Source organism: Saccoglossus kowalevskii, chromosome 5 (assembly GCF_978046115.1).
Source record: "Saccoglossus kowalevskii chromosome 5, keSacKowa6.1, whole genome shotgun sequence".
NCBI classification, from domain to species: Eukaryota; Metazoa; Hemichordata; class Enteropneusta; family Harrimaniidae; genus Saccoglossus; species Saccoglossus kowalevskii.
In genome coordinates, this window is record NC_140645.1 from 7,442,043 (window position 1) to 7,514,131 (window position 72,089).

Genomic DNA, 72,089 nt, shown 5'->3' on the forward strand with positions numbered 1-72,089 from the left:
TCTGTTTATTCGAGAGACTTGTACCTAAATCGTAACACCAGTTCATTGTATTTTCAACCTCTATGCTCAGACTCGTGACTGTTTCTTTCTTTCCCCAAGCTCAACAGCATTGTCCCATGTCAAAAGCACAAGCACAAATCAAAAAAGTGTTTAGATATGTTTTATACTAAGTATTTGAAGGCATTGTTTCGATCATAATGAATTGAATTCTGACAGCTCTCGGCTGTCGTTTGGCCTAAACCATGTAAACGCATTGGAGATAATGTCCTGTTAATCGGTGGGTGGAACAACAGTTCAGCTCCGACAGAAAATGCTGCCATTAGAACGCAGTATATACTATATATTAGCAACACCTTACAATGAAACATATAATAATGCGATAGCCGAAAATACTCTTAGATCTTGTTTCATGACAGATGATCTAAATATCATTCACATTACAGTGTAAACAAAATACTATAATATTATATAATGTACATGTATTGCAATATTTGAATACCATGTAATTTAGAGATAAAATTGCATGATTTGGGTTTATAAATATTATGTCTACTCGTAGGTTAATGTGGCACAACTCTTGAATTAGGCATATCGAGGCTGTTACGAACGGCAAGTCGGTGGCGGGTAACTAGAATAATATTCCTGGCCTGGGATTCCGATCCTGGATTCACGCAACTAATTGACGTAATTTGAATACTGAAATTGAACTCGAAATTTTGTTCTGCCACATATTTATACACGTGGCGTGCCATTCTGTACGTCATGATGAAAGTATGGATTCGTTATTCAATTTAACAAAATGAATTGTCTTTGAAATTTGTCTTCGATATTCCACGCAGGTGTTAAGTCAACATTCAAGTGAAATTTCTTTGAGCATAGATATACTTCGTGGGAGCAGCGCATTTTCGTTTAAAATAAATATGGCATTAGATCGTCCTACTTTTGAGATCATGAGTTCGATAAATAACAAGGTTAGGCACTTTAATTATTTATTATTTATAGTATACCAGTCCTGACACGATCACATCACCTAGGCTATCCAATCAGACACAATAACTGAATATAAATCTATGCCATGTAACACACAAGACTCGTATTTCTTCATACTACATATCATAAGGTGAATGTTAATGAAGTACTATGCAATATAGCAGATGTCTCCTGCATAACGTTTGTAAATTACTGAAAATCAACCATACATTGTGTGTTGTCCATTGTTCTATAATCTACACGAGTCAGTCAGAACTCCTTCGAACCTTGTCACCAAACACAGTTCGAGATTATTTTGTATTTGCCAACACAATGCATATATTACCAAAATAAACAATACTGTTGTCCGACCCTTCAACTTCTAGTCTGATCGAAATCAGTAATTATTTACTTAACAAAAAACGGTATACGTCACGCAAATACTGAAACAAGGGCACTTCCTGTTTCACTTTGAAACATAGCACCAGTGAAAATGTATTCAATGACGTTCATATATTATTCTTGGGATAAGATAGAATTACGTTATTTTGTTATTCAGGCTGATAAAATGCCAAATGTTTTGACCGACACTGATATATATTATATCTCAAAGTCATGAAGTTCCTCTTTGACATTTTTTTTGTCGTGACCATTTGTTGATGTTGCCAACAACAATAGTATCATTTAGACATTCCTATAAATAACAAGGGTTAGGTACTTTATTTATAGAAGGCCAGTCCTGATACGATCACATCACCTAGACTATCCAATCAGACACAATAACTGAATATAAAACTATACCATGTAACACACAAGACTCTTGTTTCTTCATAATGCATGTCATATGGTAAATGCTATTGTTCTTAGGAGTCTGTTTATACGCTAATGTTCAGGATAGTTTCTGTTGTATTCGTATGTTAATGAAGTACTATGCAATATAGCAGATGTCTCCTGCATAAAGTTTGTAAACTACTGAAAATCAACCATGGACCACTTCGAATACCAGTTTGGAATACCATCAGAACTTTTAGGATACAATCAAGACAACCACCACGCAGAGGAAAAAGAGTTGAAATCAAGAAAAAGATTGTTAATACATTGGTACCTGACATTGACTTCACCACAACAACCATGGCTACCACACCTGAGCTATGCAAGCCCATCACTAGTGAGTGTAAGCTGCTACTTGCAATCTGGAATGCAAGGTCTATTTGTAACAAAGCTCAGCAAATAGGTGATTATATCACAGAAAAGGATATTGACATACTTGCTGTCACCGAAACCTGGTTGAAAGAAAATACAGTTAGTCATGTCATTCAAGAGTGTACTCCAAGTGCATACTCATTTCAGCATACTCCACGTACCACATCACCTGGTGGTGGCATCGCTCTCATATTTAAATCTTCACTGCAACTATCTACCTGGAAGCCTGTGACGTATGTTAAATCATTCGAAGCCACTGAAGCGACACTATTGCTAAAAAGATTCCCTCTAAAATTTATCATTCTGTATCGACCACCATGTAGTAAGAAAAATAAACACACTATGTCACGGTTTCTAGACGAATTCCGTAAGATGCTTCTTAACTATAATTCATACACAGGACATCTGTTTATTGGAGGTGATTTTAACTTGCACGTTGACAATACACTCAACTCCGTTACCAAGCGATTCAACAATATTATTCAACAACACAACCTAACACAATGGGTTCATGAACCAACCCATAATCGCGGACATATTTTGGATTTACTTATCACTAACTCTGATTTCATAGATTCAATATCTATTGACAGTCAGAGTCTCTCCGATCACCGTCCAGTTCTTGTCCATGTAAAACTTCAGAAGCCTTCACTCTGCAGAAGCGAAGTTATACATCGTTGTTAATCTTCTATTCTACCAGTGACTTCTCAAAGGACATTGACTCTAATCATAAACCAGTTTCAAATTTACACTCCGCAATTAGAACATACAATTTGGTTCTCTCAGATCTGTACAATAAGTATGTAAACCTGGAGAAACGCATTATCACAGTTCGGTCGGATACCAAGTGGCATATACTGCCCATATAATTGCGGCCAAAATTATCGTAGGGCTGGAGAAAGAAAATGGCGCGTACACAGTCTTAAAATTCGCCGTTAAATTTACAAAGATGCCGGCTGCAATGTTAATAGGATAGTTTACGAGGCCAATTCAAGTTATAGTCAGGATGAATTTATCAAAAATATTGAATGTGACCATGACTCTGGGTAGAATATGCCAACCTATATAAATGAATGTATATACCCCTCACGTTGATAAAAAATGATGTTGGCATCCGGGAATTTTCTTTTTTGGGCTGCCATCTTGGATTTCAAAATGGCCGCCATAATAACATTTTGAAAGTTGTAAAATGTCATATCTTGGAAACTATAATAGATAGAAAGGTGTTTTTGGTGCCAAATTGTATTGTTTTGGTGCCCACAGATTGAATGGAATCATAAAAATCAACATAAAAGCAAAATTAAGCTGTTTTACAATAAATTTCAAACTATTTATTGAATACATTAAGTAGATATTACTCAAAACAACATGATCAAGATTTTGAGTACACTTTTCTAGATTCAAATTAGATGTATGCATAAAGTAATAGTGTTTTAATTGATATAATAAATTTAAATACCCAATAATGTATATTCCGGAAGTATATTTTCATTCCTTGTTCTATTTTTATTTGTCATCACTACCAATAACTGATGCAAAACAACATGCAAAACAACATAATGCATAATAAGCTATGGGAAGTGTAAAATTTCAGCACATAATGAAACAACAACTAATCTACATTAAACTACATTGATGCAATTAATCGTGTCTTGATATGTCATTGCTTATGTCATTCGACTCATATAACAGCTTTTATCAGTTATCATACTTGTATGGATTTTGGCACCAGGCTTTATCAGCTACAATGGAATTTGTACATGTGCATGCAGCAGTACAGCAAAGACCAGACTTAGTGCATTGACACTGTTTACCTCTACATTGCAGCCCTGATTGTGTACACCCACATCTCGTCACTTGAAGATAATCTCTTCAAATGCCAACTTGCTTCATCATTATTGGAATTAACCTTCCACTTTCCATCTTCCAACCACTTATTTCTGGACTTGGTAGATTAGGTTGTGTAACTAATGCATTATGCCATACAATGCTTGAAAGTTAGCTCGATGGATGTGCATCAACAGAGCATCAAGAGTAGGTGGTAGGGCTTCAAGGTTTTTCGGGACATTCGTGACCTCAACAACTGGATGCTGCTGACTGAGGAAAAAGGTTCGTACAGTCTACAAACAAACTGTTCTGCATTAGACTGAACAACATGACTAATCAATTGTTCATTACCGAGGTCTTCCAAGAGCTTTGCATTTTCATCTGCACAGAAAAATTTCCACGCTGATATTTTGCCAATGCCAGAAAATTATGATGTTGTTTCTGTGCCAGTAATGGAATGAAAGGCAATGAAACTAGATTTAACTTGGTTAGGAAGGTCAATCTTATGTACAACAACAAACTTTGGTTTGTGACTAGTACCACTTTTAATCCACACTTCTGCTCTGTGAATTTTATCCTGGAATGCCACTAGTAGAACGAAGACATCTGTATCTCAGGCAACAACTATAATAATAGGCTCATAACCACAAGACACAGCTTCATGGGTATGGAGAATTATTCTCATGTCTGCTTCTTCGTGTGGAGACTTAAGAGTGGCGACATCATGATTGTTATTTGATGTTACAGTTGTCTGACAGTCTTGGAATCCGCCACTCACTATCAGTTCACAACCACTTCCAGGATCAATCTTGCTCAGTTCTATAGACAGGAAGTTTACCAAATTGTTTTTGTTATTTTCCAATGCCAAGTAGTTATTCCAATTACTGGGCAATTTTACAATACAGTCCTCAATTAACCTAATAGGCCTGACTCCTCATCCTCGTTTTGTTCTCGTTCCTGATTTAATAGTGCTCCATATTGATCAAAAATGACATCGACACTGATACTGAGAAATGTGAACAAACAGACTGGATGATGGTATCTGCTAAATCACCAAAGGTTCTACACTGAGGTGGCTTTCCTATCACATGAACTAATGCTATCCCATCAATGACAGTGCATACTTGTTTTTCAGACACTGGAAGAGAGCATTTTATGTTTCCTTTCTCAACGATGTGACTCAGTTGTGACTTATTTGTTGATCTTAGCGACCCATCAATGTTGGCCAGTGAAAGTGGAACAGGGATCAACTCTTTCTGACGAATGTCATCAAGGTTCACTTCACGGCTTGAATCTACAGAAACAAGAAGCCGATGAAAAGGTCCCAATCTGTCTTGATTTGTGTTGTCTGGCGCTTGTCAACAGCTACTGATATTTCAAACAAAGATGCAAAGGTTTTACATTTATTCTTGTGTAGAACTTTATGAAAACTAATATTTTTTTCCATAAGCCGGTCTTTGATAAAGTTATCCAGAAACTCCTTGGCCCTTTTTGGAGCTCCAAGTGGGAAATTTGAGATGTCTTCTGTGGCAACATCACCAGTTGTTATGCTAAGTAAAGCTGAAGACTCACGTGTAAAGATATGATGAGACTGAAACTCGTCCATTAGTTTTTTTACATCATTCTCATCACGACTCAGCCTGGAAGAGCCAAGATCATTGTGATCAAACTCACAACAGTCATCCATTTCATCTGGTTTCAATCCAAACAAGGCCCAAGTACATTTGGCAAGCTGACTTCTTTGATTGTTGGCCAAACTCCAAAATTCGCGTGCTCCATCACTTCTGGTGATTCCAACCAAACCACCAGCTATTTCACCAATTTTGTTGATATGTTTCAATCCTTGATCGTCTGGAATCATGTTGAATTGATGCTGTGTCTCCTTCACCACAAAATCACCTTTCATGAAGCCATCGTACACAAATGGAGCATGTGTTTCAAGTTGCTTTGCATCTGCCAGAAATATGCTTCCCCATCTGGTGTAATTTGTGTGGTTATACAGTGAAAAGTGTGGAAGCATTTCAGCTAGACTTGAAAGGAAGAGTTTCCAATTACCTGTACGGAGGGCCTGTGTGAATCGCAGGAGTATAGACACTATTTATATTTATTGACGCCAAAAGGTATATGTAGGATTATCTTCTTTGATTTTGTCATATTCGTGTAGAACATCATAGAGCTTCTCAAGTGGAGCTAGTAAATCATTGGTTCCTTGTGTGGTCTTATCTGCATCTTTGCTACAGAATCCTGTCCCTATGCTTTTGACGGATTGCATGATACTTGGATCAAGAGGAAGTCCACTTCCTCTCACTCATTCCTCAAATGCAGGCCACAAGCACCTCCACAAAACATCCAGTGTGAGCATATGTGCTCTGATAGTACGGTTCCAGATCTTTCCTAAAATCTTGTCAGATGTATTCTCCCCAAATACTCCAGCATTGACCCAAACATCTTTCAACCCTGAATCTTCCATATGTTGTCCTATGGCCTTTGCAAAGTTAAGTTGTGTGTGGAACCCACCAAGCATCATCGCCAATTTCTTGCATTGTCTTGGTTTGAGCCATTGGAGAAAATTTGCTTTGCAATAAAGCTGTTCATCAAATGTGATGATAGTGTATTCCTGACCAAGATGTTCTGATGTATCCATGCAACGTTTGATTACTCTCCATATTACATCATATTCGTGGACTGGAGCAAATATCTTGTCATTATTTTCATATTGTTTCAACATGTTAGGAACCAGTGATCGATCAAGTTGAAGTACAGACTCATAGCTGATGGAATGCCCAGCCACATGTAACAATTCAGTTTTTTTGACCTTCTAGCCTGATGAACCATGATTCCCATTCCGCCAGAAGACACAATGTCTTGTGAAATGCTATGGATTTTGGTATGGATTTCATCTTTTACCTTTTCATTTTCTTCTATGTCTTTGACACACATAAGTCGCAACAGCTATAAGCTTTTAGGAACAACTTTTCAGCATTATTGTTGTCTATACCTCCAATCACACTGTGTCCAGATGCTCAGGATTTCAGGATCAATGTCAGAATGGGACAGTATTTTTTATCCTCTGAAAATTGGAAATCTGATGATGCATTCAAAAGTTGAATAGCAGCCCCAGATGATAAAGGTAGAAACACAAATGTACAAATTCAACATTTCTTTTTAAATACCGTCTTATTCAATCTTTGAAATTTTGACTATGACACGAGCTTGGTCACATCCTTGTCTGTAAGCAGTTGGCAGTATCGGTCCCACGCAGTCTTCAGAGAATAGACCCTTCTTTTATATAAGCCTCTTTGCAATTCTTCTATCATATGGCAGAAACAAAATATAGTGCCATCAATTTCTCCTTCCATGTCAGCTAGTTTAGAATTCTGACGCTCAAAATTTCTGTAACAATTCAAAAGATATTTCTCTTCAGAAGCAGGAAGATCATAGACATCTGCAAGTCTGTATCGCATCACCAAATTAAGTTTTGACAATTCAATTATTTTTCTGGAAGTAGCCAATGTCCTGACTCTTGGTAGAATAAAGATTCACATACCACTCAGGTTTATAGATTGGCCATTTGTTTTAATCCAGCCCTCCATTTAATGGCATTATCGTATCCGTAGGCCTCAAATATATACATTTTGATTCTAAAAATTAATTTCTACCATATATAGTTACTGAGATATTTCAGTTTATCTACCAGGAGGTAATTTCATGGCGGCCATTTTGAAATCCAAGATGGCGTCCAAAAAAACGAAATTCTCGGATGCCAACAACACCTTTTTTTATGAACCTGAGGAGTATGAGAATCAATTTATATAGGTTGGCATATTCTACCAAGAGTCATGGTCTCATCTCATTTCTAGAGTCTTTTTTCAGAATTCCATCCTGACTATTACGACTTTGTATTCGTTGAAATAACCATTACATAATTATGTGAATATACAAGACATGTTCTATAATTAGGATATAAACAGTTCTATTACTTTCCATAAAATATTCATCTTAAATCTGCTCTTTATAAATTCAAAAACAAATTTACTTTCGGTTCGGTTCGTACAACTATGACAACTGAGTGTCAGTTAATGTGATCTATCACACGTTAGTTCGATAGCAGTGACCTTTGGCACTGCAGCTATTTTGAAGCAATACATGGGAACTACAGCAACAATCAAACATGGCGTCGGCCAAAACAAAAAAAGCATATGTACATTCATATTATATTACGTTGTAATTGCGTGAACATAGCTCAACGACAGAATATATGATTTGACACTAAGACAACTCACTTCTAGAAATGAGTAATTTTTCTAAAACTGCTGGACTTTCTAGGATTTTTTTGACGAATTACTGATAGCTGATAGTGTGTAATATTATACTATTATTATAGTAGAATGCATATTCTATGCTATACAGATTATTGTCATGCAGAACTTGCTGGATTTTTGTTTAGCTCGAAGAAGAATTTTCAGTTTGCAGTTGTAACTGCTTGTATTTAAACAAATAAGACATGGACTAGATACATTTTTATTTGACAAATCAATGAAAAATCATTTACATCATAATAATCTGATGTCATAACCACTCACGGCCTCACTAATTTCAATCACTATTTGCATGAATTAACAAGATTCGACCAAGCATGATTTCACATGTTATTATCTTTTTGTAACCTTTCCCACCTCACATTTATAATTTCAGTTAGCTTTTTCAAATGTTTTCTCTAGCAAAGCGACAACAATTTCTTCCATATATAGTGTTATACTACTTTTTGTCTCGTCCCCATTGTTCTAACTATGTTTCTTACTTTCGTTAGCGGACAGTTTCAACCTAATTAATTATGCATTCTTGTTAACGGTGCTGTTTTGTCAATAGATTAACAAGCCGGGACTGTTAATAATGAATGGGTTAATTTAAATATTCATGAGCACAACAGAAGTGAAAAGCTGATTAACATAACAGGTGGCCACTGAATGAAAACAAAGAACAAGATGGAATTTTCATTTAATTATTTAAATACGCAATGACGACTATACGATACATTTTAAAAACGTATTTCAAGTTTCATATTTCGTTTTACAAAATTCACGGACACTTGGGAAGAATCGGTTATGACAGTGGTATTAGATTTGTCCTCATCTGTTGGGGTGGTGGATATGTCATGCGTTTTCGCTTCTTTCGCAGTTTTCGGTTTGGGTGGCTGCAATGCGTCTGACACCGCTTTCGTCTGCTCGTCGCTCGTCTGCTTGTAGCTTCTAATTGCTTGACTGGAGTGACCCGTTCTTTCTGCTATTAACTGCTCGTCGAAATTTTGCCGGAACAGCGTGGTTGCCTGTGTAACTTGTTTAATTAAAATAAAATACAATGTATCAATATGAAAGTACAATAGCTTGTAACAGTCCACCTCAAAGCAATGTAAAATATCATTATATTGTTATAGTACGTTCAATCGTTCAGCTTTTTTAAAACACGCCAAAGCCGTTTGCATTAAATCTTAAATTAAATCGCGTGAAATGAATCCGACATATCGTGCCAGTGAATATAATATTTAAATGGTATTCCACCAAACAATTTGCATGAAAAAATGGAGTTAACGAGTAGTGATTATTTTCGACATAAAGTTATGACTATTTCTCGTCAGCGGGGAAATCGAACATTGCATTACTAAAGTGCAAATTCTAATACGTACCTTTCCTGAATGCCCAGTATGATAACCTTTTATCCCAGCGATATCAGTCATCTGCTTTGCTCTTTCCACTCATTCCATGTTTTGACGCCCCATTTTGTAGCGCTGCGAGTTGTCTGGTTGTCTGCGTGACTGCTGGTATTCGGTGACTTGTTTGCTGTCAACTGGAGCCAAAAAACGGAATTCTTTCTGATTATCGCTCAGTTTAAAGTCCTCGGCGTCGTCCACATCAATTTGGGACAACCAGTTTTTCAAATCCCAGTCAATATCCGGAGCAGCAAATTCTTGAGCGGACATGATTCTGGCGGATCTCCGGAGTTCACCCAACAACGTGCTACACTGTTCTCATAAATAAGCACCAAATTCACGTGATCGAATGTTTTATATGCAATTCTACGTGGTCCAATCAGTGTTGTTATGGTAATACAATAAAGTTCACTACACCTGGTTGAGAATTGCGATTTACACAATAGCGCTGTAAACATCCGCCATGACCACAGGATTTAAAATAAGCCGTGCTGCGCGCCTCGGACTTTTACCAGACCGAGGCTCCAAAAGGAGCCGCTATTTCCCGTTAATCTACTCGTAGGGGTAGTATAACTATCAGATAATGAAATAAATTGCACACTGGATGGCCACGGTGTACAGTTCTATGTTACCTTTCTTCTATTTATTCATGGTGTCAGTATTGCACCTTGTAATCTAGACGCGCCTCGTGGTACTGTGACGGGCTTGTACGTCTATTTGTGTTTTGTAGACATCCGTCCTCTCTCTCTCTCTGTATCAGATAGTCACCGCAATGAGTGGCTTAGTTCCAAAAACCCATACAAGTTAGAATAACTGCATTATTTGGCACTAATTAGTTCGTCCTGGTTCCATTTCAATTCTCTGACCAGTTTATTCAAATTGATGTAGTAACCTCTTAAAGATGTGGTTATTTTGCGTGATTTTTTTTTTATGTTAATGAAGGGTTATTACTTTTGTAAAGTTATTGGCCTCATAATTTTGCCAAAATGAAAACTGAAACATACATACAATCCCCTTGTGTAACTGGAAAATGTACACTTTGTTTTTGGGATAAACAGTCTGACCGCAAACAATAACATTTACTTATTACGTAATTAGTATATAATTTTTTTAACGACGGAAACAGTGCACGCTGAAGACGCGATCATATCAACGCCGGCTCCTTATCATTGATCACTGCAATTATTATATTACTGCCATCAAACAGAAACGAAATCTCTTGTAATTACTACGACTCCTGCAACTCTTCGTTGTTATATATTTCGAAGATTTATCATGATGCTAAAATTAGGTCCCCCATAGAACCCGAATCGAAACGCATGTCAGAGGAAACTGCGAGCTTCCGAAGATACACGGCATTGCTGGGGTTCACACACGTTTGAGTGTTCAAACCAAAGGCAAAGAAATGGGCAATTTCCATCTTCTAAAAAGTCTGGCAGACAAGTTTGAAATCAACCGAAAATCTGTATTGGCCGAACGTGCAGTTGGAAAACTTAAAGGTCGGCGAGGTATTGGAAAAACTGTTGTCTTACGTGGTACCGTCGCCAGGGTCCCTACAAGAACGCCGTTTCCGAAGTTGCAGCGGAAGCCGAGTGTCAGTTAGAAAAGAAGTTCAGTCAAGCGGCGGCAGAACTCAGAAAAATTAAACTTGATTTAGGGGAAATGGATGATGAAAACAACACGGCAAGTGTATTATTTACAGACTACGCTTCGCAAGTAAACATGATTTGAATATATAATGAGATGACGTAATTTGTCTTTCTAACTATTTAACGTTATGCAGGGCCACTGTAAACTGTAACAACTTCGCCTCTTTTTCGAGGGCGAATACGGGTCAAATATATTATAGTTTAGAATTTTAATACTGCAAGGCTACTAAGTGATTCCATGTTTTGTTGTAAAAGTCAGTCCATCCGATGCTTTAAATGTCCAAAATTAGCGCAACATGACGAATGTTTTGTTATTTACGTTTTCAGGCAAAAGAAATCTGAGACCACAGTGGTCATTCGAGAGATTTGTGCGTCGCCAGAAATTAGCCTACTTGAAAATTAAAATTTACACACATTGATAACGTTATGGCACAGAATAAAATACTCTCGAAGCATGTGTTGATAACTCCTCGCGATGAACATGGTTTTGAAGTTCTTATCTATGGGCAAATAACAGGAAAAATATAAATTGATTTAATTGTAAACAAGTCTGCGATCTATGGTCTAACGTGGCATTGACGGGGCTGATGCTGCCTTGATTTTCAACTTTCATTTTTGACGATCCCCCCCGCTGTTTTACACAAAACTCATTTTTAATAAAATAACATCCTCTAAAATGTAGAAAAAACACATACATTAAAGTAAGTTTTTTATTGAAAACTTCCCAGCTTTATCTTCGTTATAACTACCAGATAATTTCGCACATTTTCTATTCAGTTTGCCCCTTTCATGTTCAGTTGTCAATTTTAAAAACAAATTTTCTCAGATTTGTATTCATTATTTTACACACCTGTGTATAGTGGTCTCACAGATCGTGATCCTTTTTTCTACGTTCGGATAACGCAATAGCTCCCATTTAGACATGCTGCTCAGTTGAATACTAGATATTAGATGAATTCAACTTATTATAGCTTAGTTTTTTAAAGCTAAATCGAAAGATGACTGGCCGGGAACTACGTAAAGTCGCTACAGCCCATGTCGACACATTTAGTCAGGCCACCAACAACCTTTTATTGGCGATCCGCTCCGCAAGCATTGCCGTTAAAATCACGTTTATGTGTGTGTGTGTTCATATGTGTAATTACCCGTTTTTGACGTATTATTCTTCTGTGATTTTCTTTTGTTTGGTCGATTTTGTTAAAATTTGGCATGTACATCTTCACTCTAGTTAGTAGTTTATATCTGAAATAAAAATCGGCACACCGTCGTCACAGCAACAGCCAACAAAGAATGACTTTTGAATAACTTCGAGCCAAATGTATCTGCCTCTCCAAATTTAGAATTAGGCACAATGGACATAGCTCATTCTACTCACCGTGAATGTGGGCTCACAGTTTTTATTTGATTTTTGATATCTTTTATCATTACCGAGAAATTTAGTCTCAAAATCCTCTGACCCTGACATTGTGCAACTGGACGAAACGATAAATTATATAGGATGGTTCGAGTTACGGGAACCGTTATTAGGCATACAGTTGATACATTTTGTGATTATGGAGTGATGATAAAAACTAAACAGTTTACTATCAGGTATAGTACTTTTGTTGTGATTAGTATGACAGACAACATATAATGGAGTATTCGTGCGTACGTCTTGTTATATGGTGGATCAATGCAGTGTAGTGACTAGTGTGTGTTATCAGCGTAAATGCGATAAGCGTATTTAATATGTTCTTTTATTTACGTATATCGTTGAAGTAGTTCGAGCTTTGTACTCTATGTAACCTCGTTCATTAGTAGGTGATATGTGTTAAAGGGGAACCGCTCAATCCCTTGGATTGCACCAAGTGCTCATGGGTAATTAACTCCGCCTCTGTCCACTGAGTAAATGAATGCTTATCTCTCACCCTGTACCGCTAATCCCACAAAAACAACAACTGATATAAACATCCTAAGAACGGATTACAATTTGCTTGTTTAAATATAACCACAGTCCCTCTATAGGGATAGATAGAGGGACTGTGATATAACCATGGAAGGTACTAACGTTAGTATCTTCCATGATATAACATACCAATTGAATTTCAAACAAATACAGAGCAGTCTTCATGTGCCATTATTTGAAACATCGTGCGCTCGGTAATTTATACATCGTCGGAAAAATATGACGCGGAACTAATTCAAGTTGATGATGACCAACAAGAAAAGGCAGCAGTCCACCGGATACACACGACCAGATTGTTGCTAAAGTTTATTTGTCTGCTTCCGTTGCGTCGGTCTATTGACGGTACCGATCTCGTATACAGTAAACCTAAGAACGAAACTTTTCTGGACATATATGCGACGCATAAACGAAAACGATCTATTGTAAAAGATATGAATTGGAACTGCCTGTGACGTGTTGTCTGGGCGCCGTTTCGTCCTGCAGTCAAATACAGAAACAAAAACTGGTTTATTTTCCTATGCCAAGGCCTGGTCGTTCATGCATTTCAAGCATAGCGTATTTACTTCTTGTACTCTGTGAAAAATAAAACAAAGGGTAACACCATACGAAGCAGTCATGCCAATGTCTTGTTGATATCCGAAACTTGGAACCTCTAACAGAACGTTTTTTTTTCCTGCACGCCTACCAGTATTACACAACTACCATTTGCAGCTCATTGCAGTCTGACACTTATTCACTGTACCCCTTCCTTTTTCCAGACTGTCTAGAAAGTTATACAAAAAGTTTCATCCCTTAGAAAACACAAGTCTTTGCCGTACGATCAAAAGAAAAATGTCCACATAGTAGTAACCAACATCGTTCTGGCGTTCCTAAAAAAAAGTTTTTAAAAAACGAACAATGCATTGCGTAGTAGCAAATAATCGCGGTAGCGCAATCCGACCATGCTACGTTTCACAATTAATTATTATTATTACTTGGTAGTGATTATTAATAAGGTAACAAAATTCGTTGAATTGTTCTGAAATGCAAGTACATTTCAATTTAGTTTCATCGTAAGCAAATGATTCCGGTCGCATGCAAATGCTCGACACCTTATAGGTCAAATCGCTAATCAGCCAGTCAAAATACTCGGTGATGCCAACGTGTTCAAATTACCAAAACGGAGGAAATTTGCCGATGTTCCAGCTCGATCTTTTACCTCTGGTTTTGATGGGAAGACGGCACTTTTTTTTGAAATCAAAACATTAGTTGTTTTCGATGATAAACTGACCATTTGAAGACTAATTTGAAATTTTTACGGTGATAACAGCTCATTGTCGAAGCGAAGCTTTACCCATTCACGCTAACCACAATAAACATCGTACTCTTGAATAGGCGTCAATGACTACGGTAAAATTCGTAAGATTGTGGGTCAGGAGTGAGTGTTGTTTTGTATTGCAATGGATATCCGAAAGCCCGTAACCTAATGTTATTGAAATTGTTTACTGTCTTACATCGTCATGTCCCAGTGTTACCGATGGTTAGACCATGGAGGTGGTTAGACATAGACAAACTACGTAACGATAATGCTGTTTGTAAACCAACAAGCTTTGTAGATTGAATAAACACCTAGGAGATTTACATTTTCGTTTACTCAAACTGTGATTGACAGGAATTTTGCATACATTAGCCACCATTTTAAACTCGTGATTTTCACTGGTCGCGGCACATTTCGACCGAAAACGACAACATTTATACATCAAAAGCTCAACCAGACGAGTGTAATTGCTAGCGTACATATTCATGCCCCCATGGATATGTATTTGGAACCACAGCTTGATCTCCAAACATCGTAAATGGCATATTTCACGGAGCTCCCGCCACGATGTTAGCTGCTTGGTTCGGATTAGCATACTAATACGGTGGCCATCTTGACCCTTATTGGCGATCCGCTCCGCTAGGATTGCCCTTATAATCACTTTTGTCGTTTTGTGTGTGTGTGTGTGTGTGTGTGTGTGTGTGTGTGTGTGTGTGTGTGTGTCTGTGTGTGTACATTTCCAGTGTTCCAGTGTTCACGTATTATTTCTTCTGTGATTTTTTTGGCTTGGCCGATTTCGTTCAAACTTGGCAGGTAGGTCACACCTTAACCCTAGTTATAAGGAAAAATCTGGAAAATTTTTTTGGCCCACCGTTGCCATAGCAACAGCCAAAAAACTGATTTTTGGATAGCTTCGCGCCAAATGTATCTCCTCCTACAAATTTGGGATAAAATACTTCAAACATAGCTCATTCTACTCAGCTTGAGTGTGGGCACAAAGTTACCATTTGAATTTTTTATATCTGTTTTCATTACCGAGAAATTTGACCCCAAAGTTGGGGTAACTTTTCACCAGCAACAGCTCGGCCGGTTTTGTTCATACTTCACAGGTAGGTCGTGCCGTCACTAATTGGAAAAAAATCCTGGCCCACTACTGCCATTGCAACATCCAAAAACTGATTTTTGAATTCTTTCGCCCCAAATGTATTACCTCCTACCAGTTTTGTACACAGTCAGCTGGCATCGGTGTCGCTGGGTGTATATGATAAAGGGAAGTTGTGCAACCAAATTTGCCGAGTTCGCAGTTTTTCGCCAATAAAAAAATAACTAAAGCAACAACTCACGGTTTTTCAGCATTTTTGTAATAAAGACATTATTCTCTATCAATAATCCGCCCAAAACAGGAACATTGCTACTAATTCTTGTGTTTTTTAGACGTTTTTCGAAAAACCTGCTATTAGGCTGCAAAAGTAGAACATTCCGGAGGGGGCGAAAGGGAAGAGCCAAATTTAACGCGTAAAAATAGAACGCGTATTTTGACCTCTATGCGGTCGTTGCCAAAGAGCCCTGCGTCCATCGCCTGGCGATGCTCTTCTGTTTCACCAGTTGCGTTTTTTGACTAAAATTTGGGCAGTACTGTCAGTCACGAAAATTGATGAATAAATTAATACACATAAAATATGAATCACGGGCTAATTCAATGGTCACCGAACACTCCACTACTAAACAATCTGTGGCAAGATAGTAGCGTACTGTATATTTGACCCAGATTTGACAAGCGTGGTACAGTTTTTTGCGCGTGTCCGTAATAACGCGCACAAAGGATTGTGGGACAGAGTCCTTTATTTGCTGGCATTCTTGACTTTTGACTGCAGTTCTTTTTTTATATTTTAGAGTAAATGCTTTTGATATGCTCTTAGGTTGCTTAATATCCGTCTGAAATTCTGGACTGTGGTCATATTTTTCGATTAGGAGTCGTATATTTAAATTACTCACTGTGACTAGTGTTTTGCATTATGAAGTATATTGTTATGAAGGTCAACACACTGCAATTTAGGTAAATATTTACCATTTCGTTATTTCATTATTTCGCTTTCCAGCATTTCCGGGAAACGCTTCATTCTAAAAAATGCTATCGCAAAACGGTTGGAAATAATAAATGTAACAGCAGAATACGTCCTAGCACAGTCACTCTACTAGGAGAGAGTAACTGTGGTCCTAGTACTAAACTAAGTGACTTCTAAAGACTGAATGGTGTTTGCGAACTTCGTATTAGTTATAAACCGACGTCAGCTTCACGTTTATGTCACCATGGAAACAGCCAAAAAACATGTTGCTTGTTTTTGAGCGGAGCGGATCGCCAACCAGCCTACCGGCTTGTTTATAGTATCGGTTCCCCTTTAAACACCGGTTTGACCAGTGCACTCAGCTTAGATACAGGTAAAGTCTATTAGGTTGGCAGGGGTGGACTTTCTCTTTGTTTTTATCACCCTCCACATTTCACGTTTTTATGATCGGATCACCCTGTCTGGAAATTATATTCTGTCAATGAAAGCAATTGAATATTTTCTGGATGAAAACGTTTTGATTTTTGCCAACATTTTGTTTTTTGATGAATTGGCAGCCAGTAATCACAATTTATTGTTTAACGGTGATTTTCAAAGTTATTCCTGCGGTGTTTTCAACAAAGGGATATCGAAATGAATGACGAAAATCAAAATCCAAGTTTAATTTGGGACATGTCATGTCATTGAATTACTAGGGTGCCTTTTATTTGGATACTATCAACCGACGGCGAGCTCAACGACACACACCTACAATGTTACCAGTCAATTCTGTATCATAGCGCACTATTTAATATTCACATTTCTCTTTTATCATTCTGTATCGACCACCACAAAGTAAGAAAGATGAACTCACTGTATCTCAGTTTCTAATCGAGCTTCTTACCTTGCTTGACAAATATATTTCATACACAGGACATCTGTTTATTGTAGGTGATTTTACCTTGCACATCGACAATAAACTTGATTCCGCTGCCCAGCGATTCAACAATATTATTAACTTATGCAACCTAAACAGTGGGCTCATGAGCCAGTCCATATTCATGGTCATGGTCATATGTTGCATTTCGTTATCACTAACTCTGATTTTATAGATTCAACATCATATTACAGTTAGAAACTTTCCAATCACCAGCCAGTTCTTGTTCATGTACATAAGCCTACACTTCACTTCAGTGCAATCACAACATACATCTTACATCTTCTGAATAAGTATGCACCAATCAAGAAAAGCATTAACATAGTTCGGTCGGAAACCAAGTGACATACTGTCCATATCTTTGCGGCCAAACAACATCGTAGGGCTGTTGAGCGAAAATGGCGTGTAACCAGACGTTAAATTCGCCGTCAAAATTACATGCCTGTTGCAAAGGTAATTTGTGGCCAATCCAAGTTACTATAACAATCTTTTGAAAGAAAATGTCAGCAGCAATACCATTTTATTGTTATTGACTACTTCTAGCTTGTATGCCAAACAAGCCTCTTTTCCAAATCATTATTCAAATTGCTAATTAGCAAATTCATTCAGTCAATATTTACCAAAAAAGATAGAAGATATCCGATACCTGGATACCAGTGATACTACCACTAATTATGTAGTTCTTTCTCACGTACATTGCAGTAGTTTACTACACTAACTTTGTATTTGCTACAATCATTCATTTGTATTACTTTATATTGCTACTCTACTTGTTCTACTATTTCTACGATATTGGCGCACACAATTATGAATAGGTGACACGATGGTTGAAATAACATCACTGTTTCTGCAGATCTAAGAGAGAATCTATTTGAAGTCCATCCAAGTAAACTTATGTTATATTATATAACTTATATCAAAGCAATTGCAGTAGCCGTTGTTCAAGAAGTCAACAATAACAATCTTGACCAAAAATGCCAAAATTAATCGCCAAGAATAAAGTATTCTAGCAATTAAGCTGATAAGTTTCAAGAAGTAGAAGAGAGTTTTCCCCAAAATAGTAGAAATAATATTGTGTTCTTCACGATGGAAGCGTAACTAATCAGAGAAGCTTAAATTGTTTGATGGTGGAAACCAAAATTAATTGTTAATTCACTACAGCATGAATACAACATCACTGGCTATGTACAAACTTTTATCATCCCATTTTTTCGTCCACCTATGTCGCCCTCAACGATATTTTTCATGTACCTGTTATGTGTGCGACACCCAAATAGTAGTGTTTCTAATGCGTATCTCTTGCTGAATGGGGTTAAACAAAGTTCAAAGTTCAAGTAATACAACAATATACGCAACAAAACACACACAATATTCACTTGGTTTGTTGTAAATATGTCGATAATACACTCTAGAACGAAAATAGATCGCTATGCTACATGCTACAGGTGATGTTATATAAAAAGATTTATTTCTATGGCATAGTTGTGGTTTTATCATACGCCATTTATTCTGAAAATTGTAATCGGTAGATACAGTACAATATGTTGACACAAGTTGGTTGCTATGGACAGCCTCACGACTACACGTGAAGGTACATGTTGTTGTACAACATCGACTAAATAATATGACGGATAATTATATGAAGTCATTCCTCTTATTTTAAGGGGAAAGGTCATCGGTCACGTGGTATTCGTAATGTGCGTATTTGGCAAAGCAGACCCATCGATCTGCAAATAAAATTGTAATTGGCATACTGTAAATATAATATTGAGCGTCTGTTAATGAAGAGCTGACAACCAATACCAAAGTAATAATACATCAAGACAATTAAATTTTAGGTAACGCTTTGTAACCTTTTTTCACAAAATAAACGAGAATTACTAAGAAATTTATGGTGGCTAGATATTTGGCTTGGTATCATTTGAATGTATTCAGTGCTGGTAACAATCCCGTGGCAATGTATGTAACACGCACAGGTGTACACTACAATTTATGAAAACTATGCATAGTATTCTAACTATAGGGCGTGTCATTTGACTAGAGTGATTAACTTGTTCAAATGCGCTGATGTTTTAATATTTTTTCAACTAGATTTTCGAAAATAATCAATCAGCTCTCGTCTCTTACCGTGCCGTTTAATTCTAAGTCGTTTGGAACTCTGTTAATTTTACGTTAACGTCTTGCAAAATAAAGAAATTATATTGGCATATAAAATCGCCATCTGTAAACATAGAACAGTATAAAGCAACAAGTAACTCAATAGTCAACATTCATTCTCACTATTAAACAAATTGCTTCTGCGATTTTTTTTTCTCACTTTAGGTCACACCGACTTAATTGTATGGATGACATCCACGCGCGCATTAGTTTTCGCCTTTTCTCAAAAAAAAAAAAAAAAAAAAAAATATCCAACGACGAGTCTCTACAGATCGGTTTTCTGTCCGGAACTTGCCGACTCATATTGTCGCAAAGCGCCGGCTTGTCGTAAAACTCTTTTTGGACTATCTAAAAACGTGCCAATTTTGTCGTAAATGATCTTCTGCACATGCGTATTGCGTTGCCAGGAATACGTGAGCATAACAGTTCAGAGGAAAAACTGAGGGATTGTTGTAGACTGGTACGCAATTGACGTCGGCCAGGGAGATATGACGTTTACACAGCTATACGAGAGATTGGTTAAAGCTAACCCCTACTGTGTAGAGAGGAGCAAGCAAGGACATTTCTGTATCATTGCAATGTTTTGTTAGTTATTGTCATAAAGTAGTGATATGTACATTCCGCCTTGACTTGTACTGAAAATGATGCCCATGTTGTACCTTGCATGCAGTGTTTTTGACTGAAGGTACATGTACTTCATCATGACTACATGTACTAGAGCTTGTCTGAAATGGTTATACCTGTGACAGTAATACAGTACGAGATGTGTATATCAACATGTGCCTCCTACAAATAAAGACTTCTTGTTGTTCTTTGATACATTGTGTTCTGTGGTCCAATTCGTAATAGCAGCTCCGTAGTCCTGTGCTTTTAGCAGGATTTTTTTTTTCGCCCTCTCGCATTAGTTTTGGGGTCTCCAGAGGATGTCATCCATAACATTAAATCAGTGTGGCCTTAGCATCATGTAATGGTGTAGATTAATTAAACGAGAGTTGTTCACATAAAAGGAAGTCTTGAATATTTGTCAAGTCATTTTTTTTTTCATTTTCCCATATTGTTGTTTCTCAACCTGAGAATAGTTTAAAGAATATACAACTTTCAACCATCAAATGTAATTCACGGATTTGCAAGTTATGTGATTATATTAAATTATTTCTCGTTAGGATAAGTGAACTATGTGTAGAATTGCGTTATTTTTATTTTTGTATTTAGGCATCGTCCGCCTGCACGGTGTTGTTCCGTTCGGACATTCCTCCCTCTACAACACCGTGCGGTAAATCTATTCATAACCGTGTATGTCACGTGGTTGCGCGATAGAAAGTTTACCGACCAATAGAAAGCTTTGTTACAATGACTGCCAGAAAGCGCCTCGACATCTAAGCCAACACAGCTACCACTGCACGGCAAATGTGATATCCCAGAGTTCAATGCGTTTTGTACCATCCAATATACACTTTATCTCCGCACGAGGGCGCAATTTCAAATTGAAAGAAAAACTAGCATACACGCTATTACCATTCTATGACCTCAATTGACCCACCAGCCTCATTCCCAACTTGATACTGGAATTCTCATTTTGTTGATGTATTTAAAGTTTTTTACCCGGATCATTTTAACCATTTCAATAAATAGTTATAGACTATAATTGATTATGCGAAATTACTGCATTTTTGGTGGTTTTTGGCCTACTCCTCTCACTGTTATGTTAGAATTACCGCGAGAGTGCCTCCTATGGATTGTCAACATGGCGGCTCACAAAGTTACGTTCGGTAAGTCCTTTTTTTTTACGTTTTACACACAAAAAAAGCAATTTTTAGAAAATAACGTTCGATTTCTTCAATTGTTGGCGCCTTTTTTGTTGCAATAATGCTGGTCGTGAAAATGAAAAACGTAATTTTGTTGGGGATTTCGAGAGCTTTACAACGATATGTAGATCGACCATATACACGTTATGTCCCTCATAGGAGTAGTGAATAAAGTGTCATAATGTATTTTGTCATTAATTTGCATACCATATATTCACTATTGAGATAATATATACACTATTGAGATACTATGGGTATAGGGATAAAATGAACATTTTCCATGTATCTGTTTTTGATACCAATGCATTTCATTCGTTTCTCTCAATATTATTTTCTGACATATTATTCATAATAAATTATGTAATATTAAAGTGAGAATATACTAAATATAGTTAATAACAAATGATTTTCAAAAAAAATGTGCCACGCCCCCTCCACTTGCCCCATTTCTCCAGTAAACGTGACACACATTGATGTGTTTAAAGTTGAAGAATTAATACCTAGAAAATAGTGTCATTACAAATTTGACAATTTAGGCTGACTTTAGAATAGTTTTACCAAGTGTAAATAATAATTTATTATTATGACAGATTTTTTATATTAAATATTGAGATTAGTTTAATAACAAATGATTTTCAAAGAAAATGTGCCAGGCCCCCTCCACATGCCCCATTTTTTACAGTCAAAGACTTCATAGAAAATAGTGTCATTACAAATTTGACAATTTAGGCTGACTTTGGAATAGTTTTACCAAGTGTAAATAATAATTTATTATTATGACAGATTTTTGATATTAAATATTGAGATTAGTAATGCATCTTGTGTTTTGTTTCAGATCTTTTGTGCTGAACTTACCATGGACAGTTTGCATGTGACGAGTGATACCTGGCTTGATTTTATATACAACATGGAGATGTGATGCACATAGTGTTTTGTATTCCTTGTGTGTGCCAAATAAAATTTCAAAATGTGATTCAGCAGAATCCAACAAATTCACTTCAATGTGTTCAGTGTATTTAATTTCAAATGCTAGTGAAGCTGCTTCAAGTTTCTTATCAAGTTTGTTAAGATCATCCTTTTTAGTAACTTGAAGTAACTTTGCTGAATGATTTGCTTCATTAATTTCAACCTTGGTATCAAATTGGTCAACCAGTTTTGTTTCATATTGCTTCACATCATGTTTTTGATCTTCAGATAACTTTGCAAACTTTTGTATAAATTCCAGTTGTTGGTCGATCTTTTGAGCCTCGTTGAAGATCTTGTCAATTAGTTTACCCACGTTTCTCAATTTAGCATGAAGGTATTCATTCATAGTGTATTCATTTATGGGGTCATACTTTATAAGAGGATGATTACTCTGACCATTACTTTTTTCTCCTGCCCATGAATTCATATCCGCAATAGTGATAGACATATCCCATTCATGATTTGGATTGTGACATTTATGAACTGTAGCCAAACATAAATTGCAGAAAAAACTGGTATTCTTTCTCTGCAAGACCAAACTTTTATACTTTTCATCTCGTTCCAGTTTTCTACAGTATTTCATTCCCTTTATACCATGTTGAGCAAATGTTTCAATGCATGCCAGAACAGGAAGAATATCAACTTCTATCAGTGCATCACTCTCTGGGGCATATATAATGGCAAATGGAATGCGGCTTGCATCAGAAGACTGGATTTGGATTTCTCCATACTTCATTACCATTATATTTTATCAGACGTATAGCACCACTGATGGCAAATACTTTGAAATTTTGGGACACTCCCTTGAAATCTTGAAAAGTGTGGCCACCCTCACCTACAACTATTTCTAACTTCTGTCTCTCATTTTCATCATCAAGGTCATAATCCAATTTCTTTTCAGTCAATATGTTGAGGACACTTCTCCAAACCAGGCCTTCAATATCATGAACAAACCAGCCCTTTTTATTTTGAGAGGCAGTTTCTGACACCATTTCAAATTATTTCACAAAGTGGTTAATTTGAGAATTCCTGAAACATTTTCTTGTGTTCTCAGAGATTTCTCTAAACCATCATTGTCAGATTCAGATAGACCGCCCCCTAGATGGATAAATATGTGTTCTGCTTCAGAATCATTCCATAATTTAGTGTCATTTGTAGTCTGATCTAATTTCTGGGAAGATGGTGCTGCTAATAAAGCCAATTTAACAGAAGTAGGCAGAATATCTGATGTAATGGCTTCCTTGAAAAATGATACAGATAATACTGATTTGGCAAATGTTTTATCTTTATTTAATCGTAATTGCCAAAGGGCACTCTCATCAAATCCAGACAACTTTTCACCTACTGTCTGGTGCTGATTTAAGATTTTACTGATGTAGGCTCGACTCCCAGTGGCTTTCTTAGAAATTGCTGATCTTTTCGTGCTAAATAGAACTGCAAGAGAGACTTCCAAATATTTCTTTGAATCATCCCATTCGTGACCCTTTAAATTTTCCAGCAAATTTCTTACCACTTGTCTTACTTGAGATGGCCCTTTTTGAATGATCAAATCGGAAAGTTGCCCTATTTCATTAGCAACGAGCGATCTCGCCTTCATCAGCTTAAATCTGTGAAAAGCACGGCTGGCAATAGAGCTTGCCGTCATTCCCATAACGAACAAATCATTCGACGCGATAGCATAAAATCGCCTACAAACCATTTGAAGTGAGCACATCGTTTTAACTTTCTCGAACTGTGATATATAGTCATCACTGTCATTAAAAAAGCAACAAAACCCGAATATTCGAGTCAAAGTCTCGGAAGAAAGATCAGAAAGCGAACGACCTTGTGTGCCGACGGACAACATCGGCGATCGAGTGAGCAGTTGAAGCCAATTTCCCATGTAATTTTGCGGCTAAACTTGCCTGCTTGACTCTTTTGGATACTCTTAGCATGATTGTGTAGGAATACGTCCAGAAAATGTGATATTGGTACAATAAATCGCACGATAAGCACATGGAAGGCTAACCCGGAAACAACTCAAGCGCTAAAAACGGTTTTTGCGCAGAACGATGCCAGAATTTCAGTTCTGCGCATAGCAATATGCGTTGGTACAGAACGTGTTGAATTCTGGGTAAAACCTCGTACCGTGCACTGTGTGCAGCGACATTTATTCTCGGGTCAGGTATTTTCACCGCCTGGCAACCATCATGGTGAAAACAAAGGGTGTGCTTAAACCGAAGAACGAAGAAAATATATGTTATGCTTAAACAGTATGAACGATGAGTGCATGTAAATGTATTAAACTGTTATGATTAAACAGTATGAATATTCTGTCTTCGTTCTTTGTTTTTCGTTCTTCGGTTTAAACACACCCGACAACAAATTTTCAGAAAACGGTATTTTGGGATGGTTGTTGACATCCCCCTGAACAGTGTAACAAGATTACGCCTACATATGCAACATATTTAAATTTGGTTGTTTAGGATGTCTTCAAAGTTTGTGCTGTTTTCTCGATTTTAGCTATTTTCACCGGCTTTTCGACCGGTGTTTCACAGCAACTCACCCGGCAGCTCGCGCAGAGCCCATATAAATACAAGGTAGAGTGGTGCGCGTCTTAAATAGCAACGCTGAGCGTCTCGTGAATTAGTTCCGCCCCGAAGATTATGATAGCTTGGCCAAGCGCGTTGAAGAAAGAAGCAATATGATTGGCTGTTGGTAAACTGATTCTAAACTGTGAGGGCATTGTCACATACACGTAGTGCTAATGAAATACTTCAAGGTGATAGTGGAGTGCTTCGCCGGAACATTCACCTTGAAAATTCAAGATGGTATTTAGGATGATAAAGTGTAAAATGTGTTGACAGTCACTGTCAAAGGCATGCATCTCGTTTATTTCGTGACCTGAAGATGCCCACAGAAATACCGTGGCTAATCTGTGGTTTACAACAGTTAATTTATAATTTGATAATATCATTTGGACACTTCTCAATTATTGATGTTGTGTTCAAAAGTTAGATAAATAACAAGGTTAAGGATTTAATTATACTTTATTTATCGACGGCTAATCCTGTCACGATCACGCCACCTATTTGTAAGCAGTTGACCATGTCATTTATTGGTCTACCAATCCTTTCAGCATCCTCCACGTACCACATCACCTGGTGGTGGTATTGCACTCATATGTATATCCTCACTGCAAGTCTATACAGTATGTTAAATCATTTGACAGTCATTGGCAGTCGGAATCTCTCTAATCACAGGCCAGTTTTCGTTCATGTACAACTTCAGAAGCCTTCACTTTGTTGAAGTTAATCTTCTCTAATCAATACTTGCACTCTTAAAACATCCTCGGTTCTCTCAGGTCTCTTCAATATGCATGTACCAATTAAGATACGCATTATAACAGTTCGACCGTATACTAAACTGCAGCAATTTTAATACGTTAAGTCGTGAGGATAATTCAAGTTATTATACCAATGTTGTCAAACAAAATGCCAACAATCAGACCAGGTTATTTCGGACTGTTTCTAGCTTGTTCACCAAACCAACCTATCTTCCAACTCAAATTAGCAAATTGGTTCAGTTTGAGAATAGAGAAATTGAATTTGAAAAAGAGTTGTATAATTTAGAAAAAGAAATTGATGACAATTTGGATAAGGATGTTTTGATGCAGTATAAAGCTTTAAAAAAGAACTTGATAACATTATTGATCACATGATTCAGTGCTCTGCTATCCGTTCACGTATACAATGGTATCAAGCGGGTAAAAAAAGTACCAAATATTTGTTGAACTTAGAAAAAATGGAATTTTTAAAAGAAAACTGTAACAAAATTGATGGTCGATCAAAACAAAATTACTGGTGAACGGGACATTCTTATGCAAATTAGAAATTATTATACTGCGTTATATGCATCCTCCTCTCCAAATTTGAATTCAAATGATAAATATGTTTTTTTTAATAATAATATCCCACATGTCGATCCACAAAAAATAAACAAATGTGAAGGCATTCTGACTAAAGAGAAAGTATTTTCTGCCTTAAAAAAATAAATCACCTGGCAGTGACGGGCTTGCCCCTGAATTTTATTTATTTTTCTGCGGAAAAATGGGAATGCATTGGTGGCCTCTCTAAATTACAGTTTCAATCATGCTGTCATGTCTACCACAAAAAACAAGCTGCTGTAACTTTATTACAAAAACCTGATAATGCATTGACTGATTTTGGCAACCAACAATTATCTTTTCCAAAATAAAACCCGATTGGACAATTGAACATCTCTTCTGGAAATGTACAACCACAATTTCGTTTTGGAAATTATTTAAATCTATTTGAGGGCTATACCAGGAGGTGATAATATAGTTCTAAGCTTTGAACGTATTCTCTTTTGATTACCTCAAAAATGTATACTATTAAACCATCTTATTTTAATAGGTAAATATTTTGTATATACATATATGGCATCGTTGTTGAAATAATCATCCCAGTATTAAACGTTTTTGTAATGTTTTGTGTGTCGTGTCTGTGACGTTATGTGAACATTGCAATTATCATTAGAAAATAAAATTTTATTTAAAAACAATGATTTAATTAATATTTGTCAACACAAATGGAAGATAAAGTATGCCTCCTTGATATCATTGAGACCACCACTAATTTCTCTAATCTGGAAATACAGTGTTCATTCACATTACCTTCAATCCACTCAATCTGTCTGTGAGATATTATATATGTACTACTAGTAAGCAATCGCATGTATATTTGGTGTCTCTCAGTGCCCTGTACTTGGCTCCATACTTTTCGCAGTTTACATTTCTATAGGCAAACTCATCAACACCACATATAGTTTCACCAGTATGCAGACGATAATCAGCTATATCTAGCATTTAAAAATTCTACTTCAGTCTTCAGCCTGTTTCTCTGATATTAAAGAATGTACGAAACAAAACAATCTACACTCTACATCTAAAAACGTTGGGCGGCGAGACCTTATATTATTGGTAGTATCAACAAATATATATTTATTTTTATTACTTGATTGTCACTGTTAATTCCAGCAAAACATGTTTCGTTTAAGTGTTGAATATAAGAAAAGAAAACGATGTGTCAACTCTTGAATAAATGTCATTTGATGCGATGGATTGTTCTTTGAAATAAAACTCGATAAAGTATACTCGATAAAATAGTGTTTCTGACAGTTTCAACCATCTGTTTTCTCCGACAACTCATAAATTTCAGAAACTCTGGGTGTAATAGTAGATATGGGACAGTATTACCAACGAAATGTACAGGCAAATAATTTATATATCTACAAATTTAAGTAGATACTAATACTATTCTGTTTTCTTATTCACAGGTGTGTCATTAGATCTTGTTATACAGTTACAATAGTCAGGCTGTCATGAACCATTGTAGTTCTCTACTGGTCATTACATACTTGTTGTGTTAACGGAAACACACACTGAACGGTGCGACAATTTTACTGATAGAACAACTTGAATAATAATTAACTTTTATATAGAAATTGTAATTTTGATTTTACAAGTCCGTATTATTATTCATAAAGCCATGTTTATTTCTCAGAACGACATCATGTAAAGGCTTATGTGTCCAGAAAATCATCCGTCGCTTGTACATTTCTATAATATAAGACGAACTTATTATATAGAACAGTCAACATCGTTGCTATGCATGTAAATAGGTTAATTTGATCAAACAATCCTCCATTGCCCATTCAAATGTGTATTTGTCTATAACTATTACATAATTATATGATTCTATAAGACATGTACTATAGTTTAAACAAAAGCAGTAGTCTGTATTACTTTCCGTAAAATATTCATCTTAAATCTGCTCTTTGTGGTAGCAAATACGCAGCATGGTTATTTATAATTTTTTACTTATACTCGATCTGTAATGGAAGCGTTCCGTTCATACAACTATCAGTTAATGTGATCTAATGGACCACTTTCGATAGCTGTGAATATTGGCACTGCAGGTCTTTTAACACAACACACAAAAAAGCAAAGCAAAAAAGCATGTGTACAGTCACATTTGATTACACAGCTCAAGGACAGAGTATATGATTTGACACTAAGACAACTCATTTCTACAAATGTGTCACTTTTCTAAAAACGGTTGAACTTTGTAAGATTTTTTATAAGAGTTACTGGTAGTTGATATTGTGAAATATTCTATCATAGAAGAATGCATATTCCGTGGGAGACAGAATATTGTTATGCAGAACTTACTGTGTTGCTATTTAGCTCTAAAAAGAAACCAACAAACTTTTCAGGAATAACTGCCTGTAATTGAACGAATAACGCTTGGACTACACACATTTCATTTTAACGTTCACAAGCACTCTCGGCTTATCTAATTTCAATCACTATTTATAATAATGAACAATATCAATACAAGCATATTGTACAAGATTGTTATTAATATCCTTATGTACCTCATCTCACCCAATATTTTTAATTCATATGAGCTTGTTCAACATTTTTCTCAAAGCAAAGCGACAACAGTTTGTGCATATATAGTGACATTGAGATAAATTGCTCACTGGAGGGCTGTAGTTTACATTTCAATGTTACATTGCTTTTATTTTTTAGACTGTTAGTAATGCATCTTTTAAACTAGACTCGCCTCGTGGTACTGTGAAGGGCTTGTTAGTTTATTTGTGTTCTGTAGGTATCCGTCTGTAGCATTAATAAGCTTGTTCTGGAAGTATTGACAAATAGTGACAGCGATGGAATATTTTTTACATGAACAATATCAACAAATAATAAAGTTCTGTAAAACTAACTTGTTATATGTACGTAGATCTTGTATAATTTCAATATGCCTAAATCCCCGGTAACACCCTCCTCACTGGTTTGCTCGTGAAACGAGTTGTTAAGTGAAACTTTCGTGCAAGCCATATACCTAATTATTGGAAATGCAGTGGACGTGCAAATTGCAAGGAAATTGCAGGAAAGTATTCTGGAAGAAATAATGAAATTAGAGAAGCTTAAAGCTTTAGAGTTTAACATGTGAGGAGGGTTAGACAGACTACCTGAAATGAATATGTACACGATATGTACCTTCTACAAACATGTCCAGCGTAACACAATGTCGGTGTTGTTGATGCACTGGTTATGAAACGAAAACGTGTCATGCAATCACCAGACAAGTTTTTGTTGCTAATGTTTGTTAGGTAGAAAAGATGTAGTAAGATGTGACGAAGCCCTGAATGGTAAGAATGACACTGAATTTTACTCTTAACATCTTTTGACCGTGAAACATGTCTCAACTTGAGGGGAGGCTAAATTATATCGGATGATTCCATCTTCCACCTATTCTCATAGAGCCATAATCGAAACGCTATTGAATTATGGAGGGGACGCCAAATCAACGCAGATTGGTGTGGCAATATTTGAGAAGGACACCATTGGAAAAATGAATGTCGCAAACCCGAGGGCCAACGATGGAGACGCTAACATGGGACTCGAACGTCGATACGCGTATACACCACTCAGTAAGACGGTCGACATGATCGGATGAATACACGGAGACATATTTTTTCAACCAAAGTATTTACTCAATGGGGTGGAGGTTAGTAAAAATCAGTTCTGCTTGATCAGCTCAACCGAAAATCCCGCATTCATCACCGACGCTACTCTCCTGATGATAAAAGTCAAGTTGAGCCCAAGCGTACAACTGGGACACGTCAAAGCGTTGAAACAGGGTACTGCAACATACCCCATCGATCGATGCGTTATGACAAGATTCGATATTCCTCAGTCAGTTATCCAAAAGGATCATCCTGTGCTTGGTTTCTAAAGCGTCTTTCAATGGATCCTACGAAACCAATCCATTCAACTTCCAGAATCACGGTATCACATCACTCGTCCTCAACGTTGGAGGCAAGCAAGTTCCCGTAAAGCCATTGAAGACGGACTTCACAGCGGGTGGTGGCAGAAGTTGCATCATGGCTTATTACACTCTGTTTACTGGTACAAATAAGATTGGTCAAGCCCAAGGCAACGGCATCACTCGAGAAGAATATCCTGAAGGGTACACAATCTTCGCATTTGACCTCACTCCAGACGAATCAGCCAGCGATTATCACCGCAAGTTGATACAAGAAGGAAAGATTGGTCTTGAGATTCAGTTCAGACAAGCATTGACTGAGACTGTGTCAGTTTTGATTTATGCTGAATACAACAACGTTATCGAGATTGACAGAGACAGAAAAGTATTGACCGATTTCTAGCTGCGATGGACATGAATCAACCGGATCGTATTCTGTCGACTAATCCGTACACTATAAATGTGTTCTTCGGCGTTTATGCTAGAGATCAACTGCCTAAGGCAAAAGTGTCGGAGTATCCCGTTCGTATCAAACACCGATGACAGTAGCATTGGGTGGTCTTTTTTTTGAAGGATACCAACCACGGTGAATATTTTGACTTTTACACTAGTCAACCCTATTACGTGGAATTTAAGAGATTTCTCGATAAAAACATTTGTACATGGATCTACAATCATCAAATACTACAAGCTCCGTTCTCTACAGTGTGGTCAATACGTTCTGTATTACTTGCTGCGCAGATGTCGAGGGGAACCTATGAAGTCCGTAGCCAACTCATTTACGCGCGTTAGACATTTGACAGAATTTATGTGAACAGATGTATCTAAAGCGTGACTGGACTCAACCTCCCTATTCATGACAAATATTTTTTACCACGCAGTTTTACTAGATGACTTATACTTTTAAAATTTCACATGTATATATGTAACTTGTACCCTCTTTATATAACTATCGATTTCATATTATTTCTCTTTTTTTCTTTTATCACAGACGAGCGATTCTGATTAGAAAAAAGTGTATTGACTTTTCGATGTTACTCGTTTTTTTTATTATAATTGAAACTTCATCGCGTTAGAACAAATGTATTCTTATATTACTCAGTTTTTTATTCATTTCTAATTATTTACTCAAACAAAAAAATATATTCCATGTAACTGATCTTAGTTGTTTAACCCTTCTTTCGTCAGTTTCATAATCGAATACTTAATCGCGTTACAAAATGTACTCTTATGTATTTCAACCATTTTAAAATGTCATTTTTTTCTTATATATTCTTCTGTTTTTTAATCCATTCTTTTTTGATTATTTACTCAAACAAAAACCAAAAAAATGTATATTCAACTGATCTTGGTAGTTTTACTCATCTTTTGTGTAATAAACTCAGTTTTCAAAATGATGTTTATTTATTAGCGTACGAGTGTGTGAGCGCCCTCTACGATACATTCAGAAAACTCTTCCGTGACGTCCAATTAAAAAATAATTTTAAAAAAATGATGGTAATTCATGCAAATGTAATCACGGTGACCTCGTAATCAAATAAATTTCATGTATGCAAACGCCATGAACACTCATTTAAGCTAATTTATGCACACATCCCCATTGTGACATCTTATTCATGCTAATATATGTACGGTGCCCCAGTGTGACGTCATACCACTCCGTATGACGTCATCGCATCCGAAGATGAATAGCGCCCTCAAGGTTGTATCTATAGTGCATCCTTAACTACTCAGATGATTGTGACATACTTATAAACGAATTTACTACTTATGTTGAAACTGTGAAATTGAATCGGCTGTAACTATCTTAAATATCACTCTTGCAAAATTCTATGAAGTGCGTATAGAAAAGTAAACTTAAAAAATAAACCAAAACATATTTGCCATTACCTCACAAAAACATTTATTTCTATCAGTCAATTGGTCCACCTAATTCCAAGAGTTTCTGGTCGCTGGTCAAGCTATCAATCTCTCTTCAAATTTGGTTAGAATATTTTTCAGGTTTATTTAACACCCAGTGGAATTATGACATCGAATTCGAGAACTTTTACAATGAAATAAAAGAATACGTTAATTCAACATTCTCCGTAAATCGATCTAATACCAATGTTAATTATGACAAAAGCGCATTTAATATTTAGACCAACCAATCACGCTATAAGATAATATAGCCCACAATAAATAGTCAGAAATCGGATAACGCTTGCGGTATTGATCGTATCCCAGTAGAACATCTCAAATATCTGGGTTCTAATTGTATTCATCTTGTGTGCAATATTTTCAACAAAATAATTATTCACTTTCCTAGTCTATGGGCTAAAGTTTTGATCGCTCCAATTTTTAAAAAGGGGTGCCGCGAAACAGTTGATAATTACAGTAAACAATAGTTGGATAAATTATGTGTTTACTGTAAAAATGAAAGCTCAAATTCAATGCAAACAAGCCTAAAATTATAGTGTACAGTAGACTTAAATCAGATGAACATTGGTATATTGATGGTGTAAGAATAGATAGTCTTATCAAGTAAAGACCGACACAAGATGAGCACTGGCTCTAGCAATCTCATTTGTTTGGTAGCTGAATAACTGTGCAGTGCTGTATACAAAGACGAGTCTAAACAGTAATACTGCTGTTTCCTCAGTGCTGTAGAAAAGTGGGAATGCACCGATCTATGTAGCCGTTTCCACAGTGTGATAGAAAAGTGGGAATGCACCGATCTATGTAGCCGTTTCCTCAGTGTGATAGAAAAGTAGGAATGCACAGATCTACGTAGCTGTTTTCTCAGTGTGGCTGAAATATGTAGCCGTTTCCTGAGGAGTGGAGATTTCCTTTCCAAATTTACTGATTGTTTCGATTACATCTATATGACCCAATCTATTTTCGAGATTCTTTGATTTAATGCAGTAATTACATTTCATTCAATGTTCAAAGTTGTGTTGGGATTACGCTCGTACAGTGTAACAATGTTGGCGCCTGTGATCTCCTGTCGGTGCGCAACTTAGCCAAAGTAAAAACGCATGATCATTTGAACACTGCTATTACAAGATTGGTAGAAGGTAATAGATTTTTTTTTACAATTAGTAACGGTATGACCTGCCTGCCAAGTATGAACAAAAAAAATCACAGAAGTTAAAAGTAAGTTAACTGGTGAAAAGTTACAACTTCAAATTTCTTGGTAATAAAAAAAGATATCAAAAATTTAATCCTAAATATGTAGGATAGGATACTTTTGGCGCGAAGCTATTCAAAAGTATTTGGCTGTTGTGGGCAATGGTGGGACAGAATTTTTACTGATTTTACCTTCTACCTACTGACCTGTCAGCCAAGTTCGAGCGAAATTGGCCAAGCCAAAAAAAACCAGAAGAATTAATATGTGAAGATACTGGAGACACAGACACACAGACACAGACACACACATATATATATATACCACGCCTTTCCTGTATTAACACAATACATCTGTCCATGAGGTTGATATAAAAATCTTTGATACAAATTATATTCAATATTTTGGACAAACTACATTTCTCAGTGATCAGTTGGTTTGCATAACATGCTTTGCTGATACGCACAAAAAGCACGTACACACTGACACATGGCATCATTTGCTTTAATTATGCGTTTATTCTACATTACTATCATCAACTACAGGAACAAGATGAATGAGAACACGATTTATCAAGACTAATGAGATTGTTCCGTGAATTAGCATCATAGAGATCTTCAAACACTTATAACTGTCCTGTTCTTGCTTGCTTGGTTCGATGGATAACATTTATACGATTTCTGAAACAAAAATGTTTTTATTAAACAGTCGTATCAATCAGAAAACCATGTGAGTGCATAACACACGGTGTAGAGTTATCATACTGTCATATTTGTATGGAAAAAATGCTATAACCATATTTAACTTATCATATTCGTTATGAATAGGTAGTGATAGTCTCAGTAAATGTGCAAGGTAACTTATAGGGTTAATATTACTCGTAACACTGAGGGACGTTCCTAACCCAAAAAGATATTAAAATAGGACAGCATGCAAGAAAACAAGAAATACCGAAGTTTCCATGTCGCGATCCAATGCTACGATCTATTAATTTAGCCAATTGTAAGGATTGTCTTGTGGCGTGTTTGAGTATGTGTGTGTACTCTTTGGTTGAAAACTAGATCCAAAGAGACGTTGTGCGAGATCTCACGTAACGCCTGAGAGACATAGTTTGAACGTGTGCCACAAAAATCGTATTTTACTATTCAGCGTTAAGATGTCTTTACTTCATCAAAATTAATCATAAATATGTATAGCACACATTGACGTTGTATATCTTCATTTTTTTTCTGATTTTTGCAGTTCGGTTTCAAGTGAAACAACTGACAAAATTACCGTGCGACGTAAGGCGATTGTCCACAAAATTGAAGGTTGTAAATTACAAAGATCTATGGGAAGGAGATTGCGTGAACAAGGAAAAGTGTTCGAATGTGACGTAAATATGATGTGATTGTATTTTCCAAATAAGAAAGACACTCGAAAACATTCATACATCTTTATACGAACGGCTAAATTCTATTTTTGTCTCTGAAGATGTATGTTAATATATTTCATACCTATTTTATAGACCGAGTTTCTCCATGTTCCACCACATTTCTCGTTACTGTCACCAGTACATGCAGCGCTACAGTCCGCCTCATCTGCTGAATCATATTTGCTGAAGTCAGTTCCACAGAAGCACTGCGAAGCGTACTGTACACCAGCATAGAACACTTTATGTCCATCATTGTTAGCAATACACGCGTTGATACATGCTTTGGGTGTCATGTTTGAGCCATCGCTGTACGAATATCCAGATAACGCTCTACTAGACGTGTCCACGTAACATCCAATGTACGTTGGTTCTAAAAGAAAAAAAGATATGTAATAATGCATCTGGGGCTTATTCGTGGTCAAATCTGTTTTCCAGTTGTTTGTAAGTTTCTACAACAAAAGTGGTATATAGTAGACAATATTTAGTAATTATTCTCCTAAAAAAATGTAAATAGCAAATGAAAATATTGCATAGAGCCATGAAACAAACCACGTGACAAAACTTAATTATTATTTTTTAAAAGGAAATATAACATTATAATGATCAATTCCTATGTTCAATGGATGACACAGACTTTAGTGTGAGAATTACCTCTAGACTTGTAAACAGCATTCGCCCAGGTACCACCACATATCTCGCTACTATCACCAGTACACTTCATATTACACGAACTCTCGTCGAGGGCACCATACTCGTCATAGTCATCACCACAAAAGCACTGAGATGAATACTGCACTCCAGCATAATTGCCGTGAGGCCCGCATGCATTAATGCAGAGGTCAATGGTCATATCAGAACCGAGATCTGCTTGAAACTAGAATAAAAGAAGAAAACATGCAACTAGAAACATACTGGTGAAGACACAAAATAACGTCAAAATTCATTTCACGATAACATGGCTGCGTCCACACAAGTCACGCTTGGTCATAGAAAGCAAACTGCATCTCAAAATAATTTCATTAAAGATCGCCGCGTCCTGTTCGATATGGTACTCGTAGCGACGTATACAACACGTGTAAAATACATTGTTTTTTTTTACATTAAACTAGACGATTGTCTCCATCTCAACACGTACAAAATCGATGTAGAAATATGTTTATATGTAGTGCGTATATTTGACACGTATTTTATACTATTGTAGTAGAAACGTACAATGCTCTGAAATACATTGTACCAGTTGTGCAATACATTACCATCAATATTGAACCATCACACATGTAAACTAATGTTTTGATGACCTTTGGAAGTAAGATAAATGAATAACCATAACCTATGACAAGGGGTCTAAAAAATAAATGACTTGATTTTGCAGGCCAAAAAAACTGACCAATCATGTATTATGGTGTAAAAAATGTACCATATCGGCAAACTATTTGCTACATATCCTAAAAGGTAATGTTGTTCAGTTGCCAAATTATATTAAAAGTAATTGTACGCGTAATCCAAATGCGAACCTTTATAAAAGTCCTAAAACTTACCTCCAGTGCACGAGCAGATTTATCTCTAAAACAACCAATATAATCTGATCCTGCAAAAGAAACCATGAAACGAAAATACCATCAAATAAAAGGTATATACAAGAATATACTAATCTCCTATAATGCCGTCATAAAGATATATTCTCTATTAATGTCACATACAATGGTGATATATAATCCAACGATGTCATACACCCCAGAGATGACGTCATTTCAAATAAGATTCTTACTTATTGCATAGACTGACATCCTCCAGACTCCACCGCATATCTCATTAGCATCTCCTTTACATGTACTATCACAATCACCATCATCGGCGCTACCATATTTGTTGAAGTCAGTACCACAGAAACACTCTTGTCCGTTCTGGGCTCCAGCGTAGTATCTCTCATTGCAACCCATTTCATCTTTACAGATGTTGATACACTTGTCAACGGTCATTCCACTGTCTGACATTACGTTATAATCATTCAATGCTCGGGTACTGGTGTCCACAAAGCATCCTATGTAATCATAAGCAGTGATTTTTTCACTTGAAATCTGGGTTTTAAAAAGGGATAAAGAATACCATTTTAACTAAATACTGAAGAGGCTTGCAATGAAGGGAGCTGTTGTGAAAGAGGTTGACCAATTAGCGTGTAGGCTTGCAGCAGATTGCGGGGACCAAGTAATGAAAATATTCTATACGAAGGGGACTGACACATTAGTGAATAGGCTTGTAGAAGTAGATAATAATTAGTGAATATATATGTGGTGACGTGCGGTAACGAATTAGTGTATTGAATTAAAACTAAGTGAGCTACTTAGTGAACACTACTAGACTTGTTACAGAAGGGGCCGACCAATTAGTGAGCATTAGTAGGCTTGTTAAAAGGGGCCGACTAATCAGTGAATACTAGAAAACTACTACGAAAGGTGTTGACCTATTAGTGGCTGCTAGTAGGCTTGATCCAACAGGGTTTAACAAAGTAAGTAGACATACAACAAATCAGGCTAACCCATTAGTTCATAGACTTGTAGCGATGTGTGTGACCAACCAATGAGTTGACTTACAATGCAGGGGACTAACACATGATTATGCTTGATACAAGTAAAACAGACCAATATATGAATAGACTTGCAATAAAGGGGTGCCCGTCATCAATTAGCTTGCAACAAGTGGACTGACCAATCAGTCAATAGTTTGTAGCAAAATGGGCTGACCAATTATTCAATAGTTTGAAGCGAAGTAGGCTGACCAATTAGTGAATAGTTTGTCATAAAGGGAACTGACCAATGAATGAATTGGCTTGCCACCGCCTAAATACAATGTGAAACAGGAAGTACAAGGAAATAATACGAGTTACATATTGATATAAATCCTACAAAGTGATCTTTGTAGAATATAAGACTTTGTCATTTGAACAGGGAAATGTATTGCATAACAATGGTATACCAAACCAATTACATCTTATTAGTACAGCTTTCCCAAGTGTACATTGTGTAGCTTTCCCGAATGAACAAGAAGATCAGATTAATTATAGACATACAAAAGTTATAACATAATCTGTATACAATATGAGGCATGTCCAAACAAACGAGAAACTGGAGTAATTACAACGAAATACCAAACCTATACCTTAATATATGTACAATGGGAAGCTTTTCAAAATGAACAAGATGAAATTCGCTGAAATGCCAAACCATTACACCATCTCGATAAACTAGGAAGCTTATACAATTGAACAGTGAAACGTCGATATACCAAGCAATGACACCATATTTGTGCAATAAGTGGAACAGTGAAATGAGATTACGTTGATATACCAAAGCAATGACATCATATTTGGACAATAATAATTTTATCCAATTGAACAGTGAAATGAGAAGAATTACGTTGATATGCCAAAGCAATGACATCATATTTGGACAATAATAATTTTATCCAATTGAACTGTAAAATGAGAAGAATTTCGTTGATATACCAAAGCAATGCATCATATCAGTAAAATAAATGAAATGTTTATGTCAAACTAATGACACCATATTGGACGGTATGAAGCTTACCCATATGAACAGGGAAATGAGTTGAATTGCAGTGGTATACCGAAACATCGTCTTGAACTTGAATAAACCGTTCTGCTGCTGATAAATAAATCAAAAGACAATGTCAGTCATATACAATGTCCATACACTCGTACGCAGAAAAACACGCCAGTCTGACATCATATTGGTCTATTACAATGTGACAATGAGAATATAGTGCATTAGAATGGGTCATTCTAGTAAATATTAGAAAAAGACCACGACTATTGTCAGGATTTTTTTTAAGAAAAATGTTTTTATTTATATGTCAATTCAATCTCAATATTCCAGATCGTCATAAAATGCCTTGATAAGATTTTCGTGTGCAGTACATTATGCAGCATTATTTTCCATAGTTTAAAAGAATCTTCCTAGCGTATAATAACAACCGTGCATTCAAACAATCTTGTCACTAGTGCAATGGTGCACATTTTCAACAACAAGCAACAGTGAGTTGTTTAACCCCACATTAATGGTTACTGGGTTTATGATCAATGTCGTCATAGTATGCGCTTTTAATTTGTTATGGTTGAAAAGAATACAAGATTTGATTAATATAAAAGTAGACATAGATGTCCAATATGGATAATAATGTTAAAAGTAATATAGCGGCTAAGCAGGGGCAGTACCACGACTGTTTTTAGAACATGGTTTAGAATAATGTTTGATAAATTGTAGAATATTCCTATTTTGTCATTTTTTGCCCGCATGAAATATTAAAAAACTTTTCTGAAGGAACCTACATGGAATATATAGAATTCACCAGCAGAAACTACGATAGTGACCCCTTTCTTCAAATTCTGTCCAATTTAAGAACCGGCTACGTTTCGGTACACCTCTTTTAAGCCAATAGAAAGAAGCAAACGTGCACATGCCACATAAAAATACGGGTTGTGTAGGAATTCAAATTAGAAAACTGTTCAATATCGTTCAATCTATCAGGATACATAATTCACGCTTGATGAATGCTTAGGCTTTAGAATTGCTAATGTAACACGTTATCGTGACTGGTGTAGTGGATTATTTGGATGATCACATATAATGTCTGCAATTGTCGGCTGTTTTGAACATGAATCAGTTTATCTATACATTAGCTAAAGAGAGTAATTGACCGCGCACAAAACCCCTAAACTGCCTGCCATCAATATCCATAATCTTGACATGTGGAATTCAGAAAGTGATCCGTTGGGGTTGTCGTTGGTGATGAAATCATGTGCTAATAATATTGTCTGATTTGTTCAATGATCAAATAGATGAGTTATTAACCATGTATTTGGCCGAGTATAGAGCAGTAGTTTGTGTTAGTAGCCCGATTTTTATATGAACTTAACACAATCTGGAAACATGTCAAAACAAGTCATGAATGACACTGCCTTCGCTAGTTGTCATTCTAAAGTTGCATGGACATAAATTGGCAAACTTGATTTCTATGGCATTTTCAAGTTTATAGCACTCTCCATCCGGGGTCAGCATTATTCTCAGCAAGGAAATCTGATAGCACCAAACCAGTACAACAGGTAAAATGACAAGGAAGTATACAAATCAGATCTGCAAATATGTAGAGTCAGTGTTGTGTCTGTTTGGATAAACTAGTTTGTGGCCTTGGATTGGTTTCAATATCTCTAATAAGGACAAGATTACTTCTCATACGACAATGGTACAAATAAAGTGCAAAAATCCAGAAAAATATTATCAAGTTTTTATTATCATACATTAATATTAACAAATCGTGTGAAATTTTATGTACAGAGAAACACATATTTATGCTTTGGTTGACAGAACTTCTCCAAGTAAAAAAAAAAAAGAGGACCTGCGAAACTTTATACAATTGTCAGACACGCAGTGAATAGTACCGGTATGTTTTTGTAATACATGCAGTTCCAGTGGCTTTGCTTTCTGAGAAAAAAAATCTGGCTCTGCACCTAAAAAAAAAAAAGAACATTTAGCAGAGGTTGTAGCATATGATATGTGCTCCCATTGGCTGTTAGATTTAATTAAAAAAGATATTTGAGTCTTTAGTACGGAAAAATATTACTTAATAAATTTATACACCAGTCAGAAAGAAATTGCAGTTCACACTGTACTATTTTAAACATGTTCTACCAAAGTCTAGGATGAACTAATTCAACAGTCTGTTTCCACTCTACAAAGTTATCAAATAAATATTTACGGGATTCTGCAAAAATAAAATATTAAGAATGTGCAAAAAGCCAGAGTACTTGTGTTTTCAATGTCATTAAAATCTGACCAGGGATATTTCACTTGAGCTGAACCAAATGGATGCCAAGCTATCAAAAGAAATAAAAATCAAAGAAAGCTTAGAAAGAACTCCCATGTGCTGAGAGTATTGGAGACACATTAAATATAATTCGAAATTACTTAGCTGAAAACTAATTATGCAAATCAGAAAATTAATATGACCAGATTTGAGTGTAAAACTAATGAGGTCTGCGCAATGTAACAGAAAATCTATGTCTCCAAGTTTAATTGAAATGTGATTAGAACCAAAAAATTATGAATTATTATGCTTATTAGGGAATTAATATGAACAGATTTTTACCCCAAACTAATTAGGTTTGTACATTGTCCTAGAGCATCTTTGTACTAAGTTTCATTGAAATGGAATAATTAGTACCGTGAAAACTCCAAAATTTCGACCCCTCTAAAAATTCGACCGGCTATTTATTTGCCGGGTTTCGGTGTTTTATTTACCTCCAAATTTTCGACTCCACTAAAAATTGCTGACTCATTCTTATTCGAAAATTGCAACCAGTTTTAGTTTTCCCCCAAACGAAAAAAAAACCGATGTGAGCATTCAAACGGGACCTTCCTCAAAGGCATGAATCCGGGTTTCTGATTGACTGAGAGATTTTTATTTTAGTGGTAACAAAAATATATTCTAAATAAACGAAGTTTCAAATAAAAACGAACACAAAAATCTCGGCATGCTGCGTTTCTGAATTGTTGATTATTACTGTACTCAGTAGTGATTATAATAATGTACACAAAATAAATTTGTTGAATGGTTATGAAAAGTCAACTAAGTTTCATCGTAAGCGAATGATTCCGGTCTCGTATAAACGTTTGATGCTGTAGGATATCCGCCATGTTATCTTAGGTCAAATCGCTAATTAACCAATCAAAAAGCTGGATGATGCCAACGTGTTCAAATTACCATAGCTTATTTAAATATGTTAATGTTATTGAACGCAATGCGGAAGAGATTGATGTTGTAGTACGATATTTTGGCTTGGATTTTGATGCGAAAACGGCATGGTTTTTTTTTTAAATAAAAAAATTAGTTGTTTTTAAAAAATAAACTGGTCATCTGAAGAATAATTTAACATTGTTCACAGTGATAACAGCTCATTCTCGAAAGGAAGCTTACCCGCTCACGCTAGTCACGATAAAAATCATACACGTGTACTCTTGAATAGACAGACGTCAATGACTACGGTAAAACTTAGACTCTATTTTAGCCGGCAGGATTGATTGAAATGTCCGAAAAACGACGCCAAAATACACCTTAAAAGTCCCATTTTATTTTCTTAAATCCCATTTTATTTTTTAATCCAAGGGCGAATTTACGGCAGAATTTGGTCCCTCAAATAAGGGACACGTGAGCTTTGATTCTAACCGGATACATTGCACTGGGTCGGGGAGATAGTTTGCTAAACTTCCATGTATCTTTTGTCCAATGGGTACCTGTACTTCGAACATTCGCAAGTTTTCCTAGGTAGTGCGAGACAGCTTTGTCTTTTGACCTATTAGTTTTGTGCTGACCTCTTCTGCGCGTCTTTATGTTTTGTTTTGCTTGTCATAATACTCACTGATTGATGACTTTGTTTAGATTTTGAGTTACAACTCGGCCACGACTCTAAAAACATGTCACATTTCTAACACCAATTATTTAAAACCGGTCGAAATTTTGGAGTTTTTACGGTACTTTAGATATCAGTGTGAAAGCTTAAAATTGGTTAATTATGCAAATTAGGTAATTAATATGTACAGATTGTAACCCACAATTATTCAGGTCTGTCTATTGTCCTACAGCATCCATGTACATTCATTGATATGTGATGTATAGTACCTGAGATATCAGTGTGAAAGTTGGTTAATTATGCAAATTAGGTGATTAATATGCACAAATATTTACCGGAAACTAATTGGGTCTGCATAATTCTAGATTCATTGAAATGTGATGATTAGTACTTTAGATATCAGTAGAAAAGCTGAAAATTAATTATGCAAATTACGTAATTAATATGCACAATTATTTACCCTAAAACTAATCAGGTCTCTGCATAGTCCTAAAGGATCTATGTACCAAGTTTCATTGAAATGCGATGATTAGTACTTGAGATACCCATGGAAAAGCTGAAAATTAACCAATTATGCAATTAGGTGATTAATATGCACAAATATTTATCGAAAACAATCAATCTCTGCATAGTCCTTGAGTATGTAAGTACCAAGTTTCATTGAAATGTAATGCTAACTACTTATATCAAATGCTGAAAATTAATTAATTATGCAAATTAGGTAATTAATATGTACTGATATTACCATAAAAACTATCAGGTCTGTGCAGTGTCGTATGACATCTATGTACCAAGTTTCATTTGAAATGTGATGATTAGTACTTGAGATATCAGTGGAAAAACCGAAAATTGACTAATCATTATGCAAATTAGGTAATTAGTATCCACGGATTATTACCAAAAACTAATCAAAACCTAGCATTAGTTCAGAGCATCTATGTACCAAGTTTCATCAAAATCCAATGAGTGGTTGTTTAGATATCAGTGAACAGTCATGGAACCACTAAAAAATAGCTAATTATCATGTAAATTATTTTTACCAAAAATTAATCAAATCTGCACATATGTTCAGAGCATCTATGTACCAAGTTTCATCAAAATCCAATGAGTGGTTCTTTAGATATCAGTGGAACAGTCATAGAACAGCTAAAAATTAGCTAATTATCATGCAAATTAGGTAATTAACGAGCATGGATTTTTACCAAAACCTAATCAAATCTGCGCATTGGCCCAGAGCATCTATGCACCAAGTTTCATCAAAAACCGATGTATGGTTCTTGAGATAGCAGTGGAACAGTCGGACACACATACACACACACACATACACACATACAGACACTAACTGCAAAGACTCCCATTTTGTGCTTCGCACATGGGAGTCAAAAAAACTATTGAGAAAAATACAAAAAAATACATTTAATATAAAAGCAGATAGAAGTGCATAAAAAACAAATCAGCAGAGGTAGTGATCATGTAACCTAAGTGTATATCAAATTTCATTTGAACTGGATTGCATTGTCTCAGATTGGCTGCTAATTTGCATACTAATTAACATATTGTAGTTGTATTAAAATAATATATAAAATAATATCCAAAGTTTTGAAAAAAAAAATTATGACTATTAAGTCAACATCATTAAAATTGAGGATTACGTGAATTTGACCCCCTCCTCAATATTGTTTCACATATCCCTTAAAAACATGGCCGCCGTTAAATCCATCTCAATCGAGGTCCGTAATTTATTTTCCTGCTCATAATAGAGATAAATTATGGTAGCTAAACATTGAAATTGCCACCCTGACTTCAGTACCGAAATAAATAGCTGATTGGGAAAATGTGTCTCTGTTGACAGACGTTCGATTTAACGATGAACTTCAACACCGCATGGAGCACCCGGTCACAATGTAGTAACACACTCGGGTATCATATTTACTTCAAGGGTAATTTAAAAGTGATGATAGATTCATTGATATTGAAATACAGTACTTTTCAATTTCATCATTGCTTTCAAGCAGTCACGGTTGGCCGAACTTGACTTGTGTTTTCTCGATAATTCTAGTCTAATATGTCGTCACGAAACCAAGTTTCAATCTGCTAGCAGTTGCCAATGAACACCGGCAATAGCAATCGTACATAACAGAATAGCAGGACTGATTTTCTGGCAAAGTGTGACACTGTGCGATCGCTAGTTTCTCACTAAAGTCAGGACACAAAAGGATAAATCAAAGTTCATAATAAATACAATAAGCACAGTTTCTTACCTTTGAGATAGAATTTAATCTAAGTAAGCCCTGTGCAAAGAAAGATACAGTCCCGGAATACAATATCCTCAGAAGAAATCGACGGCAATTTCCTCAGCAGTTAGACCGGCGCATGCGCAATACGGTATGTCAGTTCTCTTGCGAGAAGTCGTTAAAACTCCGATTTTTCCGGCAAATTTCTGCACTTGTACGAGTATAATGTTGAAAATCACAGAAAAACACAATGAAACTTTGGCGAATCAAAAAAATACTTTGCGTGCATATGTATGGCATTGAGATTTACATCTGTACCAACTTGGAAAAAAAATGGACTGAGCATATAAAAGTTATAAGTAAAAGAGATGAACGAACGGACAGAACCCAATCTATAAGCCTTCGGCAGACTTCATCTGCGAAGGCTAATAAAAAACTGGAAAGCTACATCACAGGACACTTGGTAAACAACTAGTTCTTTTCGTAAATTACTACATAGCAACGTACAATTGTACGTGATATCGTCCAGAGAGCACTGGCATGAAATTTACTTGTCTTGCCGCCATCGAAGCATGCGTAACACTCAAACTGATCTTTCAATAATCCCAGCAAAGAGAAAAGCCGGGGACATATTGACGTGCAATAACGAATCATCCTTAAATACAGAGATGTGGTCAGCACTCAACAAAACAAAACAAATCAAATCACAAAACATAATTTCCATATAAAACATACCCAAAGCAACAAGATCATCGAGAAAAATTTGAGACTTCCCTCTAAAAGACTATGGTTTCGGTCATGGTATATAATGTTAAACAAAACTCATATTCGTGGTGCCTCCCCCGCCTGCTGGCATTCATGGGACTCCGACGGGACGGGGCGAGGCAGATGATGAAACTTCCGTTCACCAGTCTAATTAAACTCAGCAGGATACCAATAGTTGTCTTCCTCCTCACTATCACAGGGGCTATCTCGCGTACCAAAGACAGACTTGATGGTCCGGGGTAGAGGAGTTGGTATGCAGATACAGTCAGGGAATGAATCAGTCAACCCAAAAAAACCAGCCAACACATATATTTCGGTTATAAACAGAGACAGGTATACTGTAGGGCCATTAAGCAATGACGGCGCCTATTCTGGACCCATGTAAATAAGCACTAACGATTATTACCAATTTTTCGTTAAATTCTTACACAAATTCGTTAGGCAAGGGTTGATGCTGTTGGACCAGTACACGTACGTTTAAACAACGTGGCCCAAATGAATCAAAATACTCTACCGACATTGCATGAACTAAACATCGGCAGCGATGATCGTCAATGAACTACACTGTCAGACGCCATCTTCGCAACTGACCACTTGTGTCAAAGTTCACCAAAGACGGAGTCATCTGATTCATATTATGGGATATACAGTCAAAACTCGTTAGTACAAACTCGGTTACAACGAAATACCGGTTACAACGAACGAACACTGAAGTCCCGTTTGAAAATCCATTATCCCTATGGTAATTGACAACGCTTAGAACGAACTCGTTTATTACGAAAACCCGCTTAGTACGAAAGGATTTTCTCTGAAAAACAATGGTCTGTAACACCTATAGCGAACATTTCATTCACTCAAACAGCTGCGAAATCCTAAAACGAACCGCCAAATACACGGTGTTACGCTTCCGCTGTTAGCAGTGGGCTTGAGCTGTGCATCGTAAAATAAAAACAATGTAGCCATTCACTGGGCGTGAAAATCTTTTGTGTACGCGACTTCCAATGTCTAGTCACTTTCGACGCCCTTGCTGCTCGAGTTTTTAATTTTAAGATTCACAAAAAAGTGTGAAGCATGGACGCTGTAAATTTTAGATAAATTACGGCGACTACGAGTGAGATGCCAGTTTCCGTCCTGACTTCAAAATGTCAACTCATGTCAAACGGCGTGCCTTGTCGTTGGACTGTAAAGTCCAAATGATCAAAGCGATTGAGTCGGGCATTCGTCACGGCGATGTCTGTCGAAAATTTGATGTTAAACCCAGTACACTGTCAACGATTTTAAAGAAAAAAACTGATGTTTTGAAGATGTTCGAACACAACAAAATTGAGCCGTGCCGGAAGCGAATGCGGTTTTCAGCAGTCAACGACGTTGAGCAGGCATTGCTGAAATGGTTTACCAGTGCCCGTTCTATGAATGTCCCAATCAGCGGTCCTATCCTCCAGGCAAAGGCCGAAGATTTAGGACAGAGAATGAATCATTCCGAATTCAAAGCCAGTAATGGCTGGCTGGAGAGATTCAAATCCCGACACGGTATCACGTTCAAATCCGTGTGCGGCGAAGCTGCTTCTGTCAGCAATGACATGGTTGATGACTGGGTAACGTTAACATTACCCGGACTCATCGATGGCTACGCTCCCAGAGATATTTTTAATGCCGACGAAACTGGGTTATTTTTCCGCCTGATGCCCGATAAGACATTATCATTCAAGAATGACATATGCTCTGGGGGAAAGACAAGTAAAGAAAGATTGACTGTGATGCTTTGCACAAATATGGATGGATCTGAAAAACTCAAGCCACTGGTCATCGGAAAATCAAAAAATCCTAGGTGTTTCAAAAACGTAAAATCCCTACCTGTCGATTACAAGGCAAACGTGGATGGTCAGCGATTTGTTCATCGAATGGCTACACAAACTGGACACGAAGTACAAACGCCAGAAAAGAAAAATTCTCATGGTCGTCGACAACTGTCCCACCCATCCAGCTGTCAAAAACCTCAAAGCCATCAAACTCGTCTTTCTCCCGCCTAATACAACTTCGAAGCTGCAACCGATGGACCAGGGCGTGATTAGAAATTTCAAGTGTTTTTACCGCCAACGAGTAGTTCAAAGAATGTTGGTGAATCTTGATTCAGGTGAAACCCTACCCACGATCAATGTCAAAGATGCGATCGACATGCTTCATTCGTCCTGGCAAAAAGTTACCGATACCACCATTGCCAACTGCTTCAGAAAGGCGTCGTTTGTACATTCGCCAAATCCCGACGTGGAACAGGAAGTCAGCATTGCCGATCGTGGAGACATTATGGCCGATAACACCAGTGATGTTGAATGTTTATGGAACAATTTAGCCCATCATATCGAATTGCCAGAAATTTCATTTTCGGATTTTGTCTGCGCAGACGACGAAACTGGTGTTTGTGAATCGCCATCAGACGATGCAATCATAGCGTCCATTTTGGAACAAAACGCTGAGGCCGATGAAGACTACATCAAAAATGTCAGCCCAGACATTCCTGTTGACATCGAACTGCCTTCATCGTCGGAAGCTATGGATTGCATAGTAAAATTACGCACTTATCTTCAGTCCCGTGAAAATGTTGAAACTATGATTTTTTCACAACTTTCAACTATCGAGGACATGCTGTTCACATCGATTTGTTCTGGTCGTCGTCAAACCAAAATTACTGACTTTTTAAAATAGCCATCCGTGTTAATAGCGAACAATTTACATTACAGATTTGTTTACCGTATTACAAATGTAATGAATGCAATGTGAATTTTATTTTTTATGACTGAGAAATCATGAAACGAATACAATGAGTACATGTGTGTTTGTGTATGCATACGTGACAAATTCAGTCGATCCAGCATGGACATACTAAGAATTTCTTTATTCATTTATTTATACATGTACTTTGAATAATGAACAGTACAATTGTATTTTCCATTTTAATATTTTAATAAACATGACAACGTTTATTTCAATACTATTTGTGTGTTTTTAATGTTTGGTCTAGTGTTTAAAATGGCGCCATAGTTTTGTTTACCCTGACTTATGGTAATTAGTTTGTTTCTGTAAAGCGCCCTCTAGTGGTGATCGGTTATTACGAACACCGGTTATAACGAATATATTCACCTGGGGCCTTGATATTCGCACTAACGAGGTTTGACTGTAACTATATTCCGTTTCCTGTTTATGTGAGGGAGTCATTGTGACGTTTCTCAAGTGTTTTCTCAGGTTTGTGGCTTGGATATCCATATTTAAGGTTCATGTTCGCCCAAAAGGTTGTTTTCCTAACTATGTATAACCTATGACAAGATTCCACAATTACAGGCGCCAAGGACTGACTATTTGCCACAGTTTTAGGGGTTTCCACTCAGTCGTAGTGTGTGCGCAATAGAGCGCAATGAGTTTTAATATGACGTCCTCCAATATGAATACTAATTACTTTCCGTAACTAAAACTTTGTGATTTGCATAACAAAGAGACAGAGTTGATAGTGTACTTACGAGTACTGGTAGACACTAATATGTTTGATGGATGGGGAAGATGTCAATCATAAAATTGTTCCAGGAATATGTGATTTCTCACATGTAAGCAGTTTCAATGCTATTTATAAGCTGTAATCTATTTTACCTCAAAAAACCTAATTTACTCACAAAACGTGTTTTAGTGTGGGAGATTTAAAATAGTACTGTGGCATTTGGCAAATTAATTGTTTACCCATACAATTTAACAGAGGAGTTTAGAGCTTTTACTTCAAGGGCAATGTGGGGTTTAAAATTATCAAAACAATGAAATTCAGTTTGCCCTCCCAGATGTGAGCTATCCCTGTCAAGTTTGGATCTAATACTGTCATTAATTACCAGACTTTGGTTCAGGTCGGAAGTTGTTTATTCATTTTGTGTATGCCTAGCATACACAAGCAAAATGGCACTTTTCAGGGCCACACCATCCTCCAAAAAAAGTACTACAGTTAATAAGAAATATCCTACGTGCACACAAGTGATGTAACGTTTGACCGGCAATGGCAGGGTTCTCCACGAGGGGTTTTTACAGGGCGCCACGCCCTGTTATCTGAAATTGGCACCCTGTTTAAATTGTCAGCGCCCTGTTATATTTCCTGTGCGCCCTGCATGGTCCCAGACAAAGAATTGTTTACAAAACGGGCCAACACTCATTGTCTTCCGAAGATGATTCATCGTGCTCAGGGTAACTGGTTCATTGTTTTAAGGTGCAACTGAAAATTCCGGTTTGTTATCGTAGCAGGTCACCGTGAGGTAATAACACCACCAAACAAAAAGTTACAAGTTTTTTTCAACACGATTAAAAATGAACATGTGGCCTAGAAAAGTTCATTACCGTACCCATATTTTTACTGCCAGGGTGACGTCAAATATATAAAATCGTTATCGGTAAAACCATTCGCTAAACCATAAGGTCTATGGTTAAAACCAAGTTCACGCCGTGACTAGATAGCAGCAACATCGTCACGGCCGAGTGGAACAAACGACCAGCGCAGCCGACGTACCATCACAGACATTGCTGATCACCAAGAAGTCCACACGAATGCTTGCTTGAACATGTAAATGTTTATATTTAAATGTCACTATTTAAAGTTGAATTTTCTTTAAATCACGATTTAAAAACCCCATTAAAACGGCCATGCTTTCAACTAGCATCATAAGTGGAGGAAATAAATTTACTTGTGTTCTTTTGGAACAAATATTCTGATTCGTTGTTTTTCGCGTCAATGCGTGGCTTTGGCCAATCAAAAGCATCGTTACATAGTATCAGGGTGCACACAGTAAAATGAACTGTTTCCGGGTCATAGCTGTTTTCAACGAAGCAGACATCAACAAACTTTCGATTTCGAATGAAAATTATTCTTTTAAGTATGTATTTTGTTTTTTTATACCTAATTCTATTATTTTTGATAGTAACTGTTAACTGCAGATCGAAAATCTTCTATTGTGTACATTTTATTTCGTTTGATCACCTTGGTTTTTGGTGCCATTCATGCAAGTTTTTTAATAAACCAATTACGAACGTTTGTGCGACATACATTTTATTTTGCTTCGTCCAAATAAATATAAATCATAAATATAAATTTTTGCTAAAAATTAAATAAAGCATGTATGTATCTATTTGGGAAAATAAATTAACAAACTTGTTACGTTATTTTCTGGACGCGATCATTACTTGTAAACAACTGATGTCGCCGCTTGAGGAATCGTGCAGCTAAAATCAGCTGATTGTACGTGCTGACGTTTACTTAATAATAGCTCTTCAAAATTCCTATTAATTTTGTAATAATAAATACATATTATGCATATGTAATAATATATGTAGATTAATAGATTTTTTAGTTTCCATCCTTGCCAATGATGCAAATGTGCCTGTTTAATTTTCAAACCGTGGAGAACCCTGAATGGTAATGTTTGCAACCTTTTCGTCAGTATTTGTTTATTTGTAAAGTAAAGTAAACCAAAATATTGAATATACCCAAATTAACAACATCCTGAAAAGTTGCAGAGCTGTGTGCAAAGCCAGTGCCATTCGAATTAAAAGGATATCAGATGCAACAAATTATGGCAAATATGTCAGTTAATGTAATATTAATATATTAATAGCCATGGTAATACACATGTCCATACTACTTAATACTAGACTGAAAATCACTGGAAAATTAAAAAGTGCAGCTCACGTGCCTTTCATAGCAATGATGGATGTCAAAAGGTATAGTATGGATCAGTGTGTCACTGTTGTGGTGAATTTGTCTGCTAATTTGATAGTGTTAACATTAGTAGCCATTTCAAAAACTTGTGAATTTTGGTCGATTTAATTCAAAATTGGGTGTTTTTACACAATTTTGATGGAAGTTTTTGACTTAATTCAAGACTAAGATCTAATCATTAGCTGGACATCTTGGATTTATCTACCCAAAAATACACATTTTTGTGTTTTGGACGTTTTTGGTTTTGTGTTTGAGCAATTCTGTTATTGGTAAGATGAAATCGAGAAGAAAGGTCAATGACCTTGTATTAATCAATGCACTTAAGATCACCTCATTTGCATAACAAATGGTAGCCATTTTGCAGGGTTTCCAGGTTTCAACAATCAGAACTGATTTTGAAATGTCTATATTTTGATGGCTAATGCGGGATTGTGAAAAATTTTAACAGATTCCTTATTTTTCAGGAAGGGTCCAGTGTTCTCCCCAGGCCTTTCAAGCACTGCGGGCCCGCGTCGCTTAGACAAACAGCCGCATCGCTTTTGTTTCGCCCGCGATCCTTGAAATCCTGCCCGCGATGCTTATTCACGTTGTATTGTTTACAAGTGTCGGCCTCGTCTAGCACATCTTTAAAACAATAACATGTATTGGTAATCCCGCCTTTGTACATAGTTAGCCTTACAAAAATAATCAAAGAAAGCTTAGAAAGAACTCCCATGTGCTGAGAGTATTGGAGACACATTAAATATAATTCGAAATTACTTAGCTGAAAACTAATTATGCAAATCAGAAAATTAATATGACCAGATTTGAGTGTAAAACTAATTAGGTTTGTACATTGTCCTAGAGCATCTTTATACTAAGTTTCATTGAAATGGAATAATTAGTACCGTGAAAACTCCAAAATTTCGACCCCTCTAAAAATTCGATCGCCTATTTATTTGCCGGGTTTCGGTGTTTTATTTACCTCCAAATTTTCGATTCCACTAAAAATTGCCGACTCATTCTTATTCGAAAATTGCGACCAGTTTTAGTTTTCCCACAAACGAAAAAAAAAAACGATGTGAGCGTTCAAACGGGACCTTCCTCGAAGGCATGAATCCGAGTTTCTGATTGACTGAGAAATTTTTATTTTATTGGTAACGAAAATATATTCTAAATAAACGAAGTTTGAAATAAAAACGAACACAAAAATCTCGGCATGCTGCGTTTCTGAATTGTTGATTATTACTGTACTCAGTAGTGATTATAATAATGTACACAAAATAAATTTGTTGAATGGTTATGAAATACAAATAAAAGTCAACTTAGTTTCATCGTAAGCGAATGATTTCGGTCTCGTATAAACGTTTGATGCTGTAGGATATCCGCCATGTTCTCTTAGGTCAAATAGGTCAAATCGCTAATTAACCAATCAAAAAGCTGGATGATGCCAACGTGTTCAAATTACCATAGCTTATTTAAATATGTTAATGTTATTGAACGCAATGCGGAAGAGATTGGTGTTGTAGTACGATGTTTTGGCTTGGATTTTGATGCGAAAACGGCATGATTTTTTTTAAATAAAAAAATTAGTTGTTTTTAAAAAATAAACTGGTCATCTGAAGAATAATTTAACATTGTTCACAGTGATAACAGCTCATTCTCGAAAGGAAGCTTACCCGCTCACGCTAGGCTAGTCACGATAAAAATCATACACGTGTACTCTTGAATAGACAAACGTCAATGACTACGGTAAAACTTAGACTCTATTTTAGCCGGCAGGATTGATTGACATGTCCGAAAAATGACGCCAAAATACACCTTAAAAGTCCCATTTTATTTTCTTAAATCCCATTTTATTTTTTAATCCAAGGGCGAATTTACGGCAGAATTTGGTCCCTCAAATAAGGGACACGTGAGCTTTGATTCTAACCGGATACATTGCACTGGGTCGGGGAGATCGTTTGCTAAACTTCCATGTATCTTTTGTCCAATGGGTACCTGTACTTCGAACATTCGCAAGTTTTTCTAGGTAGTGCGAGACAGCTTTGTCTTTTGACCTATTAGTTTTGTGCTGACCTCTTCTCCGCGTCTTGATGTTTTGTTTTGCTTGTCATAATACTCACTGATTGATGACTTTGTTTAGATTTTGAGTTACAACTCGGCCACGACCTTTGCTTTTACCGTGAAACATGAGGAAGTTTACGTCAATTGACGGACATTGCATTTTTTAAAAACTAATGAAGCACACTATCATCCCCATTTTTTCATTTGCTGATTTCTATTCTGAAAAATTCGACCGTCCGAAAATGTACCTTAATTTTGACTCTAAAAACACGTCACATATCTAACACCAATTATTTAAAACCGGTCGAAATTTTGGAGTTTTTACGGTACTTTAGATATCAGTGTGAAAGCTTAAAATTGGTTAATTATGCAAATTAGGTAATTAATATGTACAGATTTTAACCCGCAATTATTCAGGTCTGTCTATTGTCCTACAGCATCCATGTACATTCATTGATATGTGATGTATAGTACCTGAGATATCAGTGTGAAAGTTGGTTAATTATGCAAATTAGGTGATTAATATGCACAAATATTTACCGGAAACTAATTGGGTCTGCATAATTCTAGATTCATGGAAATGTGATGATTAGTACTTTAGATATCAGTAGAAAAGCTGAAAATTAATTATGCAAATTAGGTAATTAATATGCACAATTATTTACCCTAAAACTAATCAGGTCTCTGCATAGTCCTAAAGGATCTATGTACCAAGTTTCATTGAAATGCGATGATTAGTACTTGAGATACCCGTGGAAAAGCTGAAAATTAACTAATTATGCAAATTAGGTGATTAATATGCACAAATATTTATCGAAAACAATCAATCTCTGCATAGTCCTTGAGTATGTAAGTACCAAGTTTCATTGAAATGTAATGCTAACTACTTATATCAAATGCTGAAAATTAATTAATTATGCAAATTAGGTAATTAATATGTACTGATATTACCATAAAAACTATCAGGTCTGTGCAGTGTCGTATGACATCTATGTACCAAGTTTCATTGAAATGTGATGATTAGTACTTGAGATATCAGTGGAAAAACCGAAAATTGACTAATCATTATGCAAATTAGGTAATTAGTGTCCACGGATTATTACCAAAAACTAATCAAAACCTAGCATTAGTTCAGAGCATCTATGTACCAAGTTTCATCAAAATCCAATGAGTGGTTGTTTAGATATCAGTGGAACAGTCATGGAACCACTAAAAAATAGCTAATTATCATGCAAATTAGGTAATTAATATGCACGGATTTTTACCAAAAATTAATCAAATCTGCGCATATGTTCAGAGCATCTATGTACCAAGTTTCATCAAAATCCAATGAGTGGTTCTTTAGATATCAGTGGAACAGTCATAGAACAGCTAAAAATTAGCTAATTATCATGCAAATTAGGTAATTAACGAGCATGGATTTTTACCAAAACCTAATCAAATCTGCGCATTGGCCCAGAGCATCTATGCACCAAGTTTCATCAAAAACCGATGTATGGTTCTTGAGATAGCAGTGGAACAGTCGGACACACATACACACACATACACACACATACACATACACACATACACACATACACACACACATACAGACACACTAACTGCAAAGACTCCCATTTTGTGCTTCGCACATGGGAGTCAAAAACGGAAGTCTACAAGAAGTTACCAAGTCTATCAAGGGTGCGGAGCAGGCAAACCCAAAATACTAGGGTACCGTAAAAGCCCAATCAATTCGGCCACTCAAATAGTTCGGCCACCTATTTTTTGCGTCATGGTTAATTTTAAAATGTATCCGTTTAGTTCGGCCATCTGTCCAGTCAGTCTATTGTTTGTATTCAATTAGTTCGCCCGGTGATGACACCGCCCGATTTTTACGTCACTCTCTTGACAAAGGTATATTTTCACACATCTATCACGTAAATACAATGTACATGTATAAGCATTTACATCCATGGTATAAGCAATCGGGATATCCGCCAGATGTGCAGTCATGGTGTCAACCGTGGTTGTACAAAAGACGTGTGAAATCTCTAGTACGTCCATGGTGAAATATACTCTGTTGATTGTCATTACAAATTACCCAGTACATCAGTTGTAAATAATCGCTAAGAAAATTCTCATCACGACGCCAAAAATATCGACAACGAACAAATATTTTAAGTCATTGCTAGCAATCACTGACGAAACGAAGCTCCATGGTTTAGGGACAACAAAATTGAGGCCGACACTTGATTCTCATCTTTGGAAGCAAGTCATACAAAGTCGCAAATGTGTTACGTGAAAGCGTCATTATTATTGGACGTAGTTTTGTTTACACAGTCACGCAGCACGTCAAAATATCTTCTTTTTTTTTGGTTGACCCAAATAATATCACCGGCTGGATTGTTTCGACACAGTCGTCCCAGTTATGTTCTAAACTTCCTCTTGCAACGTTGTTCGTTTAAAAGTCGGGTGGATTTTTTGTTTTGTTTTAACTGTGGGTAAAAAAACATGACCGTGAAGTGAAAACTGCGCTCTCATAGAAGCGGTTTCAGTAGCTGTGCGTGGTTACAGTAAAGTGGCAGACGAGACGACGTGAGGTGTGAATCCTGGGCCTATCATTTCGACATTGTACGTCAGACTGAGTACTGACTGATGTACATCCTTTAATTTCAAAAGAATATGTGATAATGTTGTGGCTGGTCATAGTATCATGCTATAAAAGTGGCGATTTCTCTAGGGAAAGACACTCACTTTTAGTTTTCCCACAAGCTATTAGTACTTATTTTGTTGCTCGCTAGCCATGTCTCGAATCGATTCATTTTTTACTAAGGCAACTGCCGAGGTCCCAGCTGTACCTGCTTCTATGTACCGGACAACACCACCCGCCCGCCCACCACATCCTCCAAAAAGAGATACCGTAACAAAATATCAGTCAGTGTGTCGTCTCATATTATGTTTTTCAGTGTTATTTATTGTAGTTTATTTAAAATATATTATTGTATCAGGGATTGCGTTAACCCCATATTTTGCTTCCCAGACTCCAATTATTGAAGAGGGACCCAGTTTTTCAGGCAAGCTGGGGTCCAATCTCTAATAAAGTTATCCAGGGCCAAATTTCTATTTCTTAAAATTCTGTAAGTGGGACTCGTCTTGCCGAGACACAAGCGCAAACCCTGTTGTATTGTATGTATAGTTTAATTGTAGATAATTTCAAAAAAATAGTACAGCAATTAGCAATAAAGCATAATTCTATTCTACTCTATTCCAGTGAGTTTTTCACGTTACCATGTTTGTTTACATTTACGGGGAGCGTGACATAAAACTGTCGTCTTCACGGCAACAAAACAGCAGGTGGCCTGGTTGCGTCAGATTTCTTGAACGCGCTCGTAGTTTGTTTTAAAATTGGGTCAAGTCTCAGACTAGTACTACACCTTTACTCTAATCTTGGGAAAACGATATATTTATTCAGTTACCGGTGATACACACTTCGAACCCAGTTTTAAAACGTTGAAAAATTATTCAAACAAATCGACCACTTCGGAAACATTTTCTATATTTATTCAATCAATTGGCCCACCCCCAAAAATATTTATTTTTACATGGCCTAATTGATTGAGTTTTTACGGTAGTAATAATTTCCCCATTGCGTCGGGATGGTCTATCCCGAGTTGCTGCACTGCGATCAATTGCGTTTTTACTACTTCATCGCCAGTGACACTAATTACCAAGAATTAAAAAAACAAGTGAAATTAAGTCGCATCGGGGAAAAAAAACTGTAAATAAATCGAAGTAAAAATTATTCAACTGCAGACGAGACGGACAAGAAAAAAACGAACCCTGACCTCTAGAAATACCTCATTCATAGTGCGTCATTACCGAGGAACGCCACCCTAAGGCGACGCAACGCATGTAGTGACATCACAGCCGATGCATGCTGGGTTACAACGGAGATTTTGACTGAGGTAACAAAGATGGCGGCGCAGAGTGCATGTTTTTCCGCGATGTTTAAAAACAACATTTCGTTGGCGATTTTGATGTAATTTCTTAGTTAATCATCAATGAATCGTTTTAATTAAGCAAACATTCTAAGTTTGTGTATTTTTAAACAAAAAAGTCAGGGACCGATGATCGCAACAGCAGCGGTGAATACCCGTTCAACGCAATGCCGTCAGCTGACAATGTTACACATTGGTGATCGTAGCTTTACACAAATAATAGATAGATCAATGAAAAATCGCCGAGTTTAGTTTTGAAATGCCGTTGTAGAAAAAAATGTCATTATTGATTTATTAATTTCTGCATACAGATTTTACAAATTTAACAAACAAATCCCCCCCCCCCCGGTCGTATGAACTGACAGTAACATTGGCACTAAAACTGACTGTACTTGTACACAAAATAATGATGAACCAGTTACCTCCACGGATAAACAATATATTTACTGACTGGCTATAAGTATTTCCATTTCTTTCCTGTTCTATTTCAAACTTTATTTGACTTGATGCACACATAAAACACAATGAATGTAAATGATAAACAAGCAGCCTGTCGGCTGAGATAGCTCCGCTGTTAGCAATGCACATGGCAATTAAAGAACAGAAGATATCATTAGAAAATGAACAAATCTGAGAGAGGTCCACATGTAGTACCTATATATGTAATATCAAAGCAATTGGACTTGCTGTTTTCAACAAGAAGTCGAAAATATCACTTTTTACCAAAAATTACAAAAATATTCACCAAAATTAGAGAATTAAAGATATCATTACAAAATGAACAAATCTGAGAGAGGTCCACATGTAGTACCTATATATGTAATATCAAAGCAATTGCACTTGCGGTTTTCAACAAGAAGTCGAAAATATCACTTTTTACTAAAAATGCCAAAAATATTCACCAAAATTAGAGAATTGAAGATATCATCATGAAATGAACAAATCTGAGAGAGGTCTACCCAAGGTACATATAAACCATGTATCAAAGCATTCAGGCTTGTAGTTTTCAAGAAGAAGTCGAAAAAGTAAAACATTGACACGGACGACGGAGACGGACAATCACTCATATGATAAGCTCCGCTCGACAAAGTCGACAGCGGAGCTAAAAGTATATGAGATATGTATCTCTTCTTTATTTCAGTTAAAATGTTTGTTGGGGAAACTAATTATTATGCAAATAAGATGTATTGTTATGTAAATTAGCCACGATGCTTGGCTTAGAGTCTGGGGAGAACACTGAAGGGTCTTTCAGTAAATGAAGAGATGTAGTTATCCCTTTTGGATTTTAAAATCACTTGGTGCGCCTATATACTGCCAATTTAATATATCATCAATATTAACCTCGCCACAAAACACAAAGTAAAACCTACTATCAAAAGGTGTACAATATTAACCTGACAGCACCTGGCAACTAAACCAGGTCAATAAACAAAACAAGTCAACCCAACAGGCTGACCAAATTAACCCAGTGGCGCCTTGTCACTGGAAAAATAAAATCATATAAAACAAGTCATTGAAAATGACACAGTCCCCGTTAAGTTCTCTTTGTGCTAGTCATATTAAAGCGGAGGGGTTGTCGCGAGTGTGTCCTTGAAACTCGAGTTCCAAGTGGTGTATACAACAGATTGTTTATTTACATCAAAACATGTGTTCTATGTAGTAGTAATATGGCCAAAATAAAAACGGCCATTATTCGGCCATCTTTGATCTGATTATGAAACACACTGATATGTATGATGTATGTGCCAAATATGAATGAAAATGGTACATAAATTGTGGAAATATAGTAGTAAGGCCAAAAAGTCAGATGGCTGTCAATCTGCCATTCTTGACCAGATTTTGAAACAAATTGTCATGGACATGCATCCTAACATGTATGAAGTACATGTATGTGCCAAATTTAAATGAAAACTGACAGAGCACGTCCAAGATACCGCATAAAAAAACAAAAACAAGATTCCTGCCAGTCGACCATCTTTGATCGAATAGCGAAATAAATCGTCATGGACATGTATCCTAACATGTATAATCTATGTACTAAATTTGAATGAAAACTGACAAAGCATGTCCAAAATACGACATTTTCAAAAAACAAGATGGCTGCCAGTCGGCCATTTTGAATCAAATCGCTAAACCACTGCATGTGCATATGTCCCACATAAAGTACTAGGGACATGCAAAGAATGAACAGAATCGATCCAAGGGATTCTGAGATATGACTCCGGACGGACGCACGGACACACGGACGGACGGACGGACGGAGACCGAATTACAAGTCCCAGTTTTCGGACTTCGTCCGAACGGGGACTAATTAACCTGCCAGGAACTTGCCTATAAATTAACTGAATTAACCTGGCAGTACGTAACACTCGCGCTGAATACAATGAAACGCCTAACTGCTATACAAATAAAATGCCGGAACAAAACAGTAAATACCGCCCACAGCAGCCCCACGCTAAACAAGAAGCAGGGTGTGCGGATAAAAAAAAAAGGTTAACAACGTCGTCGTCCACACAGTAAACACTAGCCCCAACTCGGCACAAACGCACAGGCATGCACCCAACCACGTACACAAACAAAGCGGGGTAAACTCAATAATCAAAAATGCATAACGTCACAATAAAATCGCCTCACTGTGCTTATTACAAAGTGCGACCGACTAACCAGTCTATACAATCTACCAAGAGAGTGCGTCGACTAACCAGTCTATACAATCTACCAAGAGAGTGCGTCGCTGCCCCAAACACGCCGCAAAAAAAGAAGACTCGCCGTGGTTTCTCAAAAGAGCGACCAAAACGAATCTCGCCAAAAGAACAGCCGAAACAACACCACGCAAGGGCCTGGCACAAAATGCGCAAGCAGAGGAAAATTCCCCAAGATAATGACCACAAGCGACGGTCAAAACAGCCCAGGCAACGCAGGGGAAAAATTGGGAAAATTCACGAAGCGTGCAACGGGGGAATGGCGCAACCTCGGCGGCCACGCACAAAAAAATAGACAAAACAGAAAAAAGTGCTCTCACTGCCCACAAAAAGCTACAATAATGTAAATCACAAAATGTTGACGCAATAAAAGTTCATGTGATAATTGTTCAACATTCAATTGCAATCAAAAGATGCTTCGGGCCCCTTTCCGAATAGCGATAGTTCACCTACCAGTCACGATCAAGGTTCGGCCAAGGGTTGATCTAGCTGTCCAGCGTAGCACCGCAACAACAGTGGTCCAGGTCTGCCTTCCTGCTCTTCTTCTTCTTCTTTTTCTCAAACAATGCAGCCTACTGCCAACGTCCCCAGTGCTGCTAACCGCTCGGTGCCAGGAGAGAGAGAAAGCCCTTTCGCTCTCAGCCCTGTACACCCCAAAAACGACTACCTCGTCCCGTAATTGACAGTAAATTACAATACAAGAAATGCTCATAAAAAACGCAATAAGAACTACTTTGAATAAGAACCTCTGAATAATTATATATCTAAAAGAGCATAGCACACAACGCCATAGGTACGACAACAGTCACACTACATCACACTTACAACAAATTTCCCGCGAAAGAGGTTTTCAAACAGCCAGAACATACAGAGTAGACAGTGAGGGCGCCATACATTCCTAACCAATTACACACATGCGTCACTGTACACAGATTGCAGGATAACAAGCTGGCATAGCCAGAGGGCCAAAGCACAGCATAAACATGGGTTACAGTGGCTACTTACGAAAATCGACTCCTTCACTGATACATTGCTCTGAATAACCTAGACAATATATGAAATGCCTAACTTACAGGTAACTGTGAAAATAGAGTGTGCTTCCTCTTCAGTGCTCTGGTAGGTTGTGATATGGAAGGCTAGTTTATGAAGCCAATATATAATCACTGTGTTTACCAGTAGAAATCATAAAATTTGGATGATACCATGATATGACAGCTGATGAGTTTTCTAGAAGCAGGAAAATTAGTGCAGAATGCGCTGTTATTTGTGGCCCTAAATCCGTTGCAGAAAATGAGTGACAGCACAAAACAACTGTTCATAATATCTAAAAAATTTCAACACCAAACATCCATTTGGCTTTCGTACAGCCGCAATGGTCTGTCAACGTACAACCAATGATTTCGCCGGAGGAAACCATCCAGTCTGCTTCACATTGCATGACAAATCTGGTTGGTGGCAGCAATCGCGAACATTCAAATCAAAGCCACACGAATACAAGGAACAGACAACATATATGCTGACCACGGATATGCTCTTACCACGTTGATCTAAATCAAACAAAATGCATTTAGACTGCTTGACTAAGTAATTTTTTACCAGTGAGCAAACACCTAACGCCAACTGCCTTGAACTAATCAATGACATTTAATTCATCAACGGGTAATGACAGTCAATGGGTTACTCTGCTCAAGAAATTTAAAGAAACACAGAAAGGTGCTTTTTGTCCTGTTACATATCCAAACCTTCGTATGCCTACTCTCAAAAACTTTTACAAGCGCAAAAGCAATTCAAAACTACATTTCAGTAATAGCGACATGGCACAAATATCTTGATTACAATCTCGGCGGCTTTGAGACTCACTCTCTCAGGTTAGACAAATCTCTACACGTCATGCCACGGCTACGTAAGTCACTACTCTTTGAACTTTGTTTTGCTTTTGAGCAGCTCTTAAATCTAGATGATGAGTTAGATTTCACTGTTCGGACATGCTTAACCATCTGTTTTTTTTTATATGTATTCGCAAATCAAACATTGTGCATCCTTCTCGCTATAAATTTTCACTCGTGAACACTTGAGACGGTCTGACATTGAATTCTCCATTAAGGGCCTACGTATTAAAGGCACACAGTGGGCCTAAACCGCCCTTTCTCGGCTACTTAAATCCTGTCCAATTAGACCCTATTGCAACATGATTCGTCTTGTTAAAGCACCTCCCTGTGCACCAGCCTTTGTCTATCAACAGGCAGGCAAACTGACAGCACTAACACACAACTCACTTAACAGCAAGTTTAAGCAACTACTAGAGAAAACGCAGCGACCGAGCGCGCTTTAGCGTAGCGAGCTGACAAAAATATTCGCTAAAAAGTGTTATGTTATTTTTTCATGATAAATTTGCTGTTTTTTCCACTCTGTGAAATATTTTCCTCTTAAGATTTAAGCATGAAGATTTATTTCAGACATGCAAGATTGTTTTTCCAATACGATTCAATTCGTGTCATGTATACTTTCAGGTGTCCACATGTACAATAGGTCACCCTCAATTTTTGTTCAGTACCACATGTCTGCGGTTTATTTAGGTATTTTCTGATACAACGCGCATCTAAGAAATCTACTTGCAAAAATGCGTTTACCGAAAAATAACCATTTCAAAATGCTTACATCAATAACACTGTTTTAACGTGAACAAGTTTAAATTTTAAGTAAATTTTAAGCGAGAAGCGCGACGCCTGAAATATTTTTTTAAATAAAAACTTGTAATTCGACTTACCTGCTAAGAGCACTAGAAGGGCAATGAGAATAAAGCATGGAATCACAAATATAGAAGTTGTGGGTAACGTGTGTTCGGAACTGAGAACGTCTTTGTTAACTGTGAATATTTTCCTTCGTCTGCGATATTTCTGCCGCCTGGCGGAAATAGTCCTAATCTTTTAAACTAAGGGTCAGCGCGAACTTTATCCGATGACGTCAGCTTTAAATTTAGAAAAGACTCCCTAGATGTCTTGTCAACTAAAATAATTTACAGTCGTCTAGTAATTACCACTGAATGAAATCAAGGTTTGGTATGACTTGCAATGATTTGCAATATTTCTGTTCTTGGCGCGATGTAGCTTTTTAATAACAACAGGTGGTTTTCCAGTTTGAATTTTTTTTTAACGAAACGTGTCGTACTAACGAATAAAACGATTTATACATCCCGATAGTAGTACAACAACAGCAGTTTTAATTTGCAGTCTTATATTAAAATCGCCAGAACAGAATACAACTTGCTCAACTGTGTTGAACTTCTGCTCCATCTGCCGTTCATGGTATCGTGTTCGTTGTTTGACGGACATTAATATGACCCCGTCAAAAGCTTCTCCGAGTTAGAATGGATGGAACTATTTGCGATCAGGTTAATGATAGTTTTAATTCATTTGATTTAATGACTAAAAATGATGATCATATGGTGTGCATTGTGAAAGATACATTCATTTTGGTAAACAGCAACCAAAGTACAATACAATAAAATCATGTTAATTTTTAATATTTTTTTTTAAAATTTGACGCAAATAGTAGTGCTCGCGGAAAACGAACATAATAATAGTAGCATTCTGTATAGAAAACACGTGTGTACGTAGAACAGTATGGAGTCAATACACCCCAGTACACGGGTGCCGCGGTTTTGTTTGTCGTTTAACAAATTATGTGAAGTGAAATAGCTTATTTATGATGAAATATCTTCAGAATTTTTTTAATAATAACAAATGAATATTTTTTGGGTTTGGCAAATTTTGTTTCTCTGGGAACACATCGACGTGATGGGAATATTTTAAGAGTGGCCACACGCTTTTGATTCCCCACCACCAAATAATCGAAAAATGGTGTGAAGTAAATACAGACTTTGAGCTCCTTTATATCCGCCGGCCAATCAAACACACCTTTTTTGCAGTCTAGTGAGCAATGTACGTACAAGTCGGGTATTTCTCGCACCAAGTCCACCGCGAGATATTTCGTTTTAAGCAGAATGGAGAACGTGGATTTGGGCTCCGGTGCGAATCTCCCAATTTCATAAAAATAATCTAATCGTATCCGAATCTCGAGCTAACTAATTTGGCGTGGTGAGGAGCATACAGGCATTTATACCGCCTGGGGGGAATGACTAACTTGTAGAATAAAAATAAATAAAATACAAATGTAAAGTAAACAGATTTAATATTTAAACTAGTAATTCACTCAATATAGAAACGCCACGGCAACAATATGTCTAAGTACAACGGCAATTTCTGAACATTACAAGTGCTTCACAGAAATAAATAAACAAGAGGAGAGCCGAGTCTGTATCGTGGCCCCGCCCGAGAAATGGTAGCGTCCAAAAGTACCGCTAACCAACGTAAGTTGAAAATTACACAGTGATGGTTTCTAAGCTATAGCCAAACCGCTAGAAACATGAACAATCGCAGGGTAATGTCACTCTAAACTAAATTACTGGGGCAAAAACAGACTCACACCGTCCACTAATTTAATATGTAAAATTTTACAGTGAGAACACAATAGCTTTACCGATATCGTCAGTTCTTATCAAACGATACATAATATAATAACAAACCTATCTCAAAAATATATAGTACGATGTCAAAAAAAATCTCCAACCGGTTCACAACGTTCTTTACAGTTCCGAAAACTCGCTGACCACGAGGCAAGTATAACTAGCGATGACGTAATGGCGTCGCCAAAGAACACGGCCAATCTCAGAGAATTACAGCTACTTCCAAAAATTCTAGGCTCCACGATCTGATGTATGTCAAGTTCCTTGAGCCCTACGTTGCAAAAGATCACTTACCGCTTATCGATCAGTTCCTGAGTCGCATCAATTCGATCATAGATGACACAGTCAAATGCTGGATGTCAACAAAGTTGGTGCAACGCAAGTTCGACAGTCAGTTTGATTTCTTCGCGGTACGGGAATAACATAAACTCGTCCGTGGGCTGCAACACCCTGAACTCAGTTCTTTCCCAGCTTTTCGTACGCCGACTTGATGCTTTCCCGAAAACGTTCGTGTTCACATTTCCAACACAATCCCGCTTTCAGCTGCTGCCATCTTTTCCTCTGTGTTCAGCACAGTCTTCTTGCGTGGAGTGGCGTGACATCCTGGGACGCACCAATCTAGCGCGTCTCAACGGGCGTCAATCATGAGGCCAAACTTTTCCATGACGTCACAAATACGGGATACCATAATAAATAACGCACAGGCCCGTAATAACAAAGAATATAAAGAAAACTACATAGATTTAAAGAAACAGTAAAATTACCCTGGTTTCACACTTCCTCGGTCTGTTCAAGGATACCACAGTGCACAGAACCACTGGGGCGTACCCAGGCAGACCCAAAAGAAGCAGGGTAATGCGGAAACAAGGTCAACAAACTCGAAAAGCACAGCATTAGCTAAAACATGGGCGTTATTCGACCATCAATAGAACCTTTACATATAATGTCCGTAGAAATATTTTCTTTAGAAATGTTTTAGAAGATAGAGACGTGTACACTTAATTGATTCACACTAGACAATATGCACACTCATTCAAACTCCTCACAAGTACCTGTTGGCCTTAACCAGAACTAGAGGATATCGGGAATACAGTGCTGATGTCTCCCTAGGGCAGTATCTGTCGCAACCCTGCGAGCCCACAGATAACCCACCTGTTGGTGGCTCCGCAATGCAACGCAACATCACAACGCACCACATAGTCTTTCAGATTGCTAAGAAAACCATGCCTGCGCTGGGTATATAACCTATATGTAGGTTTCAGATTTGTCACTACAAATCCCGCGAGTAAACCAAAAACGATGACACGATCCACTACTGACTAAGAACACACACTCCGCCCATCTGTCAAAACCACGCTTTTCACAAAAAGGAAGTCTCAAAACATTATATACATATATACAAATAGCTCATCCACTGCTGCCCAGGAACCTAAGCCTATGTAATGTCCCATGGAGATCCCGTTGTGTTGGGTCGTGCAATTCCATATCGCATCTGGCGTTTGAATATATAGGCATGCCTCGCCACGGGCATCCAAGACCAACAGTCAACAGACAAGGTGAAAACTAATTCATGACAGTTCAGTAAAGCAGATCAACCATTTCATGTTGCAAGTATACGCTACCAAAGTGATGGTAATACTGCAAACCACAGATGCTTACCATGACGACAATGCACACTGATGGCTGATCAAACTGACCCTCTCTATCTGATACACTGATACACACTGGCTGACGGTATTTAAACACAGAGAAAACGTCAACAAGACCGCACGACGTGGGCCATGGCAAGTCAACGCAGGTACCACAATGCAATGCTGCCTTAGTAAGCTTTAGTAAATGTGCCGTGATGCACACCCAACTAACCTTGCCAAACTCCCTTTGCTTCGGTTACCTTAACGCAGGAGAAAAATACCCATCTATTCGGTGAATGGCGTACCCTCCTAGATCTACATATTGGGACGACACCAAATGTTGCAACATCAATAGTCATCGACACACTCTTTCTATCCACGTCAGAGATGTTAGTCGACTCACAAGGAGAAAACTTCCAAGTCCTAGGTGCATGATGTATGTGCTTCGATCGTCGTGGTAACTGAACATCAGATGACGTGCAAGTCATCCCCGTCGGATCGTCATCCGACTGTGCCGGAGTACTAATGCTGATTCAGCCTCGTCAGATGCATCATACATGGCATTTTCGTTTTCCATTTGCGCATTAACCTCGAGAACGGTATCAGACAAACGATCAACATCATGCCAATGTCTATCGATATCTTCAGCACTGGCTGGTAAAGGTGTATCCGAAATACCTTGCGAGAAAGTCTCACGACTAAACGGATCAGGGGCTTTAACGTACCTTACCCCCACCTCAGTAGAGGACGGTGCAAGCTCATTGTCATGAGCACTTACTGCTGCACTCATATGCGATCCCTCGATGGCTTCGTTCATTGCCATCCATGGGTTTACAGTCCTTAACCCGTCAGCCACATTCTCACGTACGTAATAGTCAATATCATCACTATCATATCCACTGCAGGTGGACATATCTTCGCAGGGCTTGATAAAATGATGATTTGTTTACCATGCGATGGGGTGTATCTTCCCATCGATCGGAAATCTTTTCTTGCCCCGAAGATTAACATTTTTTATCAACACTAGATCGTCTGTGTTCAGAGTTTCATTCAGTATAATCTTAGCGCGATCATAGCGGCGCTTATTACTGGCTTGTGACTTTCTATTAGCCAGAATAGCAATCTGCTTAGCCTTTTCTATTCGTTGTTCCAAATCATGTATGTACTTGGAAATAGATACAATTGTCTCTGATCATTGGGATAAACATTTAGTCGCACATTCAATGCAGTACGGGTATGGTGAAAAACCTGTGATATCGTGACGCGTACAATTGTATGCATGGACCAATGCAGGAACGTATGCTTTCCAATTGGCTTTCTTGTCATTTACTAGCGTACCCAACATGTTCAACAACGTATGATTCATCCTGTCACACTGCCCGTTCCCAATAGGATGGTAGGGCGTAGTAAGGGACTTCTCAGGGCCCAACAATTGGCAGAGTTCGCGCACCACTTTTGATTCAAAGTTACGACCCTGGTCTGAATGTAGGCTCTCAGGAACCCCATAGTGAACTATGAACCCCTCGTACAAATGTTTGGCAGTAATTTTAGCAGTCTAATTTCGAGTCGGAATTGCCATAGCAAATTTTGTGAAGTAATCGGTGAACACTAATATGTTAGCAATGCCCCCTTTCGACTCATAAGTCCATAGCAACCAGTTCTAATGGTTGTGTGGTCGTAATAGGTACCATATCAGCTCGGGTCTTAAAGCCTGCTGGGTCTTTGCTCTGAGTGCAACGTTTACAAGTTCGCACATAATTCCGCACATCGCTTTCCATATGCGGCCAGTAGAACCAAGATCACAACGTTTCAAGAGTACAACACATCCAAAGTGTCCCATTTGGTCATGCGCTCTAGCCATAGCGATCTTACGATGACTGGAGGGAGACACCAACTGAAAACATTTCTTATCCAATCTATCATATCTAGTTCGGTATAAAACATTGTCCTTAAAACATAGTTTATCCATCTCGCGTAAAGCTGATAATACAAGTGGCGTCTCTTTCCCTTTCTGGCGACGATCAGCACGTGATCCGATTTGCCTCCAATGGAATAGTCGCGATATAACAGGATCATGTTTCTGCAATTCAGCCCAATCTCGAGGAGACACTGAGATGAGAGATGACTCACCAGGGTACTGTGGCGGAGATTGGAACTCGTTAGGTATAGGTGTAATCATGTGTGCAATAGCCTCCAATCAAGGTGTCTCGTCGTACATAAGATGACCTTGGCCAATCGCACGGATCTCGGCGGAACCAAATTCAATGGTAGCATCATAGAGGTCATCCTGCTCATTTAGTGCGACTGGCCTCGGACATGGCCATCTGGACAGCACATCAGTGTCTGCGTTATTGCGTCCAGGCCGGTAACAAATGGACATATTGTAGTTTGACAGTGCTGCCCACCACTGGTGACCAGTAGCATCGAGTTTAGCGTTAGTTGCTACATAAGTCAATGGGTTATTGTCAGATAACACAACGGTCGTACTCCCATAACAGTAATCGTGAAATTTTTCAGTCATCGCCCACTTAAGCACCAAAAACTCTAGTTCATGGGCAGGGTAGTTGCGCTCACTGGGAGACAAACTGCGACTAGGATATGTGACAGACCTAGGTCTACTACCCTCACCGTCATCTTGTAGTTGGTATAACGCGGCGCCAAGGCCTTGAGTACTAGCATCCGTGTGCAATTCAAAGGTCTTAGAATAATCGGCATATGCCAACACAGGCGGGTTACACAAGTGACGCACGAGTGCGTCAAAAGCTTCTTGACCTTTGTCGGCTGTATGAAACGGTGGAGGTAACTGTCTCTTTAATTTAGAATTTTTACAAGGTTGACCAGCCGTTAGTTTGTACAAAAGCCGAGCAATAGCAGAATAGTTTGGCACAAAACGTCTATAGTAGCCGGCGAACCCTAAGAAGGTGCGGGTCTAACGGATATTAGTAGGAATGAGCCAATCACGCAATGCCTGAGTCCTATCAGGATCCGTTTCTACCCCGAGCTTTGATACCACATGGCCATAATACTGAACGTGATTTCAGAAGAACTTGCATTTTGAATGCTTTATTTTCAGGTCATTCTCCCTCAATCGCTTCAAATCTTTATCCAACCTCTCGACATGTTCCTCAAATGCTTGACATATGCGATTGTTATAATCACCCAGGGCTCTCTCTACTGCTCTTTGCGTCACGCCCACGTTCATTAAGCCAAAGGGGGTGGACAAAAATTCATAAAAAACAAACGGAGTGTCAAAAGCAGTTTTGGGGATGTCTTCCTCTCCAATGGTTAACTGCCAATAACCGGATTTCAAATCGATGGTAGAAAACCATTTAGAACCACGTAAGATATCTAAGCCTTCCTCGATACGAAGTAGGGCATAAGCATCTGGTATAGTTTGACTATTGAGTCTTCTATAGTCAACACAAATTCGGGTAGTTCTGTCTTTCTTTTTGACTAAGACTAATGGTGACGACCATGGGCTGTTAGACTCCCTGATGACGCCACTGTTCAACATATCACGTAATTGTTGGCGCACCTCGTCATACAAGGCGGGAGGTATTCCCCGTGCACGCTGTTTGACGGGTCGTTCGTCATGTAGATTTATCTTATGTGCAACATTTGTGCATCGTCCCAAATCGCTATCTGATTTTGAGAAGCCAACATGGTTACGTTGTAAAACCTCTTGCGCTATCTGCATTTGTTCTTGCAACAACTGTGCGTCGGCCATATCAAAGTCCAGTCCGCCTGCAGTCAAGACAGTCAGGTGTGTCTTCTGTCGCAATAGCCTCTTCCCGATACAGTCGTGCCTCAATGAACTGCACTGCCCTGGCAACCCCTACAACTTCACCAGGTCTAACGTGCACAGGTGACTCTGTTTCGTTAGTAAGGACAACCTGTGATCTATAAGCACCGCGTGCACAACTGACCACAATGACCATAGGCCGATGTGACCAATCACGAACATTGACTCGTGATGAATCTGGTTCGATAACAGTCTCCACACTCACACCGGCAGGGCCAGATTTAAGTGAAACAGGGATACATGCAACGGTACCTGGCGGTATAGTCAAAGGCCTTGCGACATTGGCCCTGACCCGACCCAGGTTACCCTGAACACCTACGAAAGTATCTTTTGCCGTCATAGAACACAAAGCACGTCAAGCCACAGGATGGATACGTGCTCTCTTGGCATGACTACGACCAAGATACAGACGGGCGTATAGTCCTAGCCTGTTAGTACCGGCCGTTACAGCTAAAACTCCATTGATATCCGTGTCATTTGCGACAACCGCCAAGAGAGTCTTAGTCGACGTGTCACCAAACATTTTACGTTCAAATGATACGTCTACCTCTATGATCCCCTCGTATTGGAGGTAATCATCAATGACACCTAGTATATCAAGTGATTGGTCAACAGACGAATAAGGTACGTCGGAAAGGTGTTAGAATGTGATAGAATGATGATGCAATTACCATAACTTGGGACCCAGAATCAATCATTGCATTGCAGCGCAAGCCATTGACTGTGGCTGCAGTATGATATAGCTTCCCAAGAATTCGTTCGTTTATAGGATGTCCATTACATCGGTCAATAAGTGCTTTGTTCGTCTTTCCCTTCCCTTTGTAGTTCTTTGTTTTGGGTCGGTTAGGGCATTTGTATGATGAATGTGCTTCATCCCCGTAATGGGAACATGGTGAACAACAGTCCTTAGACAGGTGGCCAACACCATGGCAATTATAGCACGTAGGTGGCGGTCTAGCATCCTCAGACTTCGGCTTCGCGATTGCGTTCGTATTCGCTATGGGTAGTATATGCCGGTAGTTGGCGCTAGCACACCCCCCCAGTTCTAGGTTTTGGGTCGTATTTGCCTCCAGGTTATCCAGGCGCCGAGTCACGTCGCTGTGAATCTGCGCTATCTGTGTTGTCAGCACAAGGAGCGCGCCATTCATAGTATCCATGTGTGCAGCTGAGTCATCCTCTGTATCGCCATAATGTGTAGCATGTGAACGTGCTTTCTTAGTCACGCCATGCCTACTATCCCAATCCGCGATTTCTCGTTCAGCCCGATGACATACCTGGCTGAGCTCGGCAAAAGTCCTGCAATTTTTAACCTTGTGTTCTGCTCGGGCCTCTACGCGTTCCTCTCTGAGAGAACCCCAGAACACTGATCGAATCGTCTTATCTACCAGGGAGTCTTCGATGCCCCCCTGTTCGCGAACGCAACTCGAAGCTATTTCCAACAAGATCGCGTACTAGGACACAGTCTTGTCTTTGCACTGTGTATTCGCATAGAACAATTTCAGCAGAGCCAAGCCATTCTCAATCTCACCAAATGTTGCCATGAACTTATCAATGAGCTCATCCAGTGTTACTTAGCTGTGGTTCCTTGCAGCAAGCGTATCACTGTTCGCAGCATGGTGGGATCACCACGAAGCAGTTTCACTTTGTAAATCCACGATGAGAAGTCAACGTCACCTTTTCTATCAGCATCTCCCGAACAGGTAGGCAAACGAGGTGCCTGTAACACAGTGTGAGGATTATGATCCCTTGGTCGTATCTTATCGCGGGTGGCAGGAATTTCATTATCGTTGGGTTCATCAGGTGGTGTATGGGTGCCTGGCAGTTCTTTATGGATGTTAGCATCCTTTCGTATAGCGCGCTTTAACTTTAGACGCATTTCCCAAACCTCCTCGCGTTCACACAATTGTTGTTGAAGACGCCGCACCTGTGTATACAGGTCGTCGGTATCAACCGCATCAACGTTACCTGGCAGATCGTCACGTTTTCTGCCACCAGGGAGCTCAGGCGTGACACCCACCTATTCAACCAGGGTACCTCTGCCCCTCCCCCCTAAGAGTGTAAACAGGTGTGGCGAAAAGTTGGTATAGCACCTTCTCCCCTGACTACAGCCACATTGACAAACTCTTTCTTAATATCATCCATGTCACTGTCACTCATTCTAGGGCATTCATGTCTCTTTAGCAACACCAAAATGAAAATATGGTAAATAGAGGAGAAAATCGTAAATACAATCAGTAAATATCAATCACGATACGAATAACGAATACCCACAGTAATGCTGTACTCAGCGATATGGTTGTCTTCAAAAATCCAGTCTTCAAACCCACACGTATATTTTCGTGGGCAAAAACAAACAAACAAATATTTCAATAAAATAAAATT

At 37.7% G+C, this 72,089-nt stretch overlaps 1 protein-coding gene and 1 long non-coding RNA gene across 3 annotated transcripts; one reads left to right on the forward strand and one right to left on the reverse strand.

Moving 5' to 3' along the window:
* The first annotated feature begins 21,372 nt into the window (after nt 1-21,372).
* On the forward strand, nt 21,373-22,537 carry LOC146745468 (uncharacterized). Its single transcript, XR_014929478.1, has 2 exons — nt 21,373-21,505; nt 22,377-22,537. It is a non-coding gene; the product is annotated as an uncharacterized LOC146745468 (long non-coding RNA).
* Nucleotides 22,538-33,946: 11,409 nt separating this feature from the next.
* LOC144354689 (uncharacterized) lies at nt 33,947-60,382 on the reverse strand. 2 transcript variants are annotated; one of them, XM_085499106.1, is made up of 7 exons: nt 60,203-60,382; nt 38,447-38,521; nt 36,631-36,940; nt 36,401-36,450; nt 35,514-35,736; nt 34,945-35,232; nt 33,947-34,128 (listed from the first exon to the last, which is right to left on the reverse strand). In XM_085499106.1, exons 2-7 carry the CDS (start codon nt 38,492-38,494, stop codon nt 34,118-34,120), a joined length of 930 nt encoding a protein of 309 aa, XP_085355232.1. In that variant the 5' UTR covers nt 38,495-38,521; nt 60,203-60,382; the 3' UTR covers nt 33,947-34,117. The 2 variants fall into 2 exon arrangements, with proteins under 2 accessions (XP_085355232.1, XP_085355231.1); XM_085499105.1 differs by having other exon boundaries at nt 38,447-38,524; nt 60,203-60,372.
* Between the last annotated feature and the right edge of the window lie 11,707 nt (nt 60,383-72,089).

Bases quoted from the DNA above. Each gene is read 5' to 3' on its own strand.
- LOC144354689 (XM_085499106.1), bottom strand. From the start codon at position 38,494: ATGTTTCGGTATACCACTGCAATTCAACTCATTTCCCTGTTCATATGG. The intron at 36,941-38,446 runs GTAAGCTTCATA...TTTAAAACCCAG, and splicing joins TCATTTCCCTGTTCATATGG to ATTTCAAGTGAAAAAATCAC. The intron at 35,233-35,513 runs GTAATTCTCACA...TTTTTCTTTTAG, and splicing joins TGCTGTTTACAAGTCTAGAG to AACCAACGTACATTGGATGT.